Source organism: Elaeis guineensis, chromosome 16, assembly GCF_000442705.2.
Source record: "Elaeis guineensis isolate ETL-2024a chromosome 16, EG11, whole genome shotgun sequence".
Classification (NCBI taxonomy): Eukaryota; Viridiplantae; Streptophyta; class Magnoliopsida; order Arecales; family Arecaceae; genus Elaeis; species Elaeis guineensis.
Window position 1 is genome coordinate 38,239,677 of NC_026008.2, and position 60,988 is coordinate 38,300,664.

The 60,988-nt window shown below is 39.9% G+C and overlaps 5 protein-coding genes across 9 annotated transcripts in view; 1 reads left to right on the forward strand and 4 right to left on the reverse strand.

The window, feature by feature from the left end:
• The window catches only part of LOC105059599 (probable serine/threonine-protein kinase PBL19), a 6,725-nt gene extending 3,393 nt beyond the window's left edge, over positions 1–3,332 (reverse strand). Inside the window, exons 1-2 of one of the 2 annotated variants that reach the window (XM_010942952.4) lie at positions 2,699–3,332; positions 2,503–2,623 (exon numbers count right to left, since the gene is read on the reverse strand). In XM_010942952.4, the coding sequence (XP_010941254.1) occupies positions 2,503–2,623; positions 2,699–2,895 (318 nt within the window). In that variant the 5' untranslated portion in view covers positions 2,896–3,332. Of the gene's footprint in view, positions 1–2,502 lie in introns of both variants that reach the window. The other variant, XM_010942951.4, reaches the window with a different exon arrangement.
• Positions 3,333–18,545: 15,213 nt separating this feature from the next.
• Positions 18,546–28,526, reverse strand: LOC105059600 (novel plant SNARE 11). The gene is made up of 10 exons (XM_010942953.4): positions 28,034–28,526; positions 27,392–27,484; positions 26,561–26,654; positions 26,419–26,456; positions 24,524–24,618; positions 22,587–22,666; positions 20,351–20,407; positions 20,144–20,236; positions 19,978–20,052; positions 18,546–19,020 (listed from the first exon to the last, which is right to left on the reverse strand). The coding sequence occupies exons 1-10, from the start codon at positions 28,105–28,107 to the stop codon at positions 18,928–18,930; spliced, it is 792 nt and encodes a 263-aa protein (XP_010941255.1). The 5' UTR covers positions 28,108–28,526; the 3' UTR covers positions 18,546–18,927.
• An 8,781-nt stretch (positions 28,527–37,307) lies between these two features.
• LOC105059601 (uncharacterized) lies at positions 37,308–37,941 on the forward strand. The gene has a single exon (XM_010942954.4). It carries the CDS (start codon positions 37,308–37,310, stop codon positions 37,836–37,838), a length of 531 nt encoding a protein of 176 aa, XP_010941256.1. The 3' UTR covers positions 37,839–37,941.
• LOC105059602 (putative HVA22-like protein g) lies at positions 37,498–43,144 on the reverse strand. The gene is made up of 7 exons (XM_010942955.4): positions 42,932–43,144; positions 42,153–42,223; positions 41,919–42,017; positions 41,768–41,824; positions 41,590–41,653; positions 41,298–41,510; positions 37,498–38,484 (listed from the first exon to the last, which is right to left on the reverse strand). Exons 2-7 carry the CDS (start codon positions 42,182–42,184, stop codon positions 38,104–38,106), a joined length of 846 nt encoding a protein of 281 aa, XP_010941257.1. The 5' UTR covers positions 42,185–42,223; positions 42,932–43,144; the 3' UTR covers positions 37,498–38,103.
• A 1,716-nt stretch (positions 43,145–44,860) lies between these two features.
• On the reverse strand, positions 44,861–50,495 carry LOC105059603 (endoglucanase 24). 4 transcript variants are annotated; one of them, XM_010942960.3, is made up of 7 exons: positions 50,230–50,495; positions 49,765–50,036; positions 49,309–49,592; positions 48,032–48,469; positions 47,487–47,634; positions 45,778–45,944; positions 44,861–45,494 (listed from the first exon to the last, which is right to left on the reverse strand). In XM_010942960.3, the coding sequence occupies exons 2-7, from the start codon at positions 49,970–49,972 to the stop codon at positions 45,165–45,167; spliced, it is 1,575 nt and encodes a 524-aa protein (XP_010941262.1). In that variant the 5' UTR covers positions 49,973–50,036; positions 50,230–50,495; the 3' UTR covers positions 44,861–45,164. The 4 variants fall into 4 exon arrangements, with proteins under 4 accessions (XP_010941262.1, XP_010941263.1, XP_010941260.1 ...); XM_010942961.3 differs by having other exon boundaries at positions 49,765–50,044; XM_010942958.3 differs by having other exon boundaries at positions 49,765–50,137.
• Between the last annotated feature and the right edge of the window lie 10,493 nt (positions 50,496–60,988).

Sequence of the window (60,988 nt, forward strand, 5' to 3'; positions counted from 1 at the left end):
AATGTAGCATAGCTATTCCTTCTTTATTTCTGATATTTTGCTAATCAAAAAGGGGTTATTCAAAAATAATATAATGCAAGAAAGAGTAGCATTAAGCATTGAATGAGAGCAACAAGAGTAAATATCTGGAAGTATTTGGGGTGTTGGTGTCATATATTTTTAGAAATGACAAAGCTGCAAGATTGTTGCATAACCTATAGCAAATCCACTAAACTTCTTAAGAAGTGTAAACAAATTAGTTATGTAAAATTTGAGTCATTTATATCATAAATAAAAGGTCTTATCTGCCAAAAAAAAAAAAAAACTTTCAGGACTATTTGTCTATCAATCTCCTACATTTTATAACAAATAACTGGCCTCAAACAGAAATGATTTGCTATAACAATAGAAACCCTGCATTGGCTTCTTAAAACTTGGTTATACCTTTGTTCTACATGATTCATGGTATCACAAAGCAAAAGAAAGACTCAATCAAAAGGGGAAAGTTTACATAGCCATTCACATGAATTTTCTGAGGTGGTACAACCCTAGTGAGCTATACGAATCCCCATGATCTGCGAGCACAATCAGATTTCCCTTGGTCAGAAAAATAGAGAAGGAAAAAAAAAAAAAACACTCTTCCTTGCATATGGAAGCCCATATTTACCTAGAGAAAAACACATTCCCATTCTCTGCACTAAGAGATGAAACCAAGAGATAATCTTGAGAATTATATGAAAGGAACAGTCAGAGTATGCCACCAAAGAAGATGTTCAGGGAAACTACCGTGAGAAATAACCTTTAGGGAAGCAACTAAGAATCACAAGGAAATGAAGAGTTCAGAAAAACCTCATAAGAAACTACAGTTTTCCCTTATACCCCAGCTTTTTATTCCTTTTCTCAAAGACTATGCCCCAAACCTCTTTGAAAAAACTCTTCTCATTTTCTTCTGTTTCTTCCTTATCTTATTCCTGACTCTTTTTCCTTAACCTAAGAAAAGACTCCTGTTTCTTATGCTATCTCTTCAAATAATATTTGCTAACTCCATGGCATAATGATAATATTTGGAGTGACTGAATTATTCTGAACAAATCCATAGCATGTGATTCTTTTTCCTTTTAAATTAGTTCCAGGTGAAGTCAAAAGATTTGAGAAACTGATCTGACCAAAAACAAATCAAAAGATGAGATCTTCCACCTATTATTTCCGAAATCAATATTTCTTCCATCTTTTTTTTATCTCACCCTTCACTCTTTTCCTCTTCTTAAGATATAGAACCCCTTTTCTTGCTTTATATCTCCAAATAGTTCATTGTAGCTCAAAAACAAAGTCATATGCTTAAAAAATATTCAAAATATCCTTGTCCATGACCAAGACTTAGGATCCACAAAGGACATCTCCGTTGACTTGAGTCACTGTGGGGTCTATATATGCCAAAAGACAAACTCAGTTAATGCAAGGTCTTCATTTATCCCAGGGAGGCACATGCCTCCAACCCAAATGCAAAAGGTCAAGTTCTGTGCCTGCGGAGAAACAGATGGGACTGTCACATTGCAACAGGATACCTATGACTCCTTTTTTTTCTTTTTTTTTCTTTTTTTTTTTTTTTTTTGCAATTGCAATAACAAATTGCTGGTTACCTACCTTTTCAATTTATCCTAAATGTCAATGTTCTTCTTTCCCCTCATTAATTTTAAAAGAAAAAAAAAAAAAAAAGCTAGTGCATAATGAACTCATCTAAGAAGTTTCACAATAAGCCGTGGATTTTGAATGAATCGATGCTTAAGTTTGAGGAAGAAAAATTGTATAGGATCATGTCCCACAGATGCCACCAGAAAGCTTTTCATATGATCCAAGCATGGAGTTCTTATTCGTACAATTAAGATGTTATGATAAGCACCTACTTTTTCATGTATGGGGTGTAAAATCTACAATATCATTAAAATGGCATCAAGATGAAGCTAAAATCTGTAATTCCATTCATTTCAGTTTTCAAGACTTCTCTAATCAGCAAACTATAGATCGAAAGACTGGATTCTAAGATAGCATTACTAAGTCATTCTAAAAGAAAGAATATATAAAAGATAAATAGAATGTGCTGGCTAGTTATATTTTTATCCTGGATTTCATCTTCCATTAAGAAACCAACATAATCTTATCCATGATATCCCTCATGAAATTCTTTTTGCATTTTTGTTTCTGATAGCTGTAGTTCAGTCAAGATCCTCCATAACTTTTTGAATGAAACTCTAACAGAAATTAAAACTCATTTCTTATTCTTCACTTCCACATCTCAATGAAAATCCAAAATCTTTTGCATCTAATAAATTGATGTAACAGATTGAAATCCATACTTCTCTATATTTCTATGCAACACAACAATGTGGCAGCCTTTTTTCTCCAACATCCCAACTAGAATTCGATCACAGGACGCCAACAAAACAATATCCAAAGTAATAACAATTCCTTTTGACGCTCTTTCAATGGATTCAAAGAACAAAAAGATTCAAGAGATGGTCATACCTGCAAGCCCCGCTGGTTGAGCCTCTTCACCGCCACCGCAATCCTATCCCCCTTCCCATCCAAAGGCTTGATATAAGCCTTGTAAACACTCCCAAACCCTCCTTCTCCAATCTTATTCATCCTGCTGAAATCATTAGTCACATTTCTGAGCTCATCAAACTCGAAAACACGCAAATTATGAGCTCTCTCTTCATACATGGCCGGTATGCTGCGCTGCGATGATGTCGAGGCCGTCGACTTGCTTGTATGTTTCCCGGCAGCTGAATCATCCGACCTACTAGTGGTGACAGTTGAGGGAGGTGCTGACACCGACACGGAAGCCGATCCCGGTGCCAAGCTCGGCTCTTGCCTGTTCTTAGCCTTCTTTCTACAAAGGCTGAAGCATGCCGCCATCCCCTTGAAAAGATTATGATTGTGGAGGTCCAGAGTACACCAAAATTATATTGCAAGAGCTTTCATATATCAGGTTGTGAAGGAAAAAATGGTAAAGAAAAGAAAGACCAAGATGGGGGAATAAGTCATCCAAGAAGCTGAAGGAAGAGAAGCGAAAAGGAGGAAGAAGCTCAAGCAATTGAAGAAAGAAGCGAAGTCAAAGAAATATCTGGAGAAATATAGGAGTTTAAAAGGGAGTTGGGACCACCAAGAGGAAGAAAGAAAAAAGAGATGAAGAAGAAAATTTGACGAAAACTCTTTCAGAGGGCAAAAAAACTGTCAGACAGAGCTCATTCTGAGGATCTTAAAGAGTTCTGGGATTTCCTCAGGGACTCTGCCCACCTACGCGTTTTGGGAGACCTTCTGGTATCTCTTGTCCCTGTCTCTCTATATTTTCTTCCAAGGTGGATGGCTGGGAAATGGAGGATATACAAGATGGATGACAACTACAGCTCTTGGTTCTATCCTTTCTCACCTTACTTCCAACACTTCCACAAGAAAGTCTGGAACTCTCTCTCTCTTTCTCGTACCATAAAAGTTTGAATTTTCTGATTGCTTTTCACCTCCGTTACTCGTGGTAATTGTAAATTAAGAGAGAGAAAGGTAGGGAGGAAAGCAAATGCAACTTTTGTGGTCCAACCATTACTTGGACCAGGTCCAATGGACCACGCCGAATCCCACGGTGAAGAACACGCCACGTTACCCTTGTACTTCTCGAATTCCCGATTGCTCGTTATCCACCGTGCATATGCTCCGAGTTTTGCCCTGGTCCACTTGGACTTGGGGTTCGCAGGAGGAAAGTTCTCTTTTTCTTTCCCACGCTTAGCCGTTTTAGGACCGTGGCAGCTTCTCAAAGACCGTGATGGGTATGACGCATAGCCCTCTGAAGATTGCCGCATTCCGTGGTAACGCATTCGGTGCAGGGATAAAGTGAACTTATCCGGAATAAAATTATACCTCTTGTTCTGTTCTATTTTATTCCGCCACGCTCTATTTTTATCTCTTCTATCCTCTCCACTCTGTACGGAAACAGGAAGGAGCTGGTTTTCCCATCATATTGTTGGTGATTAATGCAATAATTACGAGTCCATGGGACTTTATGCCGTATACGAGAAGTCACGATCACGTCACGCATGAGGCAGTCTATCGATTGGACCTCCCGCAGCAACTAGGAAGGATTCACGGTCTAAATTTATTTCAAATTAAAAGGTTGATAAAAAGGATACTTCCTGGATTTTATTTTTTCCGAGGGTCCTACTTACTTTTGATCTTATCGAACAAAGATCATATGAGGGTGGGCACCATAAAACAAGCATGGTGCGGATTTTTGATTTTGCACCCCCCCTCAAAAAAAAATATACCCATCCTATATAAAAATATAAAAAATAAAAAATTCATTTTAGTCATAGTGCGCTTAGTCTTATAATTAAAAAGAATATAACAACCTCTTTCCTCCTCATTTTTAAAATATATTTTTTATTAATACATACTACATAATCAAATAATATACATCAAGCAAATTAATTATCTAACAATTCAATAAACATCTGTAGATAAATTTACATAGTTTTTAAAATATAATAATTATTTTTAGTATATGATATATGATCATATGATATACATCAAGTAAATTAATCATCAAATAAGTTAATATACATCTCTAGATAAATAATATATATAATTTTTATAACATGGAGTTCATCAATACACAATACATGGCTAGATGATATATACTTAGCATTAGTCATCTAGCATCCTAATACACATGTTCAAGTAAATTAATACAAAGTTTTCAGAATATTATATTTATTATTATGTACCAAATGATTGAATGATATATACTCATTGACTTGCTGATAGATGCTACATATTTTTTTGATACATATCTAATAGTGATCCAATATACATCTTCAGATAAATCGATACATAGTTTTCAAAATATTCTTTTCATTTAGAGATGTATGTTAGATCACTGTTGGATGCACATAAAAAAATATTATGACATGTATTAGGAAGTCAACAGATATATATTATATAGCTATATAATGTGTATGATAAATATAATATTTCAAAAATTATATATTAATTTATTTGAAGATATGTATTAGATTGTTAGATAACTAATCTGCTAAGTATGTATCATCATTTGTATACTATATATTGACAAATTGTATGTTTAAGAAATTGTGTATGACATATCTAGATGTATGTATTAACTTTCTTGATAATATATTTTCTTGGTATATATTATTTGATCATATAGTATATTTCGGTAAAAAATATATTTTAAAAATTAGGAAGAAATATCATGTTATGTTTTTTTTTTTTAAATCACAGCTGGTGATTTTACTAGTTATAAAAAAAAAAAAAGGACTTTTAGGTTTTTATTTTAAGAAGGATATTAGGGACATATGATCAAATCAATAATACATCCCATATGTCTTCCTATGGTACCCACCCCATATGATTTTTGTTCCTATTTATTAGGGAGAAGCGAAACCATAGCATCCAACGTGCATGACTTTATCAACTCTGCTGTCGTCATTTTTTACTCACCTATTCCACCAAATTATAATGTTGGTTTTGTTTGCTTTATTCCAAATAAAATTGATTAAGGTTTAGCAGTGTGAATTTTAAAAACTAATTAATCATCTGCTGATTGCGTTAATGTGAAGGAAATGGGGTAGAAATTTTGACGGACAAGTCTTTCGAAGGCCAACCATTAATTTCTGTCCTCTTATAGGCTATTAGTAGGTCATTGAGGTCATGCTTTGCCCAGGATTTTAATTTCCGTCCTTGTATGGATTTGCTCAAGCCATGCGGTTTGGATCAAATATTCTGTAAACTTTATCTTGATTATTAACGGAGAGCTCACGAGATTGATGCATACAAAAATAATCTCAAACAAAAAAACCTATTATCATTGAATAGTGGCCATCGAAAATAATCAAATTATAGTAATAGTCCTATTAGCATATGTGAGGTATTGTCTACTTGGCTCTGATCATGTTTTGAATTTTAATGAGTTTTAGACTCCAATGAATCTTGGCCATTTGAAGTCTTACAATTTTACACTTTAAAAGGCATCTTATGGAGGAGAGAAGGTTCTAATCCATATAAGTCATACTTTTTATTGGCTTATAATCGATGTGGGATTAAAGATATCGTTCTCCTATAACAAGTTCTATCGGAGAAAATAGAGAACATCAATTGCATTCAGTTTGCGAACGATACTGTTATACCATTCAAGACTAAGAAAGGGCACATACGTCCAATCTTGAAGTTATTCTCTATTCTTTTGAGCTTCTCGTAGGCTTCGAAATCAACTTTGAAAAGAACATGCTAATTAGAATTGGTCTAACAGATGGCACCTGCAGCGACCTTGTCAAACAGATGGAATGTATCTATTCCAAATCTTGCTTGGATTTTTCACTGCTTAAAAATCAGGATAAAAACATCTGATTAGAACTTTCTTGTAGACAAAATCAATGTAAAGCTGGCGTCATACAAGGGCAAGATGCTCTCGATCAGGGTGCTGGTGAGATTCTTAGTTCGATCCCCCACATACTGGATATCCCACCAAGCTTCTGCCTCAGTGATCATTAAAAATTTTGACCAATTTTTTATGGAGAGGAGGTAAGTTTTGCAACAATGAACATTGCATAGTAAGCAGGAAACAAGTGTATGCCGGCTTAATCGATCTTCAACTTTTCAACAGATAATAAGCCATGGAGGAAACTTATTCGCAGCTTGCACTACAATAATAAACAACCATCTCATCTAGCGATTCACAACCTTAGAAATGCATCTAATGCATCATATTCAACGTTAGCATAAGGTTTAAAATAGGTGATGGCAGATAAATAGCATTTTGGCATGATCAGTGGTTAGGAGATGAACCATTAAAGCTGGCTTTCCCCAGCCTCTTTCTATTAACTCTCAAGCCAAATATCTTGTGTTGTGCACAAGTGTTAAGGGTTATCGGAGGCGTCGCCTCGGATCTCACGAAATATTGTCCGTTCTGAGATGGCGCGTGTCCGCTACAGGGATCACGATCGCCGCCCCTCACGGTTTTATCCTTCGGCGCACGTGGCAGACAAAAGGCACCTCATGAGGGATTGCGTGTTCGTATCCTACTTAAGGACATGCACATTTCAGAGTTGCCCGATATGGAACTATTAAGGGAGGTCCCCCCGCGACCTGCCCACAACACAGTCCCCCACTCTGGAGGGTGTATGTGTTGCAGGTCAGAGAACGGGTGGCCCCTACCTGACGCGTCACTGTTGTGCACACGTGTTAAAGGTCGTCGGAAGCGCCGCTTCAGACCTCACGAAGTATTGTCCGCTCTGGGACGGTGCGTGCCCGCTACAGGGACCACGATCGCCATCCCTCACAATTTTATCCTTCGGCGCGCGTGGCGGGCAAAAGATGTCTCGTGAGGGATTGCGTGCTCGTATCCCACTTAAGCACATGCATATTTCAGAGTTGCCTGATATGGGACTATTAAGGGAGGTCCCCCTGTGGCCTGCCCACAACATCTTGATTGCTGATTTTCTAAACAATGGTGATCATTCTTTTGAGAAAACATCGGTGAGGAGAGGACGAAGATTGGCAGCTCTCACAGCATCTCAAAATTGTGGAAATCTTGGTCGAAGAAGACATGGTAATGTGGAAATGAGACAGGAAAAACCGATAACTATCACAAGTTTTTCAGCCATGGAGGAGTTATATATCTTCTCGAACAAAATCCCCACGGTCGGAAACCTAAGAAAGAAGTAATTCCCAGAGCACCACCTATTTGCATATCCTTAGTGATGAAGAAGATGAGAGCATGAACCATCTTTTCTTAAATCATGCTTACACTCTTACTCTGGGCGGAAAAATTTTGCAAAAATTACCCCTTACTCCACTCCCACCTACCATCGAAAAATTATGGACATGGTGACAAGATTATTACAACGTTGTTCATCTCTACTCGAACTCTGGACTTAGAATCACACATGCAGCCATAGCAGGAATGACCAAGCCTCTTGGATGACGAGAACAAGCAGAAGCTGGAAGGATGATCCGGACAACCATGAAATTATGAGTCTTTATAATATAATGAACATGGGTGTATCATGTATGAGCCATGTATAATATAAATATGTAACCTTATCCCCTCATCCATGTGGTCAGCAATATTGCCTTGTCTTTCTCGAGACTGGCTAACCGGACCACACCAACCACTCTTTGTATCGTGTAATTAGGTATCCAAACTAATTAATTTACATGTCTAGGGTTTCTGATAACCAAGCATCACCACTGTCTAATATTTTAAATTATTTAAGTATGTGTTGGGATATACCGACCGACCCCTTTTACGCCGACTCATCCTCGGACCTGTCCGACCGACGTCCGACTCTACCGACCGCACCGATCGACGACTGCCGACAGTAGCTGCCGACATTATCCGACCGAAGGTGTGTCGGTCGGGCAGACCCATTCTGTTCTCGACTAGCCGAGCGGCGGAGCTCAAATTACCGATTCACTGTCGGACGGGGGTGGCAGCCGACGTCCGACTCCCGTAATATACCAGACCAGCCGACGGTGTCCCCAGGTCTTCACCCGACGTCCCGCAGCCGAATACCGACGTATGGTCGGTCAGCTCCCCAAACGCCGTACGACTGCTATGGGCTGCTGTTCTGACAAGGACATGCGACGTGGCCGCCATGGGGGCATCGTCCTGTCAAGGACATAGGTCAGTCCCAGTGATTTGACAGCCTGCGGCGACTTGTCAGTCCGCGGTGACTCTGACAGCCTCCGGCAATTTGACAACTCTCCGGTTGTCTGCGCCATTAATGGCGGGATCATGCCGCGCTCTACTATAAAATGGAGAAGGCAACAATGTTGGGAGGAGGAGGAGATTTTTCTAAGCTCCTGGGCTCTCTCTCTCTCTAGCTCTCTCCCACTGAGCCCCTGATTCTTTTCTACTGTTGCCTAGTCTCCTCTCCGATTTGACTGTCGGAGGGTCTCCGCCGGAGACATCTCCGATCAGTGTGGACTTCTCTTGTAGATGCTTGTTCCCAGCGATCAGACGATGAGGGGATTGGCCACAACAGTATGAGATATAAAGTTGTTAGACATCGCTTAGGTTCTTTTCTCAACCCCCCGCCCCAACAACAGTTTAGAAAAAAAAAAAAAAATTAAATTAAGATAAAGAAATGGGTAATGACCTGCCATGAGCTAACTTCAAAAGTAGGCTGGCAAATCAGTGTGAAATCTTTCCGAGGTAATTGAATCAAAATGGTCCAATGTGATGCCGAATTTCTCATTTGTTTGTCCACGTACGTGTCCAAGACTTGGATGGAAAAGGACACCTACTGGTGGAATTTTCTAAGACTCATGTAGGAATGCTTCAAATCAACGACCATACGAATGGGACATCCCAGTTAACGAATCTTTGCATTTTTTTTTTTTTTTAATGTCACCAAGAAGGGTGTTTTTTTAGTTCTGAAAAACACTTCATGTCCCATGCCTCACTATTTATAAGTGTTTGATGTGGGACATAGGAGATTAAATATTTCTCTGAATCCAAAAATGTTCCGTGTGAATGTTTTTGTGTTCCAAGGACTACTTTGGCAGGCTCCATGTAGGTAACGACCCAATATTTCAAATAAAAACTCTTGTTGCATGTAACACGCAAGTCAGGATGGTTGCCAATCATGGTTTAAAATAATATGTAGTTAGTTGTTTAAAATAATGAATGTAGTCATATTGTAATCACTCTTATAATGACTTTAGAGATCCTCAGTTATGTCACATCGAACCTTAATTTAATCATGAAATGTAAATTCTAATTTGGAAATGGGTTTATGCAACCTCGAGTACATCTTATTTTTCTTTCTTTTTTTAAAAAGGAAAATATAGAGTTATAACTAATTGCTGTTCTGGTATTTCTCATGCATTCTTTGTCATGCACTTGCTGTTCCATCTTCTGTTAAGTTAGACATGGTTGATGCTTTTTCTCCTTCAACATCGTTAGCCATTGATAAGACAAGCTTTTACAACTTTAATTTGTTGCATGTATGTCGTATCACAAAACATGCATGCACCTAAAGCTATTATGTCATGTGAGCAAAATGTGAGAATTTTGGTGTTTGATTAGTTTTGTGCTCCAGTAAGAATTACATTTATCTTAATATTTAAATATTAAAATCAAAACTCTTGAAGTGTGTGATATATATATATATATATATAAAGCATATTAAGTGAGAATATGAGAGGTGAGAGGATATAATAATAATCTTTGGATCTATATCAATAATTCAGATGAGACCATGGTTGTCCAGACTGTCCAAATACTTCTAAGATTTATCCATTCTTTTTATTTTTTAATTTTTTTTTAAGTGTATGCATGAACACATGCGACACTCATTTAAATCATTGATGTGGATCCAAAGATTATTATTATATCCCCTCACATCTCATATTAAGCCACTTCTCTTACTTAATATGCTCTTTATATATATATATATATATATATATATATATATATATATATATATATATATATATATATATATATATATGAATCAAGCATATTTATTAGTCTTTTGAGAAAAGATCTGCCATATTTGCATTTTGTTTAAGAGAATCTACCGTATCTGATATCACATATACAAAAAGAGATTTGGCTTGGCCCAAACATGGTGCCGCTGACGCTGGTTACTGAATTTGAATTCAGCCATGAATTTAGGTGTGTTGTTAGAAATTTATAAATTTAAATCAGAAAATAGTAAAAAAATAGCAGTAAATAAAGGCAATGTCGGCAGCACAAATATTAGTGCTCTAGAACTAGCAAATTATTTCAAAGATTCCTAGAAGCAAAAGCTCCTTTTCCGATTAACTTTTCTAAGTCATTTAGTGGGTTCACTCTGTTCCCATTTAAAGAAAAATTGCACCACCCTCCTTGAACTGAAACTCATGGATTTGGAAGGGATGGTCCGTAACCTTTGCCGTAGAGATAGCTAACCTACCTATAGAAGGTGAGGTGTAAATTTCCTTGTTGGATTATTCTTCATGGAAATGGTTGTGTCGGTATGGTTATACTCTACCATTTTTGTCTATGTTTGCAAATGCCACTAGGAGCATGATTGAAACTTATCCACAGCGTCCATTGATGAGTACACTGTTATTGTTTATTTGCATGTATCTCAAAGTCGAACTGTTATATAATTTTTAGGAGGGAGCAAAGGTTGAATTTTAAAATTTTGAGATATTTTTATTTTTTTTCGAAAATTAAAATAAAAATAAATTTTTTTCAACTAAATAATTAAAATGGGAGTCACTTATTTATATATTAGATATTTTTAAAATAATATAATTTTTAGTGCTTTGCTTTAAATTGTGGTGGTTGGTTGATTGATGCCTTTTCGAATGCATCATGAGTTCAACACCAATCGGATTTGGGATTATTATATATTTATAAAATAATATAAATTTTAATATTTTATTTTAAATCTCAACCCACCAGCTATAGAGGTGGCTGATTAATTGACGTCTTTTCGAAAACATAACCACGGTGACATATCTACTGAAATTCTTGGGTAGACTAAGTTTGCTCATCCTTTTTCTTGGAAAAATAAAAAAGATATCAGTAGATATGACAAAACCCATTCAATGGCCAAGAAATCTCTCCCAAGGCTCCTAATACGGAGAAATGTTTGGATAGACTTAGTCAACCACCGTATGCTATGCTATTGTGGCATCTTTTTATTGGCCTTGTGTAATACACATATGGCCGACTAAATCTATCCAAGAATTTCTCTGTAACATGGATATGACTTGTATTAGAATTCTAACACTAACGTGGATTTCAATACTTATAGCAAATACCATTCAACAATCAGCAATTCTCTAACGGACTCCACCAAGCCCCTGGTATATGTATGACTTATATTTTTACCTATTAAAGATCTGTTTCAAATCATTGAACTATATAATATGTAGACTATACATAACAATCCAAGACTTCATCTAAAAAAATTGTCAGAAGATATTATATGGATTCTTTAATTCTGTATAAATATCCAAGATATTCTCAACGAATAATCGATATAGAATTAAATACATATCTGTATAGATTCTCACATATTCTTTCTATTTATATCTAAGCATCATCGTCAGACTGAGGATTCAAATTTATACATCTATTATAAATACCACAATCAGTCTATAGTCAGCCCAATGAATCCATACTGTAGTGTCTCCCTAGTTTACATGAGTTATGGATTGGATCGTTCTGATACTATTTATAATAATTTATGAATTCATCCAAAAAAAATTAGTCAAAAAATATTATTTAATTTTTTTGATCATAAATATTAAAGATCTTTCTAATGAATAATCGATATAAGATTAAATATATATTCACGAATATTTTTATATTATATAAAATTATTTCTCAAACATATTGAGCAATAAATGCGTGAGAGACTAGAGGACATGATTTGGTCAATGGAGAACCGAGTGGAACCAAAGCGGCGTCCTGCGACACACGAGAGTTCTTCGTTTTATGCTACTGTCGATGATCTCATGTATTTGCTTAAAAAGTTTCATTTCTCTGTTCACGTGCAGTATTTGAGGCCGGCCAAGCTTCAATGCGAGAGCCAACTTTTGAAGTTGTACAAATCCCAGCAAATAATCTCCCGTAAAGTAGTCTTTTTTCATTTTTCCACATCCGCACCAGTTGACATCACTAAAGAACAAAGCCTCGCTGCTATTCTAATTCGCACTGGAGCTAAAGGCAGCGTTTATCAAAAGTCACAGGGGTTGGTACCTATAGATGGATTTTTTTTAAAAAATATTATTTTTTAAATATTTTTCCAAATCTATCCACCTTCTCATCTTACCTCCGAAAAAACACATTTGGGCTGACATAGCAAAGACACGGGGAAACTATACGTTGAACATCCGATTTCAAATTTGAAACCGTATATTCAACATATATTTCAAGTGACATGACCTATCTTAATAAAAACTTTAAAATTTAATTTTAATTTTAAAATTAAAATTAAAATTATATATTCTTTTTTCAGTTTTCTAAATGAAATCATATTTTTAAGATTCGGTATCATTTTTTTTTCTTTTTTATCTTCAAGATGCACTATTTTTTTTTTATTCCCGACTTTGTACAAAAGAATAAGTGAGGAGCGCAAGTGGGTGCTTCATCAAGATCGAAGAGGGAGGGGGGAGGCATCGGACGGCTAGAGCAGTGGGGTGCGGTGCCACGGGGTGGGGTGGGGTGCGGGTGGAGGGGACCGGGGCGGAGGGGGTTGTGTTTGCACGGAGCGGTGGAGGGCACAGGTGCACGCTTCGTCGGGGTCGGGGGGAGGAGGGTCGGGCGGGATGGGGCCGCCGAGGCTGTGGGGTGCGGGCACAGGGGTCGGAGGGGTGTGCAATGCGGGAGAGCCACAGGGGGCGTAGGGGGACCATGGACGAACGACAGGTGAGGGGGACGTGGTGGGTGCGGCGCCGACGGCGGCGGCCTGGGCCTCACGAGGAGAGAGAGAGGCGGCCATGACGATGGAGAGAAACAGGCATAGGGCTCGGGAAAAATGACATGGAGGAGTGACGGTCGGGCAGAGGTGCAATGGGTGGCGCACCGGAGGGGGTGGGTACGGGTCGGCCGTTGGCAGACGAAGGTGGAGGATCGCTGGGGGCTGGGAGGAAGAGAAGGTGAAAATAAAAAGAGAAAGAAAATATATATATACATATATATAATTAATAATAAACACTATTATTTGATTAATAATAAAACAATATTATTTGCTTAATAATAAAATATTATTATTTGATTAATCATAAAATATTATTATTTGATTAATAATAAAATATTATTATTTGATTAGTAATTAAATATTTTTATTTTATTAATAATTAAATATTATTATTTGATTAGTAATTAAATATAATTATTTTATTAATAATAAAATATTATTATTTGATGTGCCTATCATAGTCAAAAATTTAAAATTTAAATTTATTTTTGAATTTAAAACTAAAACCGCATGGTGGGTGGGTGCGGCATGGGAGATGTGGGGTGTGGGCATAGGGGCCAAAGAAGGAGGTGGATTGCGAAGGGCGTGGGGTGCTTAATAATAAAATATTATATTTTATTAATAATAAAATATTATTATTTTATATATAATAAAATATTATTATTTTATTAATAATAAAATATTATTATTTTATTAATAATAAAATATTATTGTCTTATTAATAATAAAATATCATTATTGTTAGAAATAGAAATAGAAGGTATTAATAATATTATTTTATTGTGAAAATTTATGTTGAGGATCTTTTGGTAATTTAGAAATAGAAGGTATTTATGTAATATGATATTAATATATTAAAATTAATAAAGTGATATATTAATAATATATTAATAAAATAAAATTTATATTAATAAAATAATATATTAATGCATTAATAATATGATGTTTTATTAAAAATCAATAAATATATTTATCACTTAAATAAAAATTTTATATAATAATAAATTTGCTAATCTACTCTCCCCGCCACTCCAGACGATCCTCCGTCTTTGTCTGCCTGTGGCCGACTTGCACCTACCCACCCTCTGGCGCCCTACTCGTGGCACCTTTGCTTGGCTGCCGCTCCTCCATGCCATCGCCCCACGTCCCATGCCTATTTCTCTTCGCCATCATGATTGCCTCCTTCTCTCCTCGTGAGGCCCAGGACACCGCCGTTGGCGGCGCACCCGCCATGGCCCCCTTGTCCGTCATTCATCCACAACCCCCCATGCTTCCCTGCAACTTCCCCATGCCACACTCCCGAATGGCCCCCATCGCTCGGCACCCCCACCCCCCTCCCATCCCCCCCACGGCCCCGACGAAGCCGGTACCACGCCCTCCGTCGCTCCTCGCAAATATAAAACTTGCCCTCCAACCCCCTCCGCCCTCTCCAGACCCCTGCGCCCGCACCCCAACGCACCCCCCTGCGCCGCACCCCATCGTCCCCACTAGGATTGTTCATAATTCAATTTCAGACCAAAAATCGGTCTGAACCGAACCAAAAAATCGAACTGAATATAGTTCGGTTCGATTTTCGATTTTCATTTTCAAGAATTTTGGTTTTCGATTCGATTCGGTTAAAAATCGAAAAATTTGAAAATCGAACTGAAAACTGAAATCATAATTTAAATTTATATTGTTTACTATGTTGAGAACTTGTTGATTGCATGGATGGATGATTGGATATTTAGACTTGGTCTATTATTATAATTTGCTGTGATGCTTGATTGCTTGTTTGCATTGTAAATGATGTAGTTTTTGATATGTTATATTTTATTTATTATCGATTTATTATTTATCAATTACTAATATATCATTACTTATCAATTATTAATTTTTAATATAAAAAATTACCAATCAACAAATTCAACAGATCCTAAATTTAATTAAATATAATGTAACAAACTACCAATGAATCCATAATAATTATTTGAATATATTGTATCAAAAATAAATAATTAAAAATAAAAAAAATTATAAAAAAAATCAAATAACTGAATCGAATCGAATCAAAATTTTTGATTCGATTTCGGTTCGGTTCATCTCTTATTCGGGTTGGTTTTCAATTTTTATTTTTTTATTATTTAATTTTTGGATCGGATCGGTTCGGATCAGATCGGATCGATTAAAATCGAATAAACAGCCCTAGCTCCCACCGCCCGACCATCGCCCCAATCGATTGGTGCCCCACTTCCCTTGCTGGTCCCGACATAGCCCTTACCCGTGCCCCCCAGTTGTTCAGTATGAAGCCAGAAATGAAAAAAAAACGAGCATCCCAGAAACGAAAAAAAAAAAAGAGAGAGGATGAAACCGCATCTAGAAGATACGATTTTATTTCAAAAATGGGAATCGCATAATCAACATGCGATTTTAATTTTAAATTTTAAATTAAATTTAAATTTTAAATTTTTTATTATAATAAGTCAAGTCATTTGAAATTACATGTTGAACATGCAGTTTCAAGTCCGAAATCGCATGTTCAACATGCGGTTTCTCCATATTTGTGCCATTTCAGTTCAAGTACCGTGTTTTCAGAAATGAGATGAAAAGAGGGGTAGATTTGAAAATAAATATTAAAAAATAATATTTTAAAAAAAATCTCCTAAAAACTGGCATATCCATCTCCTAAACTTTACATAAATAAATAAATACATAAATGGAGGGCTAGGGAGGCTTGAATTTTGATTGCAATGGCATGAGGAATAGGGGTGTCAATAGAGGCCAATAACTTGCTAATCTGATAAAAAAACCGACTTGAAACAAAGGGTTTGGGTATAAAAGGAAAACCCAATTAATTGTTAGGTTAGTTGTGAACTTCCAAATTGGACCCGAGTTTTATTCGATTGGGTTTAGATTTTGGCAGATTCATACCCAGAAATCTAAAACCTGACCTAACCCTATATATATATATATATATATATATATATATATATATATATATATATATTCATGCATAAAAGTACATTTATATACATGTTTGTGCATACTTGTATCATTTTTTTAGCCATAAAAAAAAAAAAATCAAGTAGAGAGTTTCGAAACCATGATCTATCTTGTTTTACCAAAATTTCTATTGATGTCATTTGTAGTAATCATTTTACAATACGTTGTTATGATTTAATATTTATACTGGGTTTGGATTATTGTAGAATCTTTTTGTTCTTCGTATCTTTTAAGTGCACGGATGTTTAGATAACAAGAGCAATAGTCGAATAGATGCCTTTCTCTTGGATAAAATTATTTTATATTTTTATATCATTTTGTGTGTGTGCGCGTGTGCATTTCATAGTTAATAACATAGCATTTTGGATCATTAAATAATTTAAAAAATAATTTAAATAATAGCAAAATAATTTGTTAAATATTTGATTTCTATCTGATACTCAATATTTTTTGATCCAAGATCAAACATGCATTTAGGGTTTAAACTAGATTTGTGTTTAGACGTCGATCTAAATATATTTTGGATTTCGATATGGATATGGGTATAGATATAGATGCGACTAAACTCGAATTGGACCTGACCTAACACCCCTAAGGAGAAAAGAGTGGGTGCCTAACTGGCTTGCTTAAATGAAAGGGCCATAGAAGTCATCCAAGCTGGATCAGAAGTCAAGAAAATGAATTAACACATGCATTTCTTTCTACTTTCATGGTAGGGGGATATGGTCTTCTGCTTGCCTCCTTTATATATGCCTGTTTTAGACAGGTGCAATGTTACACTTTTCCAGTTTGAAAGTCTATAAACCTTATCAATGCATCTCCTCTGTCCAACCCCTTTCTTTTTCTCCTAATAAATTCTGGATGGATTTCCTCTCTCTCTTTCTCTCTCCATTTTTTTTTTTTTTTTTTGCCTAAGACGGATGATTTATACTGATCTAGTATAAATATATTCAACAAAATCAGAGAATAAAATGCTACGAAAGGTCATTAGAACTTCTATGAACGAATTTTTTTTTCTTTATGGGAAAAAGAGAAAAAGAAATATATGTGATAAAACAGATCTTCCACTAACAACTTGCAGCTAAGTTGGTGTCTTTCCTCTAAAGGCTTGCTCTTGGAGAAGATATTGTGTCGCTTTCGCATGCTAAAGATAATCCAATGGATGGCGGTTGAATGGAGTGGCCAACATGAACACGCTTGCTGTAAAAAATAAAGATAGGGTTGCCACACACCCACGCACGGTATTGCGTCACAGTATTGCATCATATACGAGGCATGTGGTCTTCAAGGAGTATCTAATTTATGGCTATCATCAATCAAAAAATTATCATAAATTTAATAAATATATTTTCTGTTGTATTAGGCTTAGGCCTTTTTTATATCTATTTTTTATGAAAACCTAACTCCTAGAAAATAATAATATGATTATGTTAAAGAAAGAAAACTAAGAATTTTTCAATGTCCTTTCTTTACGAAAATTCTCCAATGTTCTTGAATGAGAAACTGCTTTGAGCTTCATGCCCTACTAGTCCAAGATTATAAACCCAGAAACAGTGGGCACTTTCCAACCGTACAAATGAGAGCATGGTTGGCTCTGGTTGATGAGTCATAACTTTGATGCCTGAACCTTAACACCATTCTTAAACTCACTGCTATATAGAGATTAATGCATAGGGCATAGAAGCACAAAGTTATTGGCGAATTACATTGCAAAGTAGCCAAACTCAGGGATCTGAAGAGCCCCTCTAATATGATGATCACAAGCCAAAAGTTCTTCATGCTGTCTTCTGATGGTAATTCTTATGATCAACAGTCATATGGAATCAAGACTGAATGCAAGTATTTCAAACGAACCAACCCATCCATCTGATTTCAAATGTCTGATATAAAACAAAAGAATGTTAAAAGACAATGGTAAGGTTGGAATGTAAAAATATTCCCACCATGAACAAAAATAGTTCATTAATTGGGCCGGCTGATTGCCAACGCTCCAGTTGCACCAAAATATCTGATAAATGAAGTGTGTACCATATGCATTGCCAGTGACTGGTCACATAAAATCAGAAATGACTGCCAAGAAAGTGGAGAGAGAAGTCCATTTAAAATAAACCACAGGGCATCAACGATCAATGTTACAAAAATGTGGCCTCTATAAGCAGAAACACTAAGCCTTCTAATGAAACCCTGTCAAAAGTTGACAAGGTAAATCGGAGGACATTCAGAAGGAAAATTAACTGGATAACATGCCCTTCTTATATATAAAAATGAATATTTTCTTGTGCCCGACTATCATTTCGTTACATGGTGATAATAAAGGTAAGATCATATATATTAAAAAATGGTGATGGTGATACCAACAATAAGAAATGAATTACAAGTATAATACTCGGTGACAGCATTGCCTAGAAGAAATGCCTTCTTGGGAGAAAAGATGCCATCTGGAGTAATTGGATAACTGAGAGTCAGAACTTCATCTGTCACTTAGATCCCAAAGGAGTTTCCGACTAACTGGCGGTGCGAGTCCAGGGATGTCGCGAATATCCTTGTTATGTGGGTTCACAAGCTGGACATTTGAAAAACAAGGATTTAGCAATTGAGATGATTCCAAAAATAAGAACCTTTGTACACACAATCAGGAAGATCCAAAGCACGCCAATGTTTACAATGAAGTTAGTCTGGTTTTTGGTATTATCCACAATACAAATATAGTTCTGGAATTCCAAAGCACATCAATGTTTATGAACCTTTGTGCACACAATCAGAAAATCATTCAGTATAAGAACTTGGAAGGAACCCAAGTGATTTGACTGGAGCCGGTACACAATACTTGCCAAGTACAAAACTTAGTTCCATTTTCTTCCATATGTGGTGGCAATACATTCACAGGGACCAAGCTTGAACAAAGTTTGAGCATGGTATCTGAGGAACTATGACAGGACCCCAAAACAATTGGAAATTGCAGAAGCCTGGAAAACTCTGATTTCAAGACAAGCATTCATTCTATGAACTACTTAAAGTGAAGAGAGAGATTATTAGTGCATATCATTAAATATCAATCATTTTAATTAACTGAGCCTGTTTAAATTTCAACTATTTCATAGGATTCATTAAATGCTACATCATCTCATCCTAAAGAAATCAGGTAGAACAACATCACAGTAAGATGCTTTTGGAGAGACAAGTTTGATATGGAAATGAAAGAGCAAGGTCAGCTCCACAGATCCACAGGATCAAGGATGGGCAGCATGCTGAAAACTGTCATCAAAAGGGGTCCACAATATGAAGGAGTCTGGTTAGGTGAGGACAATGCCTTGTGAGTATTGTCTGGGTTTGGGTTTGGGTTTGGGCTGTGAGAACAGCCTGCATATGAGTTCCAAGCATAAATCTTAACTGGCTTACCGCAGCATGGATCGAGAAATTATTTGCATTGTCCAAGCAATATTATGTATCAACAGTTCAAAAGAAAAGTAGTAACAAAAAGAAAAAAGAAGTTAGCAAAAGAAGCTTCAAATATATTCACCTTTACAATAATGATTGCTACCACCCCAATCACTATGAGGAAGAGCATGGCCATTATACAACGGTCAGTCGCAACCTAAATGAAGAAAAATGTTGTGAATATGAGAGGACAGACACACCAAAGATTAGAGAACCAGATAAGAAGTCCAAGTCTTTGAGAAACTAACCGATCTACCAATTTCCTTCACCAGTTGAGATGCCTTCTTGATTGAAAAATGGATTGAATCCAGTTCATTAACAATCCTACTCATTTGTTCAGTCTGACAAAATTTATGAGATATAAGAATGTTAACCATATTGTTTACCTCATTGGAAATCATGAAGAGAAATTATCTACTGGGATTTAAGGCTGATGTGGGAAGAGAGGGACACACCTGTGCCTTGAGGGCAGCTGCAGTCTCTGCACCAACATTGACCGTGTCTTCCACAACCTGTAATCCACAGAACCACAAAGTTGTTGATTAAATCTGGAAATGGAAGAATCTTGAGACTCAAGCTGTCCATAATACTGAAAAGGAATCATCGGTATCGTATATATTCTGCACTCTTTAGAGCTGCTCACTTTCATCTTTAACATTACCAAGATAATTGTATGTTCTGGACAGTCAGGTTCTCAATGCCCTATAGTTTCATGCCATTTTCATAAAGGAAATATACAAAGGCCACATCTTCTAGAGATATCAGATGGTAGGAAGCTAATAAAGAAAACAAGTTCCCCTGACATAAAGAATTAATCTAGTGACGGGCTGCATTGGTGGATGCAAGTAGAAAAGTGTAAGGTCAATTGACCCCACAAAAAAAATAAGGCCCCAATATGTATATACTAGACTATTAGGAGGAAAGGCCATATTGACTTAGTGAAAAAAGCCAAAATTGACCCCACAATATTAGGCATATATATATATATAGGAAAAGCCAAAATTGACCCCATTAATTTAATAAATTGACTCCATGTCTCATATAAAATTTTAAAGAAATAAAAAAATAAAAAAGATCGCATCAAAAAAGTAATTATGACCTATATTCTCTCTCTCTAATGACTCATATGTCCTATCTCTCTTTTCCTCTTTCCTTCTTTCACACCACTTTAACCTCTCTCCCTCTCTCTCTTTCTTTCTCTTTCTTTATTACTTATTTATTTATTTTTTAATATCACATCCCAATCCCATCTGTTTATCTCTTATATTTAAATCTCACATCGATTTATTTTTTATACCCTAAAAGGATCATATCAAAAGATGAAAAGAGTAATTATGATCTACATTCTCTCTCTTTAACGACTCATATATCCCACCTCTCTCTCCTTCTCTCATGCCACTTTGACCCCTTTCTCCAACCTTAATCCCATGGTCCCCATCCGTCCATCTCTTACATTTAAACTCACATCCACTTATTTTTTATACCCTAATCAATCCAAATGCAATAAAAAATTATATGTTCTTCTTTTCTCTCTTCCCAAGTTGAATTAGATGTCTCTTTTAGCTTCTTTTTTTTATAACATTTTTTTTAGTTTTTTCCGTCTTCTCTTTTTTTTCACTCATATCAAATATATATGATTAAAATAAATTTTGGTTAGCCATTATAATTTTAATATTTAATAATATATAAGATTTTACTATGGTGCTCTTTTATAATATTTTATTATAAAAGATATTTAAGATATTATAAATTATCATTTTTTATATATTTTATTATTTTAAAAAATAATATTTTATTATTTTTTCTTCTTTCTATCTTCGTAGCTTTTTTACTTTTTTTTATTATATTGACTCTATAAAGCAAAATTCCTGGATTCGCCGCTGACGGGCTAGAGAAAGCTAGCAGCACCCAGGAATGGCAGTTTACAACACCTTAACTTTATTGCTCAAATAAAAATGGAGAGACCAACTAAAATTTCTGAATGATATTAAAACTGGTGTGGTTAAACAAAAATGCGCATGCTCCAAAAAGTGCACCCTATGTGACTTCACGTGCCCAAGATAAAGTGCTAAAAAATTATTAATATTTATATGTAACACCAGAAAAATATAAGAGTTAGATCAAACCCCATTAGAGAATATCGTATGAATTCATGGAGATGTAATTACATCATATAATAAAATGTAAAGTAAAAGGAATCATAGCATAAACTTAGTCAAAGGGTCTTGATAGAAGAGGAAAACCTAAAACATATGTCTTGGAAATGAAGGAAAATTTAAGCCAATATTGATGTTTATGAATACGAAGGCAAAACAATTTATACAGTAAAATCAAACAGCTAAAATAAGGTTGTCCAGTTCGCCATTTACAGCAGAAGGCACAAGAACATTGAAAGAAAATGATTTGCAATTAGCATCTTCATCAGCCAAAACTATAGATACTGAAATTAGACCTCCTTCCACTTCAACTTAGAGGTAGACCATGATTTTAAAAATCAAAAGAAAATGAGTACAGGAAAAAGACTGTGACTCCACCAATATTATCTTTTTATAGATAGGCCTAGGCAACTCAGTTAGGCAGCTTGCCATATGCCATGCTATGTCTAAAGTTGTAGCACAACAAAACCTGAAAAAGGCTGCCAACTACAATCTTTTGGTCAATTACATATTAGAATTTATAGAAAAATCTAACCTTCTTTGACCGCTCGATAGCTTGATCTGTCTCATCCATCATTTGATGTCCAGTGTCCATTAACTGTTGATTGGTCATAGCTGCACATGTTGCATTAGAAATTGGAGATCACTTTAAAGTTCTTAGATTAGAATCAAGGAATTAAAAAACAAATTCATAAAGTTATGAAAAGATGCAGCTAATTTTTAATTTAACAAGCACTTGACAATGGACAGGTCAACTCGACTTTGACATCAATGTTTGCAGAAAAGTAGGCTTGAAAGCAAGGAGCCCAATAAAACAACAAAGATGACTAAACTTTTTTCTTGAGTAGCTTTAATTAGAAATGGTTCAGTATAATCTCATTCATCTAAGTTTCTCATTGGTACTGTCATGATTTAGATGATTTCCTCCAATAACTAGACAAGGTGCAAATTGGAGTTCCAGAAACAGAACGTACATTTGCTGACACAAGGACAGTTTCCCCTTAGGATTTCAACAGGCATAACTTAAGACTTATAATTTTTAAAAGCATGCTGTAGAACCACCTGTTAGCAATAAAAAGCCGCTGTTACATATTGCAGAACCACCTGATTAGCATAAAAAGCATCTATTAATCCATATTGGAATAGTAACGCTATGAAATATAGCTATATAGGTCAGTACCATCTTCCATAATACTAGATCTATCTAAAAATCTGATTATATCCCCATAATTCCAGATAACTTGATGTCTTCATAGAGTAGTCAACGTAGCTTTTATACACAATTGACTAAATTTAAGGATACCACCTCTGCTGTAATTTTTTTCTGCATCTTTTATCACAACCTCCATCCATGTCACCCTAGGTCTTCCCCCTCGTACATCCTTGAACAAAATTAAGGTACCTCTTCTTGTCAGAATCCCCTCGGATCTCTGTTGTGCATGCCCATACCATCTCAATTGATTCTCCATCACTTTGTTCTCTGTTCGTGCAACTCCAATAGTTCCTCTAATATATTCATTTTGTAGTCTATCCTTTCTAATCCAAGATATATAAAATATTCAAAATAACAAGTTGGGATAACCTAAATCCACTTAAACCCTTTTTTTGCTATTTTAAATCATTTGGAAGAGTTATGTATATTATATTTATATAATACATAGATACATACACACATACATACATACATACACATATATATATATATATAGAGAGAGAGAGAGAGTAAGAAATACATGGATTTCATGTGTCTATGTGTCCACAATTGTGTAACTTGGATTCTCCCAATTTCTCTCAACATTTTGATAACAAAAAGGGACAATAAGAACCCATTCAAATTAATACGTGTTGTTGGTTCGTGAAAAATCTAAACTCCAAACAACCTTATCTTTTATTTGAAGACACTTACTATGATTAAATTTAATTAAATGAGTTGAAAAATAAAAAGATTAAAGAAAATCACAACTCAGATCTAGTCAATCAAATGAAAGGTACCATTAAATAATTTTTTGATTAACACACGCATGTGGCTTTTTCAATCAAAAATCTACTTTCTATTTAACAAAAAATATACCGTACTATATCAAAAAATGTACACGATCAATAAAAGAAATTACAAGATCAATACAATTTTTTTCAGCCAATCATTCTCTTGCAGTCCTTTATTATGTTATGTGCAATATTAAATGGTGAATGCAAGCTGCAACCACCAATGAGAGTACCAACTTGGTTAAATTTTGTAACATGTTCATGACGTGATCATGTATATGAATGTTCCCACGAACAAAAGAAGCACACAAACTGATTCAAGTGAACACAAATAATAATAGTAATGACCCAGGAACTAAGACTTACAGGTGTTTACAAGTACATGCACTTTCTAGTATAAGCTTACTTTCATCTCGATTTTAAATAGCTTAAATGTAATTACATATTTGCAAGTATATTTTATGCCAAGGTAACAAAAGAACTTACTTGATGCTAGCATAACATTTTCATCACCAACTCCATCTCCAACACCAAGACCGTCAAAGAGATCAACTCTTTTATTTTCAAGACTACTTGCATGCCTGTGGTTCCAAAAATGAGAGTATTTAAAATAAATTTAACAAAATTGGGCAAGTTTTTTTTTCTTTTTTTTGTATATTGGATAAGAAAATAATAACTGAAAACCCAAACTTTCTAGTAACACAAAGGATATGACAATGGTATGAGTAAAATTATAGATTTAAGAGACAACAATGCATAATGGACAGAAAAAATTGCTGATGAAATTAAAATTGTATTTTGGTAAGCCAACGGATATGTTCAAGAACATAGACATTCCACAAATGAGATGATATATTTTGGCATCTAAAAAGAGTTTAATGTTTTTGATTGATGGAAAAATTGCAGCAAATCATCAGGGTAAACCAAACATGTACAAAACCTAACATGTTCTCTTTTGGTCCAGATTAATAAAAGAAAAAAAAAATCAAATAGAGAAGGAAAGACTGGAAGAAATGATAAGAAAGCTAAGATGGTAATCCATTGAATATTTGCAAAATTTAAATAGATAATAGAATCAAATGTACAAGGGACTCTGCAATAATTAATAGGTGTCACTCCTAATGATAAAGTAGCTGACATCTTTTATCTGAACACAAAATATAGTGTAAGGGGGTTTTCATCTGCATCATCCATGAGGCTTCATTTCACGGTTATGTCAGAAAGAGAAGCTCTTGAATCTTGATGACTGCTAAGGATAAGTAGATACTTAGTGTTTAATGGTTTACCTCCCAATGATTTGCAAATCTTTTTCTAAAGTTATTAATTTTAGATCATGAATTACATTATATTTGTCAGGCAAGAATCTAGCCTTAGAAGCTTTAAGATATTCAGTCACAAGCTTATTTTTCTATATAGTTAAATACATGCTGCCCTTGTGTCTTCCCGACAAGCAAAGGCCTTGAAGAAAAGACTATTGTGATCAAATCTACAATCTTGAATGAACTGAATAAGGTTCTATATTTAATCTTCTATACTAAAATCTGAAATAATTTTAAATTCCTGTGCAGAAAATCTGTGTAAAGTTGGATCAACATCTTAGGTTGAATGAATCCATTTTAGAGGTGAATCCTCTAGTCCCAGGCAACATATATCCCATTCGTAGGTTGAAGTAGGAATTACTTTTTCCATTGTCTACTTTCTGCCTTTTCATTTCCCCACTATCCTATAGCAACATATCCAATAAAACTTGAAACCAAGGTCTGTCATCTTGGTACCGGACCCTATACCGGTGACATCTTGGAATAGAGTTGGTGTACACCTGGTATGGAGGTAAATTTGGCATATCAGCACTTGGTATGCCTCTTGTACGATGTACCAGTTTGGTACCGATATTGTACATCCGGCATGCACCGGCACCAACTAGTACGGCGTACCACAATTGAGATTCTTTGTTCATTTAACATTCCATAAAAGAGATCTCTCCAAAGCTAGATAATCATCATGATCTTGGCCTTTTTCATCGAAATGGGGTGAATTGTGGACCATAATTTGGAGAACATAAGGCTCTTCATTAAAAAGCAAATCACAACCTAAGGTCCCTAACCCAACTTCGCTTCCTGCTCACTTTTTTACCCTTTCTTTCAGTTCTCCTTACTTATCTACAAAAGGTGGAAGTTGATCTCTCTAAGTTTAAAATTAACAGAGTTTAATTAATCCTAGTAAGGTGACACAATAAATGAAAAAGCATGGGATCAATAATAAAATGGAGACCAAATACAGGGCTATGAATATTCGTAAATACATCCCTGCATAAATGCAAGATATGCTCCAGTGCGTATAAAACGGTAAATATCAGACACTACCAAGAGATAAAAACTCACTGCTTCTTGAGAGCAACAAATGAATTCAATTCTTTAATCTGCAAAAGGGGTGCTTCCATTCAGTTAGGTGACAAATGTGTAAGAACGCATCTGAATAAAAAATGCACAAATTAAAAGAAAGAAAGAAAGTTGTGCACAGCACCATTGACTGTTTCTTTTCATTCAGCTTTTTGTTGTTATCATGAGTATTTCTGCTCTCCTCTTCCTTCATCACTTTCTCAAACCCTTTGATAAGCCTAGAAAAACATCAAAGCATACAATTCAAAATCAGCAAGAAAGCTAATAATTGCATAAATATTGATAACTAAATGGGATTCTTTTTTTCCAGTAATTATCATCATTTGTGTGTATTCTGTAGTATTTGAAAAGCACCACCATCAGTTTTGGTGAAAACCACAACAAAAATGATATCATCATGAGATGCCCAATTATATACCTAAAAGCTAAAAAATAATTAGTCTTCTTTGCACCAGCAGCACAGTATGCATGGCATCATATTCTGTTTATGAGTCCTACAATCAGCTGCCACCAACACACCAGAGGACACATAAAATGGTCTGGCTATACATGTTCTGCACAGCCATGCACAATAATAGGCTTTTCTGAAAAATAAGCTTTTTGTTGTACTCCACCAGTATAATTAGCTTTCCTGATGAACTCTACATAGAATTAGGGCCTTCATTATTTCCTCCAGACTGTAAATTCCGACCATTGAAGCTCAACATTCACATGTAACATTGCAAATCTGTCATACAAATGGTAGTTGGTGGGTTCTGACTTGCACATTCAACTACAAAGTTTCTAACATCTGTAACTATATTGCAACTAAATTATCAAGAAAATAGGAAGCACTTAAATAATGGCAACTTCTATTTAACAGAACACAAGATATTAAATAAAACAAAAAAAAAAGCAACAAACTCCAAATTTTGCATAACTATGTAATGCATGGAAGAGATTCATAAACATTTACCTCTTGCATTCCCGCATCTTATCAGTAAGTTCTTCCAACTGTCTACTCCGTCGATTTGGGTCTTTGATCTTCTCCAATTTCTGAAATCCATTTCTGTTAGCAATGGCATAAGCATTAAGTACTCAATGAAGAATAATGGGCTTCCACGAGACTCTCTAGTAGTTAATTTTGCACTAAGACAAACAAATAAAATTTCATGAAATGACAAGTTTCCAATTAAACTAGGGTGCCCATCATCATTTCCAGAAACATAGCACCTGTCATGTTACAATTGATATCTATGATCTTGTTACCTTACTAATAATCAATACATGGAATGATCATTGGCAAATTATTACCTTCATTAAGCACATTCTCATTCACATAGAACACCCATTTCGAACAATGTAGGTTAGAAACTTCATATTTCAGCAGTTAATTTCACATTCTTTAAAAATATTTCATTTCTTCACGCAAACGAAGTTGAGAAAGAGTTTTGCGGAAGCTACTCCAAGCCATTCTAGAGACTTTATGATAGATATTACGAAAAAAACTCTTTTCTTTTTATTTGCTACAACTAATCTTCCAAGATTAAAACGCTAACGATCAAGTCCTTCCATAATCAACCAATCAGAATTGAAGGGAAGAGCTTTGAATTCTTACGACAATGCCCGGAAGATATCATTGATCTGCCCCTCGATCTCGGCCAGCTCCTCGCTGATCGCAGACAAATCCATCTCGAACTCCCCAACAATTAAAACTTTCAAATATCAATCCAAAATCACTCCTCTAAAGCAATAACCACAAATGCTGCCCCAAAAATCCTGCAAATATGGCCAGAAATCGATGCTACGATGTCCAACATCCACCGAATCCTCCTCATCACATTCCAATCCCCAGCGCTCCACGGCGATCCAAATCCCTTCACACGATCCGTACCATTAGAAATCCAAAAGCGAAGGCTTCAAAGACTTCCCGATCTCCCTCGGAATCGCCGAACTGGAAGCCAGGAAGCCCCAATGCGGGATCCGAGTCGAGATCTGGACCCGGCGCGCGAGAGGAGACCGGAGGGGGAGAGAAGAGAGGGGATCGATCTAGGGTTCATGGGGACTACAAGATCTCGTTGGAAACGGTTTCGGACGTTTTCGGTTGCATCTTTTTGCTGTTCGAGACCTTGTTGCGGATTCGGTTCTGTAAAATTTGGTGGGCCAAATGGGTGCTGCAGAGGGATGAGGATTGTATCTTTTGCACAAAAGAAGGATTCATTTCCTTCGGGCTAATCCACCTTGGATCACCCATTGCACAGATCTCAAAGCATTTCAAAAGCCGTATTCGACTGCTGCATAGCTCTCAAAGCGACTGATGAATGATCCAACGGTTAATGGTGCGAAGGAAGGTGAATCCTTCCTTCGCGTCAAAGATACAACCCGAATCCGCTCCAGAGAATGACCTCCCTCGGACGTTCCCATTATTTAATAATGGTGATATACAAATAGTGGTCGTTACTCATGCAGTTATCTGGTCACGTTGATCTCTGCATAGAGGGGACAATGATCATTATTTTACATATATACTGTTTCAAAAAATAAAATATTTTAAAAATTTATATTTTTATTAATTTTTTAAAAAAAATTCACGAAGTAAATACGATTTGGATAGAAATGAGGCATTACCTTCGTATCATCGGCCATAAATCATATCTTTCATCTAATTATATTTATTTTTTAGATAATTTTAAATTAAATCTGTTTAAAATTTAATATTTTTTATATCCAAACTCAATCTATGATCAACTCTAATCATCCATTATTATTTTCTATTAAAGCAAAATTATGATCATTACAATATTTTATTTTATTATTATAATCTTAAATAATAAATAATGAGAGAAATGATAGTCATTGTAATCGTTATAGCCGGTGATGGTAATTCCAGTGGAAGTTTGTTGTAATGGAATAATGATGTTTGTGGATACCTTGGTTGGTGGTAAAGATATGCTTGCTTTCAGGTTTGATGTATAGGCTCTAAACTAAATGGACATGGGGCTTGCTTAAAAAGGGAGGGTTGCAGCATATAAGGTAAAGGATGAGGATATTAAAAAAGCAACAAGTGACTAATGAAAAGATGCAAAGAAATTCTTTGTGCATCATGATCGGTGTAGAAAATTTGATGTGAAATACATCATCTTATCCGATTGATTCATATAGTCATCATTTTTCAATATACATTTAATATCTACAGATCAATTTTTTCGTTTAAAAATTTTATATAACAAAAATATTCCAATCCTTTAGAAAAAAATTATAACATCCCGTGGTATATTATGGCTTAGAATGTCATAATATGACCGAAGATATCATTAAAATATGAAAAAGAATATTTTTGTCCAATCACTTTTTCATGTACATTTAAAGCTTGCAAATAGATTTTTTCGTTTGAAAATTTTAAATGATGAAAATATTCTTATTCTTTGAAAGAAAATTATGACATCCTGCATTATATTATGACATTTCGTGAATAAAAATTATGATGTAGGATGTCATAATATAAGCATCAGATATCATAATTTTTCAAAAAATATGGATATTTTTGTAATACAAATTTTTTAAATAAAAAAAATCGATCTGTAGGCATTAAATATGTATTAGAGAGTGGTGACTACGTAGACCAATTAGATAAGATGGTGCACTCTACATCGAATTTTCTACACTACTTGTAGTGCACAAAAAATTTTTCAAAAATATAATAGTATAGAACCTTTGAGGCCCCAATTATGGCAATTATCCAGCCGGACAAAGAAAAAATAATACAAAAGAATTGGGCTATGAAAAAAATGGTAGTTCCGATTATGAGTCAAGTTAACTGGTTCTCGGATTCAGCATTTTTCATTGCGTCTTTTTTGCAGGGATTCCTCCTACTTAAGAAGAAGAAGTACAAAATTTAGGTCGTGAATCCTTCTCCCTATTATCATTTGCAACCATACAATTAAACGGGCTTAGCATTTGTGGCTGTCGCTAGCTCCATATGCATAAGAAGAGCTGCCATTTTTTTCAGTGATTGATGCTACAGAGCACCTATTTCATATGAACTTGCACAAAAAATTTGGATTGAAACGGGGATTGATGAGACTCATAGGAATTGGTGCATTGTCAAGGGGTTGATGAATATAAAGTTGCCAAACTTGAAAGATAAGCCCAGATAATACTTTGTTTGCACAAATCGATGCCCCCAAAATTTTCCCAATTTAGTGAACTAAAGTATCTTCTATTGAAATCAATGTACACTTTTATAATTAGGGCAATGAAACCGGTTCTTAAAGTCATGATTTTTTTTTTTGATGGGTGGGTTTTTTTTGGGAGGGAGGTAATTAGTTTGATGTTCATCCAAGGAAATACATCTGCTACTTTGATGAGATACCAAAATTAGGTTTGGACAATGCTAATACATCCAAAAAAGAAAAGCACCCCCGAAAGCCACTATTCACCTTTTTGATGTTGTTTAAAAATTTTTGAGTATTGAGTTCAGGAAAAAAAAAAAGACATTGGTTGAAACATTGTGTTTTAAAAACTAGGGAACAGACAAATATTTATCATTTCTACTGGACCTATTATGTAACATAACAAGATGCCTCCAACCCCGTATCAACCGTAAATAATATCATGTATTATGCATACAAATTTCATTAATGAGTTGAAAGTTTGTGAAAGATACTTATCACGCCCCCGATCCGAGATCGCGAGCAGGAGATTGCAGCAACCGTCGCATACTTATGAAGAATTCTCTCCATAAGTATGTAAGGCATCTCATCATGATATCAATGCATCACAGCAGAATAAATTTAAATAATTATTATTCAAGTGTAATTCAAGTAATTAAATCAAATATCTTACATCCAATAAAATTTTACTAAAAATAAAACAATAGATCTAAGTTCCATGAAGTTGACAATGCTAAATCTCGCCTCTAAAAGCTCTGTTCCAATATTTCTTCCCGCACTCGTAATTAATTATCTGAATCTGAAAAATAGAAAGAAAGATAATAAACTAGACAGCCCAGTAAGTAACAAATATCTCAACTAGATATTTCAGATATTATAAAATTTTCAAAAACAATGCTGCAAATAAATATATTTCATGCTGATTTTATACAAATCCAATCTTTTCAAATATTCACATATCATAAATCCGATTCGATTCAAAACACTCGTAACTCAACAGCCTCGACTATGACCAACGTTTAACTTCCATTGACGGGGTCTACTGAATACCAGTGCACAACCCCCACTGGTAGAGTCTACAAACACCAACGTACAACCTCCACTGGCAGGATCCACTAAATACCAGCGTACAACCCCCACTGGCAGGGTCCACTGAGTACCAACGTATAATCCCCATTGACGGGGCCCACTGAAATATAGTTAGACTAAGAGCATAAATTCGATCTGTATCAAAAAAATTTTATATCATAACATATCATAATTTTTTACTGAACATGTGCATAATCGATGAATCATAATATTTCAAAAGTATTTTTTTTAAAACATAATTTTATAAATCATACATAATTTCAAAGAATAATTACTTATTTTCAGAATAAATATGAAATATCTCGAGAAGATGATTCATTACTTACCTTTCACAGAGCACTGAATAAACAAATCGACTAACTTCTAAGAGATTCTTCGGTGCCTATTATCCAAAATTATATTCTTACATTAATTTTAATTCAAAATTAAATCTAAACAAATCCCAAATCAAAACCTCACTTGTAATCAGACTCTTCCCTAAACTCGATCAAAATTATCAAAATGAAGCATTTCACTACGCTAATCTTAGAAGGATAACTTTGGAGAGAAAAATCCATCAAGAAAGAGAAACAATCTAGAGAGAGAAAATTTTAGAGAGAGAAATTTCAATTCTAGAGAGAGAAAGTAAGGGTTCAAACTGAAGAAAAATAGAGAAGAGAGAGAAACTCTCTCTCATTTTTATTTTATTATTTATTTATTCTTTTCTTTTCTTTTCTTTTCTTTTTTCTTCTTTCTTTTTTCTTTTCCTTTTTTCTTTTCCTTTTTCTTTTCTCTCTCCTTTTTCCTTTTCTTTTTCTTTTTTTCTTCCTTCTTCTACTTCTTCTCGTGGCCTCCCCTGAGTGAAAAAAAATGAAACAGGGGACTGAATGGTCCCCTTATACAGTTGGCCGATCGACGATCGGCCGGCACGGGAATGGCCAGCAGTCGGAGGAGAGCGCACCGCCATCCCAAGGGACCCAAATTGGTGGCCGGCGACGACCACCGACGTCGGAAAACCAAAACAAATTGAAACCTCTCCCACGACAAAATCCGACGATTCTGATTACCGACGAGCGTGCACACCGACACGGGAAGGAAGGGAGAGAAGAGAGGAAGAGAACCACATGCTTACCTCGAGCTCCGACGAGGAATTACGGTGGGCACGGTGATGGTTTCCGCAAGCGATTTTCGACGATCTTCGCCGTTTCGCTCCAAGATTCTTTGGTAGGAAGAAGGAAGAAGGGTCTCCCCCTTAAATAAAGCCAGAGGAGAGGAGTTTGACTCCTCTCCGATGAGGTTTCGGACTCCGATTAGGAGCCGGTTGGGAGAAGAAGACTCCCTGCGGGAGTCTTCTTCATTTTTTTTTATGGGCTGGGTTTAAGGCCCAATGGGCCGGATGTTAGATTCTTTCCTCCTAAAAATAAATTTCATCCTCGAAATTTTTCTTACCTGTCACCATTGCATTGGAAGCCTGTGCGTTCTGTTGAGTAAGTGCATAAACTCTTCCCTGGGTTTTAGAAATCTGTCCACCACCCTTATTTTGTCCTTCATAAGTTCTTTGGCCAACTTGATTTTCAGTATTTAGTGGGCAGCTAGCAATTTTATGATCCATCTGACCACATTTGAAACAAGCACCTGTATTCCAATGGCAATCCTTGTCTGCATGATTTTTGCCACATCTGGAGCACCGCTCACCATCAATCTGTTGAGTCTTATTATTTATTGCTCCCTTAGCTGAACTTTTGATGTTTTTATTATTCTGCCCTTGTGTATCATTTGATTTTGCTCTCTTTCTTTGCTTTCTTTCCCTTTCCATGCGTTCTTCATTGACTTCTCTTTCAATTATCAGTACTTTGTTTACCACATCTGCATAAGTTGTCAATTCATATGGAACCACTTGTTTTTGAATCTCAGTTCTCAGTCCCATCTCAAACTTGTGAACACGTTCTTGCTCACCATCCACTAATTTCAGAGCAAATTTTACTAACTCTGTAAATTTTGCTTCATATTCAGTCACACTCATACCCTTTTGCTTCACATAAATAAACTCTTGCTCTTTCTGGATCCTTATACTCCGAGGAAAATACTGATCGTAGAATGCAATCCAAAATCTTTCCCAGATAAGTATTTTGCCGTCTTATTCATACTTGCGCTGTAGTCGCTGACACCAGTTGTATGCTTCTCCTTATAGTAAATAAGCTGCATATCGAATCTTTTCTTCATCACGACACTCTTGGATAGCGAAGGCCTTCTCCATCTTCATTATCCAGTTATCAGCCTCCAAAGGTTCAGTAGTCCCCTTGAAAGCTGGAGGAGCAAGCTTTTTAAATTCTGAAATGTTGTTCTGTTATACTGGTTGCTCTCCATGTTGTGGTGGTGGATGCTGATGTTGTTGTGTATCTCGTTGTATCTGCTGTTGTTCAAGCATTTGCTGCTGTATTTGTTGTTGCATTTGTACCATCCCAATTAGGGTCTGCATTAACTGAGCCATATCCGGTTCCTGGCGTGCTCTCGAAGTACTCTCATTAGAATCTACGACTCCCTCCTCCTGAGGGGTGCCACTGGTCAGATGGGGAGTGCTACCATCCCATGGTTGTGATGTCTCTCTTGCAATTTCTTAAGTAATTCTTGTCATTCTACGGGGAGGCATAATAACCTTGTAGTAGTAAAACATTATTAGATTCATTTATCTATTTGTTAGGATGGGTTTATTATGATGCTCATATTTTAACATCCCAATATTTCTAATGTCTACCCACCTACACTCATATTATGTCTAATTCTATGTGTCATAATTTATTCACTTATACTCTGATACCATATTAATTATCACACCCCCGGCCCGAGATCGCGAGCAGGAGGTCGCGGCAACCACCGCATACTTATGAAGAACTCTCTCCATAAGCATGCAAGGTATCTCATCACGATATCAATGCATCACAGCGAAATAAATTCAAATAATTATTATTCAACTTTAATTCAAGTAATTAAATCAAATATCTTACATCCAATAAAATTTTACTAAAAATAAAATAATAGTTCTAAGTTCAATGAAGTTGACAATACTAAATCTCGCCTCTAAAAGTTCTGTCCCAATATTTTTTTCCGCGCTCGCAATTAATTATCTGAATCTGAAAAATAAAAAGAAAGGTAATGAGCTAGACAGCCCAATAAGTAACAAATATCTCAACCAGATATTTCAAATATTATAAAATTTTCAAGAACAATGCTGCAAATAAATATATTTCATGCTAATTTTATACAAATTCAATCTTTTCAAATATTCACATATCATAAATCCGATTCGATTCAAAACACTTGTAACTCAACAGCCTCGACTATAACCAACGTTTAACTCCCATTGACGGGATCCACTAAATACCAGCGCACAACCCCCACTGGCAGGATCTACAAACACCAGTGCATAACTCCCACTGGCAGGGTCCACTAAATACCAATGCACGACTCCCACTGGCAGGGTCCACTGAGTACCAACATATAATCCCTATTGGCGGGGCTCACTGAAACATAGTTAGGCTGAGAGCATAAATTCAATCTATATCAAAACACTTTTGTATCGTAACATATCATAATTTTTTACTGAACATGTGCATAATCGACGAACCATAATATTTCAAAAGTACTTTTCTTTTAAAATATAATTTCATAAATCATGCATAATTTTAAAGAATAATTATTTATTTTCAGAATAAATATGAAATATCTTGAGAAGATGATTTATTACTTACCTTTCACAGAGTACTGAATGAACAGATCGACTAACTTCTAGGAGATTCTTCAGTGCCTATTATACAAAATTATATTCTTACATTAATTTTAATTCAAAATTAAATCTAAACAAATCCCAAATCAAAACCTCACTTGAAATTAGACTCTTCCCTAAACTCGATCAAAATCATCAAAATGAAGCCTTTCACTACGCTAATCTTAGAAGGATAACTTTGGAGAGAGAAATCCATCAAGAGAGAGAAAAAATCTAGAGAGAAAAAATTTTAGAGAGAGAAAATCCAATTCTAGAGATAGAAAGTACGGATTCAAACTGAAGAAAGAGAGAGAAGAGAGAGAAACTCTCTCATTTTTATTTTATTATTTATTTATTTTTTTTTCTTTTCTTTTCTTTTTCTTTTCTTTTTCTTTTTTCTTTTTTCTTTTTCTTTTCTTTTTTCTTTTTCTTTTTTTCTTCCTTCTTCTGCTTCTTCCCGTGGCCTCCCTGGGTAAAAAAAAATGAAACAGGGGACTGAATGGTCCCCTCATACAGTTGGCCGACCAGGGATCGACTGGTGCGAAAATGGCCGGCAGCCGAAGGAGAGCGCACCGCCATCCCAAGGGACCCAAACCGATGGCCGGCGACGACCACCGATGTCCGAAAATAAAAAAAAACTGAAACCTCTCCCACGATAAAATTCGACGATTTCAATCACCGACGAGCGTGCACACCGGCATGAGAAGGAAGGGAGAGAAGAGAGGAAGAGAACCACATGCTTATCTCGAGCTCCAGCGACCTCTCCGGCGAGGAATTGCAGCGGGCACGGTGATGGTTTCCGCGAGTGATTTCCGACGATCTTCGCCGTTTCACTTCAGGATTCTTTGGTAGGAAGAAGGGAGAAGGGTCTCCCCCTTAAATAGAGCCGGAGGAGAGGAGTTTGACTCCTCTCCGATGAAGTTTCGGACTCCGATTAGGAGTCGGTCGGGAGAAAAAGACTCTCTGTGGGAGTCTTTTTCATTTTTTTTTTTTTATGGGCTGGGTTTAAGATCCAATGGACCGGATGTTACAATACTATTTTAATATTCATTAATAAATATTGATCATCAACATTCATTATATTATTAAATATGTTACTTTAAAGCCATCATTTATGCTCGTCTCTTTATATTTTTGTGCACAAAAAAACTCCTAGTAAAAAATTATTGTAGAAATGCGGTTAAACAAAATAGGAATAATTTGTGATATCACTATTAGGTATAACTTTTTCTCTTTCAACTTCAATTATTTTTCTCACCCGGAAGTAGCGTTCACAGAATAAGTTGAGTTTAACCAGATACTCGATCAGGACAGAGAGGTTGGCTCATGCATGTACCAAAAGGCCTCAATTAGATATCAAAACAGGTAAATAGTTTTATTTTTTAAAATCATCTAATATAATCCAGGTTTTATACATTATTTGACCCGAGTCAAACCAACCAAACCCTTGCCAATTCTAGTATCATAAGCCTCATCAAGCATCCCCCGTTTTTAAAACCAGTACTCATAAATCTAATTAAACACACACCTTTTTAAGCCGTACACCTCAAATAGTTTAATTCTTCATAGTGGGAAAAAATATTTTTTATATCTTAAATGCTTACAGACACATGTCGATATACTTAAAAAAAAAAAAAAAAGAAGAAAACTCAGATCAGATAAGATGAGGGCCATCCTTCAAAGCTATAACGAGCTAAATATTATCAATATTTTGCTTATTCCTTCACCTGCAATACTGGAAAATATTAGAGAGTGCAATAGATAAGATGGCACCCTGAGGACAAAACGGTCGCACCACAATCAATTGTCTGAGGATAACGGATAACGCAGGCCACAGCCCCAGCCAAGAAAAACAGTAAGTAGAACAACTCTGAGGGAGAAGAAGAGAAATGGATGCCAACTTGGTAGCTCCCTCCCCACTCTGTCCCAATTCATCCTTTCGCCTAAAAAAGCCATCCTCCAAGACCCAGCCCTTCCTGTTCACCGGTCCGGTCCGTCTCCGACCTCCCACCCTCCGGGCAACCGGACCTTTCCCCAGCACCGACGATGGGGAGGGCAGCATGGATGACAGCAAAGGGAAAGCTGAAGCCACTACAGCACGGCCTCGATCGCCGCCGACCACTCTCAACATCAAGTACCGGCGTCGGTCAAGAAACCAAGCGAGGCAAGAGCAGCGGCAAAGCATCAAAAAGCCCCCACCTCCTAAAGATTGGGACTCCATGACGCTGGGCGAGAAGGCGGTGGAGCTCTACATGGGGGAGAAAGGCGTCCTCTTCTGGCTCAACAAGTTTGCCTATGCTTCCATCTTCATCATCATCGGTGGGTGGATCCTCTTCCGCTTTGTGGGGCCCTCACTAGGCCTCTATCAGCTTGATTCAGCTCCATTATCTCCATCCACCATGTTCAAAAGCTCATCATAAACCATCAAGCTAGCTGATTTTTACCACCTTCTGCATCAATGTTATCATCTTGATCTATAAGAACCAGCTACTCATCAATACTAGCTAGTATCCATGCTGCGTATGTCTCCACCTCTTACAAGGTCATTTATTTACACTGGGTGAAATTGGTAATCCTATCACTCAAAACCAATCAGATTTCTAAAAATCTTTTTTTTTTTCTCTCTCTCTCTACTACCAACGGGCAAAAAGCTTAACTATGTTGAAACTAAAAGCAATTACACTCTTAACGAGCAATAGCAGCTCGTTTTTTCAATCTGCCAGGGGTCATGGGAATTGCCTCCTTCAAGGCAGTTTCCTGTGATGGTGGATTCAAGTCTTCTGTGGCTGTGTCGACCAGCATCAGTTCATCTTTACTTGGAGACGGATGGCTGGCAGTGCCTGAAGCAGCTCGGCTGGGAGCTGATGAGGCTCGTGCCTTGGCTGGAGAGGCGGCCGGGGAGAGGCCACCAGCCTTCGTGCGTTGTTTTTGCTGCTGGTTCTTACTGGGGCTAGGAGGTGCTCGTGCTGGCTGTTGAGGTTGCTGAACGGCCGCTGGTTGGCGAGCAGGAGCTGCCGAAGGTGACTGATGAATTTGCTGTGACTGCTGTTGCTGTTGCTGCTGCAGCTACAATAAGATCAATGAAACAAAAAATATAGCATAGTTTCGTGAAGGTCACTTGATATTAAAAAAAATTAAGAGGCAACAGAAGTTATGGCATGCAAGTGGGCATCAACTTGAACCAAACATTGGGAGCAAAATCCTCGTTTTGTGATTTTTCAAACCACGCCATGGGGTATCCAATACAATTGATAAATGGATTCAAACATGTTCTTCTTATCAATAATGGCAACATGACAAGTGAGCAATATAGGTGCTAAAATTCAACAGGGAAACACATTATGGCATGAGAGAGATGTGATTCTGTGGTAAGCAAGGTTGATGAGCTGATGATGCACTTATGCAAAGGCAGGATGCCCAATAAAAGTGGAAGCATGGTGTAGAACAGTCTACAACTTATGAATGCACTAATCTTCAATGTAGGATGGGATGCTGAAAAAATGCAACATGAAATTCAACAACGCCTTGAGTCCAAGAAGGATTCATGCCGATGCATCATATTATATATATATGTGAGAGTGTGTGTGGCGAGAGAGAGAGAGAGAGAGAGATCACTGCACTCAGTGAATCTCCACTTAAATTCGGTTAGATCTAGATAGCATGATGAAGGTCTCACATCTACGATCCTAGCTATTGGATGTGATCCACAGCCTCTAAGATAAGCTCTTGAATGGTGTCAGGCTTAACTGTCACTATTGACACCATGCAAGAGAATCAAACAACATACTATTGCTCAAAGGACTTCATCTGGATGTTGTGGCGTGTCATCCTTGGCAGAATAAACCTTCATACCATTGTTCATGAATGTTTCTGGAAAAGCACATAAATACATTGGACATGTAAACTATAGGAGTATGGAGCACAATCCCTTGCATGGCAGGATGAGGAAAAGAAGAACTTTAGCCATCTAAGCTGAAACAACATGGATTGGATTTGAAGGAATTATTTCCAAACCGCACCCCAATGATAAAAAATGTGAAGATGTTACATGCAAGTGCGCAAGAAAGAAAAAAATTATTGATCATCAAGGGAGTACAGATTGGACACAAGCTTCAGAAAAGAAAAAGGGAAAAAAAGCAGCAATCAAGATTCTCCATACATGAGTGCACAAAGAAGAAAACAATTTATCGATCATCAAGGGAGTGGAGATTGTATGAAAGCTTCAGAATAGAGAAAGGAAAAAAGAGCAGGAATCAAGATTCTCCATCCATGAGTGCACAAGAAAGGAAAAAAAGAATGTGCATAGATTCTCCATATGTGCATCTAACAGCACGGAGGTTGTATGCAAGCTTCAGAATAGAGAAAGGAAAAAAGAGCAGCAATCAAGATTCTCCATACATGAGTGCACGAGAAAGGAAAAAAAGAATGTGCATAGATTCTCCATATGGGCATCTAACAACACAACCAATTCATCAAAGCTACTTTGAATTGACATCAGAAGTAATTTCACTCAAACTGTTCAACATCAAATTTCAATAAGCATTCCATTCGCTCATGAGTAATCGGTAATAGGCATGACTTTCACGTGACCAAGTTAAAATCATAATAATCTGTCTTGAAAATTGTTCCTCTATAATGATCAATTCACCATCAACTAGTTTCTAAACCATAACATTAGCAATCTACATGGTCCGCAAGAGCTAAAAGCTAGAAACAAATTTTCATCTCTTCTAACTTGCATATTGAATCTAATAATGTTGCTGGTGATGTCAATGATCTCTTGTGTATTCCTTTCTTCTTCCCACAGGCCTATTTCTTCACATATTCATTTGGTACGATAATGATTGGGTTAATTACCTCTAAGATATCCTATGGACATAGAATCTTGTGATTTATAATCTGATTCAAGACCCAATTTAATCCGACTCCCTCAAAGATTGTGATACAATCCTAGTATTGGCAAGAACACCAATAAAGAGAATTAGGACATAATTTTAAATTAGGTAATCTGAAAATGATTAATGTAACTATTTGAAATCAGCACTCTCATGCACCAATAATTCATATGAAGGGCAAACCACAAGTTAGTTCAAAAACCAATAGTACACTTATATCATCTCACCACTTGATTTACTTCCTCCCTTCACTCCATTGAACCACATTATTAGACCTGTTTTGTATAATCCTCTTGTCTCTCTCGCCTCAGAAATAAGCACAACAATTCAAGATATGGTAAACATGAGGACAAATATTTTCTTTGAAGAATATTAGCACCGGCATGTTCAAACTTCTCATGATATCTCGAATATGCTTGCGAAACCATTATCAACATAATAGCTTATGTCCATGATGGACCTTAATCATCTTTCAGAACTGCATAACATTCACCGGCAACCTTTTTTGGTGCCATGCTTTCTAGCATTGCTGCCAAATTGATGCTCTTGTGTCAGTGCAAGATTTAGCAGTTCATCTCCACAACTTCTATATATTAAAAAAACCATAAACAATCTCACATGGTCAGTTTTTTTTTTTTAATTTTAAATGATGCAAGATGTGTAACCAGAACAATACCAGCTCTTTTCTACATATATGCACCAAGACCTGTTGTCGGACACATAGATGTAGGTAAATAGAACACACATAGGATATGTATAACATAACCCACCAGCTTTCAGTGGTTCTGTACAGTTTTCTAGGTGGAAAACTTGGAGTGAGGGCAGTTATGTGGTACACGTCGTGTAACGTTGATATTCACTATGCCATCACCACAAATCCATCAAGAAATGATCATGGTCATACATGAGAAATTTGGGACAACAGGTGGCTTATATGTAAATAATAATCAAACACATGATCTATTTTTCCTTGTCAGTGGATACCTGAACAGGTCGAGTTCTCGGTGCCTGTGATTGTGAGGCAACATAGTTCAAAATTTCAAAAACCCTTGTCTGACCATAGCTCCAAGCCTTCTGCCAATAAAGCACCAGAATATCACCAGCCCTTGTTCTCAATTCAAGCAAATTACGATCAATCTCAGTCTCATGCTTCACCATATACGGACGAAAGAATGTACCATAGACATATGCTGTGCCCTGTCAAACTCAAACTAATCAGAATATATATGAGAGAAAGAATAGCATCTAATAAACGCCATGGGTGTAAATATCATACCCTTGTTTTAGGGTACCAGAGATACACAAAGAATGCCAACTTTGCTTCACTGTACATTGGCAACCTTCACAAAAGCAACATAAGACACCCATCAAAAATCAAAAAAACAGGGAATCTGGTGTATGCAGGTAAAATAAACTCATAATACAATATTTTCTTCATGAATAATAAAAATTACCATGAAATGAAAGTATCTCCAACCCTCTCGAAGACTGTCATTACTGCAACTAAAATCCTACAAGAAATCAAAATAAAAGTATCGTCTTTTAGTCAAAAACATTTTAGCCAATCCTCAAGTCCAATAAGCAAGCAGAGGCAGAGGAACTTACCAGTACTGACACCAAAATCGCAGCTGTGCTATCTCTGGCTTGTTCAATTCCACAGTTTTATAGCATTCATACGCTGGATAGGCATAGCCAAGAATCATCCTGTCAATGCCAATACAGCAAACTTTTGTTTAGAATTCACATTTTTATTTTTCATAATGCCGTCATAGCCAAAGAGAACGTTAATCGAAGGCCTATTTCAATAAAATTCATGTAGGAAGAATAGCAATAACTTACACAAAAGCTCCGGTGAGAAATGATCCCATCATCTTGACTTGCGTACCTCAGGAGCTCTGTTTATCAGCGACCTAATCGAATGAAAAGGGAATAGGTTTAAAAATCAAACTACTCGTAATTACCTCTTAAATCATTTCTAACAATCATGAAGCCAAATGCGGCGGAACCATGATCCATAAAACAAGAATCTGAGCACATTCCACACCATTGTCGCCAAAAATGCGGAAAAAATTCAAAAAAATGGCCTAATCGAATGAGGAGAAAAGTTTAAATCTAATTACTCGTAATTGCCTTTTAAATCATTTCTTACAACAATGAAGCCACATGCGGCAGACGCATGACCCATAAATCAAGAATCTAAGCACATTTGACACCATTGTTGCCAAAAAGGCGTAAAAATTCAAAAAATCAAGGGCATAAGACTTTCGATAAAAAAACAAATTAAGGGGGTTAAATCATCGCAGAATCCTACCAGATAGAACTAGGGCAGGAAATCTCCGAAAGTAGATATAACACCAGCGGAAAAGGAAAAAAATCCAACTTCAAGGATCTCGGTAAAACATAAACAAGGAAATATTCAACAGTAAAACTCTAGCAAAATCCCAAAATCTACCAGCATTATTCAATAAAACACAAAAGAAACGATCAAACATATGAAAAACCAAGCGAATCAAGAAATGAAGCAGAGAAAGGAATCCAAAACGGATTCGATCATAAAAACGTCTATCAAACAAAGAAGAATAATAGAAATCGAGAAACTATTGGGATCTTTCTCCGACCTTTCACAAATGATAAAAGAATCTCCTGCGACGAGCGATCGAGAGAGATATAAAGATCGTGATCCAAGCCTCCGAAATCAACGAATGAGATACGATGGGATATATATAGAGCGAGGGCTCGGAGTCGGTTGGCGAAGAACCTCGAACCGCAGCATCCCTCCGAAACAGACCGGAGAGAGAGAGAACGAACGGAAGAGGAAGCCCACACGACGCCCAAAACTCTTCCCATCTTTTGAATTCTCTCTCTCTAGCGCCTACCCTTTCTCTCTCTACCGGATTTGGGAGCCGCATCCAAAAACACTTATTAATTCGTAATCTGGATTCCAGAAATCCTGCACCGTTGGATCTATCCACATCCTACGTGGAGTCCCTCTGGCTACACGATCATCCCACGTACGCCAAATTGTGTCGGTGTACGACCTTAGAGTGTATGGATCGGACGGACGTCTGTCAACCTTTTTGGCATCCGGAGGCACAGCGGACGTGCATGCATGGACGAAAAGGTACGATACAAGAAGACAAGGAAACGGTGGGGCACTCGGAGATTAGATCAGATACCGTCCATTTGATGAACCTCCATGGCAAAATCACTGATGATCCGGGAGCATGGAAAGGAGATGACAATTAATTTGCTTTCTACTTCCGCGGCTTCATCCATACATTAATTCTTTGAATCTTTTCTGGACGTCCCAAAAGGATAATGGTTGGATAAGGACACATTCTTCCCTCTAATTCTCTTTATACTATCTATTTTATAAAGGATACAGCCAATGGGACATGAAAAGAGAAAGGACCCTTTGATTGTGGAAGGCATGTGGAGAGGGGACCATGGATGGCTTGTGGGTTAAATTGTGGAGCTTTAGGGTGGTACCAAACCAGAAACAGAGCCACCAATCAAGGGCTCAGGGTCCAGGACCAGTCCCATTGGTTGACATGTCTCAACAATGGGCAACCATGGATTGAGCCGGTCAGAGAGGGGAACCCACGCACTCTGAGATGATGGGCTGAAGGATGGAAACTTTTCATGGTCTAGATGTGTACAGTTCCATGAGGGGTATCCAGAATTCTCATCAAGGATGTATGGGATTCAGATCCATTTTGAAAGGACTTTGGATACTGTTGGCCTTACTGTTCTAAATGCACCTTCTTGGGGTGGACACAATCATAGGGTGAGTTGGAATGGAGTCGTTTGTTTGTTTGCTGGGAGTTGCATGCTTTGCTTTAAAGGATGCTTTGCTTGGAGAGAAAGATACAGGAAGTATGATATACCATCATAGCCAGCAAGGTCTCTTAGGTTGATCATGATTATGATAGTAAGAACAATGACTTGCTTTCCATCTCTTGAAGGAAACTTGAGAAGGAATCACAAGTTAATGAATAGTTGGACCTAGAAAGCTTCGCAATGCTGAAAAATTGTTCACATATTAAAATATATTGAAAAACTAAAAAGAATAAATGCACACATATGCAGGAAAGCAAAGACAAAGGAGAAAGCCTTGGTGAAGCCAATACATTCTCTTGGCCATCATTAATTCGGAGTGGGGGAGAGAGGAAAATTATAACCATTCACATGAAAAAATATGCATATATGATGAAGAAAAACCTGATCTTAAACACCTTTTTAGTTTTTTTTTTTTTTTTTCCTTTTTTCTGGTATGAGAACACCTTCCCAGTTAAGAGTGGGACCATTCATTGATGGGGAATAGACGGGAACTATCATAATAAGCTCCCCTCCGTGATCACGGGGGTAAAAATTTTCCCAGCTGTAACAAATCAACATACACCAAAAAGTTCGATAAGTGCATTCATACGCCTACCATTTGCCCATCCTCCTGGTATGATGATGAATCATGACACAGGTTGGATGCGTGACAGGAAGAACGCACGATATCATTGGAGCTTCAACCAATAGATAGCCAGAGCCAGCTAAGAATAGAAATTTCATTTGTACTTGATTTAGAAATTAGATGTTCCCAAGGCAAAGGCGTAAATACACAAACATTCATGATAATCTCTCTTGATTACATGCACACCTAATATTGATTCTGCAGCCAGTATGCTGACCCACGGATGCAGCAGAAACTTACAACACAAAACAACTGCTCAAGAATACTCACCATGTACATTGTAGCCCGAAGAGATGATACATTTCACTGAATGATACTACAATATGATTGCACATATATTACAGAGGCAGGAAGGAAACTGGATCAGGTGAAAGATTGAGCAACGATCAGGTGAAAGATTGAGCAACCGATGAGGTGGTGACCAGGCCAGATAACAGACCAACTAGAGAAGCACTGTTGTAGGTGCTGGGCTCAGACTGCATGGAATTATTTCGGAGGTCAATGTAGGAGTCGTTCTGAAATGGTCCACCCACAAGTGCTCCTGTGGCAATGTTCGGATTTGGATTAGGTGATGAAAGCCACTGCCAGCCCTTGCAGCCAGTGTTGGCATTCGCTGGAATTGATGCTCCCCTATGGTGCACCTGTTGTGGATAGCTGCTCCCATATCCGACAAGGTAGCTCATCTTCATTGGGTTATCACCCAGTATGTAATCAGCCTGTTAATAAAAGCCGACAGTATCCAAGAAGATTAGACTTATTTCAGTACGCAAAGGCCTTGGGAGTTTTACTTTTATAGTTTTAGACCAAGACACAGCAGGGTTGGATGTGAGTCCTATTCAACCATACTACATCTGAGGTTTTGCTCCCTACTTCCTAGGACAATTATGAGTAACCCAGATATATCCTAGGGTAAAAGAAGACTCCCAGGGTTGCTGATCTCAATCAGCAAGCTCATTGCTGGCCATACTAAAGAAAAGAAAAGCTGCAAGTGAAAATAACCTGGGACATGGCAAATTTGCGGAGATCCAAGGGTGTGTAGGTCTCCCCATTGCATTGCACTTCTGAGGTCCTGGAGGTCAGCATGTAATCACTATATACTACAGCAAGGAATGACGCAGCAACAGGATGCTGAAGAGAGTTCCACTGGTCTATCCATATTAATCCACCTGTAATGATCAGAAATTTAAGTGATGTAGATAATGTAATTATATAGATTAACAAATAGAGCAGATACATGCATTATAATTATTTCAGAACATCCTAGCAATACTGGATATTCTATGAACGGGAAAGACTGAACAGAACAGGTGTTTTGCCAATGCTCAATCAAACATTAAGAATTTATCATGATTATATTAAGAGTTTGGAAACATCTAATGACAAAGCATTCGAACTCTATCACTCAAGGACAAGATGACAAACTGATTGAAATAGAATTACTGAAGTTCTTTTTTTTTGGGGAGGGGTGGAGGTGGGGATGATTGATACTCAATGCAAGTTTATATTGAAGACTGTAGTCAAACCAACACCTCGGAAGACCTTGATAGGAATTGAAATATCACTTGCCTTGACAAAGAGCATGGTCTTCTTTATAACGAGTGGCAAAGGACATGTTATCATGGCTACGGTTTTCTAGGTGTAGATATTTGACACGTTCTTGATGTTTAGATTCTCCAAATGTTTACCCCATAGGAAAACCATGAGTATGCATACTAGCAAACAGCAAATTGGATGTTCTTATTTTTCTATTTACAATTTATGATACATGATCCCAAACCATCTGATGGAAAAATACAATACCGAGGCTATTCCCTGGTATAATTTTCAGTTAGATGATTCACTGTTAAAGAGTTCTACTTTACTATTTATAGCCATACAAAATGATCCAAGATATTAAATGGAGAAAACAGATGGCTTTTCTAATTTAACTCTGGAAAATTTAGGCAGCTGATTGGTTCCTGACTCTAGAAAATGGAGGGGATCATGCATCAGGGAACAATGTAGTTTACTAAAGAATATATATATATATATGAGAGAGAGAGAGAGAGAGAGAGAGAGAGAGAGAGAGAGAGCATTAAGCCCGATCAAATGATCTGAGCCATCAAATGCATAAAGCACAACAGATGGATTATTTGCACTCTAAATATTGTTTAGATGATAATAAATGCCTGACAAACATGGTTAAGAGATGCCCACAGTTTTACTTGCAAAATTACAAGGGCAAAAAGGAATTGCATATATCAAATTGCATATATCTTTGGTCTTGTATTTTATCTCAAAGTAAAACCAGTGAAAAAATTCCAGATAAGAATGCTGCAAATATCGATTCCAAGAAATAAATCCCATCATGTAGCTTAAAAATAATACTCTAGCACAGAGGAACTTTATATTCGGGACATTCAATTGATACAAATTTCTGGATTTAGAGACAAAGTGTCAAGATATACAGAAAAAGGCAAACTTTTAGAAAAAAGTGCATGAAATATTCGCATATAACAACCATAGACCATAGTGTGTTGCTGTGACAAAGTTTGACTGTGTCTTAATCATCATAGCAGGCTTGAATCCATAAAGTGTCAATAGAAGCAAAGAGAAGTACAATATGCTGATATTAAAAAGTTACATAGAACAGCTAAAAAACCAGAAGAGACACAAATGATCATGTTAGCAAATGATGTTACATTAAAAACGACGTCTTTCAAACATACCATCTGTTCTACTTTTAGTGGCTGTAGGGGAATCTGGTAAAAGGCCACACATGACTGCTTCAGCTGTTTTCTTGTACATCTGGAGACCCTTCTGCTCCGCATTTGATGATTCTTTTGAACCAAAGAACTGCACTCTGGACAAAAGAACCTGCAGAAAGATTTGAATTAGCTTTAGACAAGATCAGAATTGTTAAATCTTCATGGATGAACAACTCATAGTAACATGACAATCAACTCAAAATTATAGTCTTCAAGATTTCCTTAAATTGCATCAGTGTTCTATATGAGTTCAGAGGATAATATTTTCCATAACATTATGCAGTGGAACTATGAATGACATGTCAGTTTACTATTTTTAGTAGAAAGTAATTAGATAAGTTGCATCTCTGATTAGCAATATGAAGAAGATCTAAACTCTCCAATATGGACACAAAAAAAAAAAAGGACTGAAATGACAACAAGAAAACAAATTTTAAATGATTAACATGAAGCTATGAATGTGTATGGTGGCAGCACCCTCCATTTGAGGATACAGAGATATTTACCTGTGTTCCTGCACGTTTGTCATCCCAGCTGAACCATGTTGGTCTTCCCCAGTCAGCAAAAGCATTTCCATTTTGAACAGTCACATAACTGAGGTATGTCTGATCTCCAGTGGCATGATAAAGCCAACTAGCTGCCCACAACAGTTCATCCACATAACCTGTGGAGTTGTAGAATTTCTGGACTTGTGGAATGCTGACACTATAGGAACCTCTATAGGTATCAGCAAAAGTAAATAGCTTCTGGGCATGCTGAAGAAGTAAATCTGAATAGGTGCTATTGATGGTTTTGAACACCATGGAAGCTGCAGCCATAGCTGCAGCTGTCTCAGCAGCCACCTCTGTTCCTGGAGTTTTTTTATCAATTTTTGTGACAGGTCTTTTCTCAGTCATTTCTTCAGGCCTGTCCCAACATTTGTGATCTACATCAGGATCGCCCACCTACCAATAAGAATAACTTGTTTCAGCTGACATGTTCATAAGCGTGACAAGCAAGAGCCTAAAAGAGGCGGTGGAAAACATTTTAATAGGAAAAAGAGACAAATATGAGCAGCAGATTCAGAGCCATTTACTATAACTATCTGTATGATATGTAAAGAAATAAGACAAAGCAGTAGTTAAAATTTTTTACTGAAAAATCAACTCATTAGATTCAAGCAACCAAAGAAATAGAAGGATGAAGAAAAACAATTACTTATATCACAAGAAAATATTCTTGCAGCGTTACTGATTAGTCATGATATGGTTAAACAGAAAAGATTTTATAAGTCTAACTTCATAGCAATGCCATTAAGAAGGCAATTCTTAGTTATATGGTTAATTATCTCCCTTTCAATCTACACAATATGAGAACTGCTGAAATTACTAAAACCTGTTTACTTACAACTGAATTATCAATCAATTCTATCTGGACCAAATGGGAAAAAGATCCCTGAATAAATACTAAATTGATAAAAAGAGTCAGACAATGAGGAACATAGCATATGAATTGTCCTTTCCTACTTTCTTAGAGTTAAATCATTACTATCTGGTCAGTTGGCATAAAAGTCTAAATAAATGCAAGGACATCTCTTGACACTCAACCACATAGAAGCAGTTCAATGAAACAACCAATACCAGGGTTTGCAAACTAATATATGCTGAGAGATTAAAACTATCAACGCAGGTTCCACTGTAGGTTTCTTTTGGCATGAGGAGAATGGTTCCATTATTCCATATGGATTTTATAGCTAAAAAACTCCAGAACCAGCAATTGTCAGGGAGCTCAGGTTCCAGTTTACCTGAACATAAAGCACATTATCCGCGGGATGGGCATTTATCAGATAATCCGTGATCCACTGCAGAGCATCTAGAGCTGGATTCAAGTGCTTCGCAGCTTTCATTTGATCTCCATACTCAAGAATCGACCACGACAACACCGTCGCTGTGAAAGCCATAGGGAAACCAAACTTCATGTGATCGCCAGCATCATACATCCCTTTTGACAGGTCCACCCCCTCTTCTTTCCCATCATCCAAAGCGGAATTGCCTCTCCAAGGGATCTTATTATTAACCAGCTGACCCGCTGCAGACAATGACAAACACCAATTCAATTTCTTCATGTGGGGGGAAAAGGAAGGAACTTTTCAGAGGAAAATCACTGGAACAGCTCAGAAAAGCATAAAATGAATCAAAAAAGAGATCTTCCAGTAAATTCTAGGAAAGACACAGGGGATCAGAGACAGAAGGAAAGGTACATTTTTGTACTTGAAAGAACTGCAGAGCTACGGAGAGAGCATCGGCATATTTCTGAGTGATGGCTCCTGGTGGACCGGGAACCGGAAGCACCTTCGCATGGTGGGTCTTCTTCCTAATGGCGACCACCGCCGCCGTGACAACGAGAGCCGCGACGACAAGCACGATCAGCCAACCCGTGCACCCCTTGGTGTACTTCGACGCTCCCATTCGCGGATCTGGAGATGCCTCGAAGTCAACCACAAAGAACCCGACAAAATCCTCACCACGTTAACTGCAAAACTTCAGAGAAACGAATTTTATAGCTCCTGGATCTTCTAGTATCCCTCCAGACAGACCAAGATCTTAGCTTACACGGAGCTCTCCGCCGAACGCCTTGAATGGCTAGGAAAGCAAGTTAAATAATAACAATAATAATAATAACAATAAACCTAGATCTTGGTAGGCGAAGAAGAAAGAGAAGCTACCGAGGAAGTCTACGGTGCAGATTCCGCCGGCATTGGAGCGGGGAGACCGGAGGGAGTGGAGCTCCGACGAGATCGCTCTAGATCGGGAGATCGAATTCGAGCTCGGAGCATAGGATTTCAAGGGTTTTTTGAGATCCCGATCGGTGAAGACGAACGAGGGCTTGCTAGGGTTCAGATCTGGCGAGAGTAATGAAACAAAACAGAGTGTTCTTTCTAAAGGCGGGACAACTCGCTCTCACTGTACTAGTTCAGTAGTTCTGAGATTCGCAATTCGTAGCCCAAAAAAGCCCCTCGCCTCTGGAGATGTTTGTGAAATGACTGCCGGACCTCGTGACGCGTACTGTGCGACTCGTATCGGCTATTCTTTACATAACAGCAGACAGGATCTCTCTCGAATCAACCTCCAGAAGATAGTGGGGCCCACTAAATGAGGTCCGATGTAGGGAGACAGTTTGTGGTGGTATAAGGTATCTGCTGCTTGGTCCTATACCGATCGTTTTCCCATGTGAATCGGATGCCCTAGCATTATAATAATGCTACAGGGCACAGCTAATTTACCAACGTAGACGTTATTCGCTGTGGCATAAATTTATTGGTCAAATTATCGGGGTTGGTGAGAACGAATGGTGGGGATTTGGTTGGGGAAAGGTCCTGTCGGGGTCCGAAGTCTTTGTGGGTGAAGAAACTCTTGGAATCGGTCGGTGCCGGCGGTTGCGGTGGGGAGAGGTGGCGACGGTCTAGGGACCGGCCGGAGGGAGGCGGTAGCCCAGCCGTACGAATATTTTTTTGGGTGTTTTCTGGTGGGGCCAGCGGCAATGTGGCGTACAGTGGGGCGGCGACTGAGGCGTCTGGTGTTTGGACCTTGACAGCGGATGCTGTCGTAATTGATCCTTTGGGTTCTTGTTGGGATGCCGCTTTTGGGCTGGTTTGGCGGGTGGTGTTGAGCGATCGTCGGTGAAAGCCTTCATATTCTACCTCGCGGGCTGACGTGTTCTATCAAAATAAAAGACAAAAATAATAATTAAGAGAAACAGTATAATATGTGACCATTGGTTGTTTTGCTTCTCATGGACTCCAAGTAAGGTGTGGATCCCATTCTACGAGCCTTTAGTGACAGTGCAAGCGGAAAGATTATATTAATCATCATGAGGTTGCAAACGGATTTAGATTGTATTTTTCATATATAAAAAAATGATTAAACTCTTTTTTCATGGTATACATGATTGAATCATGCCCCGTACATCTCTTAAAACACATCAAACTTTTTCTTTAGCTATCTATGCAAATCACTGGGTCGTTGTGCAATTCAACGGTGCATATTATGAATGATGATGAATTACTTTTTCGTGCAAAAGATACAATCCAAGTTTATTACAAACAAAGAGCATGGTGAAAAGATGTCAACCAATCACCTAACCATTAAAAAAATCTATCTTGCACTCTTTTCAATGATAGATCTATGATCTATATAATTAAAATAGATCAAAATATTGCATCTAAGCAGGATCCCGAGTGGGGATGCAAAATTTTCTATAAAACCAGTCAAATGATTTGACTTGAATAGTATAAAATTTGTTAGACAGATTAACCAATTGGCATCACTCTTCAGATGGTAGGACAAACTCTAATATGCATTCCAAAATGCTACATAGAATCTAAAGCCACTTTGATTGTAAGTTGCAGCATTCTTAGGCCATATCTGAGACTAGTCTCATCATAGGTTGCCTAATGGAATAGGAAGTGTTTGATTTAGGAATAAGTCAGGTACGAGATGCTCGTTTAAGTAATATAGATCAAACTTACTTGTATATATCTACTCAAGCAAGGACCATCATAAACTATCCCTAATATACAGGAATGATCTTTTTCACTCTGTCACAATAAAACTACCTAAGCAAAATTTATCACGGGATTTATAGTCAGACTAAAATAAGATAGATCCGTATATACTCTAGTAACATGTTGCGGTCAATCGCCTCGTCGTCTGATCGCCGGAGAACGTGCACCTGCAAAATGAGAAGTCCACACTGACCGGAGGCGGCTCCGGCGGGGACCCTCCGATGGTCAAGTCAGAGAGGTGACTGGGCAACAGTGAAATGAAGACAGAGAGCTCAATCGAGAGAGAGAGAGAGAGAGGAGCGAGCCTGTAGTTTCCCAGTCGAGGAGTGGAGAGATCCCTTGCACTATTGCCTTCCCCGATTTATATAATGGAGCATGGTATGGCGCCGTCATTAATGGCGCGGACAATTGAGGAATTGTCAACTCACTGTAGACTGTCAGAATCGTCGTAAAAGTGTCATGTCGCCGTGGGGCTGTCAAATCACTAGGGTTGACAATGTCCTAGGCGGGACAATGCCCCTAGGTGGCAGTGCCGCATGTTGCTGTCATAACTGACAAGCTCTGGCGGCTGTACGGCGATCGGAAGAGTCGACCGACCCTAGGTCGGTGGCCAGCTGAGTGGCGTCGGGCCCCTCTGTTGGTCGGCGAGTCTTACGTGAGTCGGCCAACAGACTTCTAGGTTCAGTCGGTCGGGAGAAGTATGCCCGACCGACACATCCTCAGTCGGTAGTGGGCCGTTAATCGGCCAGTGATGGCACCCGTCAGTCGGTCGCTCTGGCCGTCAGTCGGTCGCTCTGGCCGTCAGTCGGTCGGTCGGTCCCTCCGGCCATCGGTCGGTCGGTCGGTCAGCCCGACCGTCAGTCGGTCGGTCGGTCGGCCCGGCCGTCAGTCGGTCGGTCGGTCCCTCCGGCCATCGGTCGGTCGGTCGGTGGGTATTCCCCAACAGTTGCCCCCCTCCACTCCTGAGTCGGATGGTGAGCTGGCCGATACTTTTATTTGAGCAGCAGCCCCGGGCGAAAAGGAGTAGATTCGTCGTATGCAAAAATCCGACCGTACCGTCGGTTGATACGGTGTCAGGCGTCGCCGAGCGATTTGCTGGCGTCAGATGTCTAGTCGGTGTCAGATGTCACGTCGGCGTCAGGTGTCAGATGTCACGTCTTGTCGTTGTCAGACGTCACGTCGGCGTCAGGAGGTCGGATGCCGGACGATTCGGTGTCAGGCGACCGGATATCCGATGGTTTCTGGGGAACGCAGACCGTCACCCAGCGCCGATTCTGGGAGTGCGGGGCGCTGTCAGGCGTCCCATCGGGAACGCGAATCAGTGCGGGAGCTTTAATGCGGAACCGCGGCTCCGTGTGCCACGTGTCGGAGGTGGTTGGGCCGGCGCCCCCCGCATTTAATATGGGCGGTGCGGCCGTCCCGGGATGGGCGCGTCGAATCATCCGACCGAAGGAAGGGCCCAGAAGTCGCCATGTGTCGGACATCCGTGGGGCTTCGGTCGGCGCGGAGGCATCTCGGCCGTCGGATGGCCCTATATATATAGGACCATCCGGACCCAGGACTTCATCACTGACGTTTTGCTGCAGAAACTCTGTCCGGGCGATTTCTCAGTCGTCGCGGGCAGAGCCTTTCCTCCTGCTTCCAGAAGGGTTCATTGCCGGTTCGTGGTCTTCCCTTCCTCTTCTTCTTCTTCCTCTTTGCTTCTTCTTCCTCTTCGCTTCTTCCTCTTCTTGTTCGGTTCCGGTGTAATGGCCGGAAATCCGACTCGGGGAGCTCGATTGGGAAATCCGACCGACGACTCCCGGTCGACTCCGGAAGTTGAGGTTTCCTCGCTTTCGGGGCCGAACGTTGATCGGCTTCGGGAGCAGTATCGCATCCCGGAGCAGTTTCAACTCTCCGCCCCAGGGGCCGACGGTCGGGTTAACAACCCTCCGCCTGGCCAACTGGCGTTTTATGTTGAAGACCTTCGTGCGGGTCTTCGGCTCCCGATTCCGGAGTTTGTCCGAAATCTGCTGAATTATTACGGACTTTGTCCGGCGCAATTGGCGCCGAACTCTATCTGACTGATAATCAGCTTTGCGCTGTTGTGTCAGCTTTTGCCGACCAACCCTCGTATTTCGCTCTTTCGGGCATTCTTTTTGCTCCGACCCCACCCTAAAGCCCGAGGGTGGTGGCTCTTTAACCCCCGGAAGGGTCTTTCTTTCATCACTGGTCTTCCATCGTCCATCCATGGGTGGAAGAACCAGTTTTTCTTTGTATCATCTCCATCTCCTTGGGGCTTCCCTTCCCACTGGGGCGTGCCCCGAACCGACGCAAATGACAACAGCCGGGTGGAGGCGGACGACCGGGAGGACTTCCACCGACTCAAAGATATGTCGGTTCCGAAGCAGAGGGAGCTTGTTACCGAACAAGCTCTCTATGACGCCGGCTTGAGCTTGGTCCCCCGACTAGGTATCGCCCGATCCCCCGGTCCTCTTTTCATTCGGCCCTTTGGTGGCTCTTTGATTAACACTTCTGTCGGTATCGCAGGGACACCTCCGAGAATGCGGCCGACCGACGCCGAGATTCGGCAATTTGCAGCAAGGAAGAGGCCAGCATCGGGGGCAGGACCTTCGCGTCCTCCGAAGAAGCCTACTCCAGCGGCGCCGACCGTCGAAGTATCGGCGACCGATCAATCGGAGCCGGTCATAGCGCTCGCGGCTCCGGCAGCGCATCCAAAGGCGAGGCCGGTGGAAGAAGCGGCCGAAGGAACATCGGCGGCCTCACCGGCGGCGGTGGAGCGGGATGACGTTCGGGAAATCGAACATCATCCGACGGCGTCTGTGGCCGCAACGAGGGGTGCCGGTTCAACTTCGAGCATCCCGTCGCTGTCGGTTCCGTCGGTCGGGGCGGCCGATCGGGGGAAGGCCCCGATGGACCCCGCAGATGAAATAAGGTCGGGGAGTCGCACTGTGCCGCCCAGCACACAGTTCTCCGAAGGGGCGTCGGCGTTGGCCGACCACAACCTGGCGAGGAGGCTGTGCCAGGGAATCCTTCTCCCAGCCGACGTGGAGGCATTAAGGTCTCGGCAAGTGACCGAGATGCTGTCGTCGTTCTACCCGACCATGGTCGAGGTAAGCCTTGTTCCGCATCCTTTTTTCTTAGTGTTTTCGTCACTTTATTTTTCTGACGAAACACTTGTGTCGGCAGCTGATCTACACCATGTCGGAGCTTGAAGCCGGGTACCGGAGGTTTGGGAACGTCCGGGCGGCTTGGAAGGAAAGGTCGACGGCGGTCGAAGCCGACCGGGTAATGTTGGTCGACCACTTGAAGCAGTCGGCCGACCGGGAGGCCAAGTTGGTGGATGAAGTCTCCCGGCTTGGGGCCGAGCTAAGGTCGGCCAAAAAGGAAGCCAAATGCAAGGGCCGGACGGTGCATCGTCTACGGCGCGAGCGGGATGGCGTTGCCGTCGAACTCCAAGGCGAGCGCGAGCAGCTTCGGGTCAGTCTGGAGAATCTCGCCAAAGCCGAGGAGGACTTGTCGATCGCCCAGGCCGACGCCGACATAACGAAGGCAGAAGCAGAGTCGGCAAAGGACTCGCTCGGCCGGGCGGAGGAGGAAGCAAGGTCGGCGAAGGAGTCGGCCAGTCGGGCGGTGGAGGACTTTCGGGCCACCGACCAGTACCGGGAGGAGATGCTCGAGTCGGGCTTCGCGTCGTACCGGGTGGGGTACGAGGACGGTCGGGATGCGGTCCATGCCTTGTACCCGAAGCTGGACATCAGCAGCATCGTCCCGCCGGGGGCCGAGGAGCAAGCCACCGAGGAGATGGCCGACCAGCCATCGGGAGGCATCGTCGTGGCGAAGGAATCCGTCCCGGAGCAGGTGGCGCCGACTGCCAGCCCCCCGCCGACCGACGGTCCTGCTTCGGCCGTCGACCAAGCGCCGATCGTGGTCGACACACCGGTTATCCCCGATCTTCCGTCGGTCGAGGAGATCGACTCAGAGGGATGATCGGGCCTTGCCGACTTTTGTTTCTTTCGCCTTTTCCTTTTTTGGAACACTTGTAATCGGGCTTCAACCCGACTTTGTAAACTTTCTTTTGACTTTGAATGAAAACTTCCTTTACTTTTTCCTCTGCTCGGTCTTCTTCTTGTGTAATGTTGAATGCCTTCGTAAGTCACTAACTCATGTAAGTTGCTAACTCATATAGGTCGGTTAGGACGTTCGGCAACTCGTGCCGCCACGAAGGTAGAGTAAGTCCCGACTTTGGATCGGCCTTTGATAGTTAAGGTCGTCAGTCGGGCGCGTCTGTTGAGTCGGGAGCCGACCGACCGTGGTAAAGGTTCGGTAGTCGGGTCCCCTCTGACGCGTTCCATCGAATGTCGTCCGACGCATTCGATCGAGGGAGCACCGATAAGTCGGACCCCGATACCCTTGTGTCGGGTATACTTACTGCACCTCGCGATATACGGTGGTAAGCCGAATATCTTTCGGTCGGCCGTAGCCCGATCGGTGAATCATGAATGCGACTGAGGTCACATTGTGCGATAGACGGTGGCAAGCCGAATATCCTTCGACCGGCCGTAGCTCGATCGGGAGTTGCGACATCGGTCGCGCAGGCGTTTCGCCTTTCTTTGGTCAGGGCCCGATCGGCGTGTTAGCCGATGGTCTGGCCCGAAAGTTCGACCGTAGGAGGAGTGTCAACTCCCGTCAATATAGATGCATCGATCCTCGTAAGAGTCCGATGTGTCGTCGAAGGTCGAAGGGGTGTAACTCCCGTCCATATGGACGCATCGGTCCTTGTAAGAGTCCGATGTATCGTCGACCGTCGAAGGAGTGTCGATTCCTGTCCATCTGGATGCATCGGTCCTTGTAAGAGTCCGATGCGCTACCGACGATAAGGTCGTCGGTTTCAGGCGGATACCAAGTCCAAATCGGTATGTCGGGGCTTGGGCTTGGTGAGCGCCGATCATTAGTCGAAGAGTTAAAACTCCGAGATTTCAAACCGGATTTGTATTCCAACTGGTCAAATACAAAGTTCATTGGTAATACAACTTCAGGTTGTCGGCGTTCCAAGTTCGGGGAATGGGTTTCCCTTCAAGAGTCTCCAGTCGGTAGGCTCTCGGACCATAGGTGTCTGCTACCTTGTAGGGCCCTTCCCAATTTGGAGCCAACTTCCCTTGGTCCAGGGGCTTCGAGACCTCTGCTTTTCTCAGGACCAAGTCGCCAGGCCTGAAGAGCTTTGGTCTGACCTTGGTGTTGTAATACTGAGCGACCTTCTGTCGATACGAAGCCATGCGAATTTGAGCCTCATCTCGTAGTTCGGGGAGGAGGTCTAGGTCGGCCCTCCGACAATCGGAGTTGTCCGGCTCTTGATACCGCTCGACCCTTGAAGATGGCAGTCCAACCTCGAGTGGGATCATCGTCTCCGTCCCGTAGGCCAAGCTGAAAGGCGACTCTCCGGTCGGAACGCGGGGGGTCATTCGGTAAGTCCACAGAACGGAGCCTAGCTCGTCGACCCAGAGGCCTTTGGCTTCATTCAGTCGGGTTTTGAGTCCGTGGAGTAAGGTCCGGTTGGTCACCTCGACTTCGCCGTTGGACTGTGGGTGCCCGACTGAAGTCAGTCGGTGTGTGATGTGGAACCTGGTGCAGAAGTCTCTGAAGTCTTGGTTGTCGAATTGCCGCCCATTGTCGGTGATGATAGTATGCGGCAACCCGAACCTGAAGATGATGGATTTTTGGATAAAATCCTCCATCTTCCGCTCGGTGATCTGCGCCAATGGTTCGACCTCCACCCACTTGGTGAAGTAGTCGATGGCGACAACTATGAACTTTCTCTGACCCGACGCTGGAGGAAAAGGACCGAGAATGTCGACCCCCCACTGAGCGAAGGGCCATGGAGCGACAATAGGAGCAATTTGACTGGCCGGTTGGTGTTGAATGTTGGCGTACTTCTGACAAGGTTCGCACCTCCGGACCAACTCGGCCGCGTCCTTCCTCATGGTAGGCCAATAGTAACCCTGTCGCAGGACTTTGTAGGCCAGGGATTTGCCCCCTAAGTGATTCCCGCAAATTCCTTCGTGCACCTCTCGGAGGGCGTAGTCGGCGTCGGTCGGTCCCAAGCACCTAAGCAAGGGGAGGGAGAACGACCTTTTGTAGAGTCGGCCGTCCATGATCACATATTGGGAGGCCGACCATCGGAGCCGCTTGGCCTCCGCGGGATCCTCGGGGCCGATCCCGTCGGTCAAATACCGAACGATCGGGTCCATCCATCTTGGTTCGGCCGTTAGCTGCTGTACTTCTTCGACCCGATCGATGCTCGACTGCTCGAGGTTCTCCACGAACGTCCGACCCAGAGAGTCGAAAGCCGAAGTCGTCAGTCTGGAGAGTGCATCGGCACGGGCGTTCTCCGACTTAGGGATGTGGAAAATTTCAAAATACCTGAGGCGTGCCACGAGGTCCTTCACTTTCTGAAGGTATTTGACCATAGTCGGATCTCGTGCCTCGAATTCGCCCTTGACCTGCCCCACGATCAGCTGAGAGTCGGAGAATGCCCGGAGGCTGTCGACGCCCAGTTCCCTCGCCATCCTCAAGCCAGCGAGGAGTGCTTCGTATTCGGCTTGGTTGTTGGAGGCCTTGAAGTCGAATCGGAGGGCGTACTCGGTGACCACCCCATCCAAATTCGTGAGCAGGAGCCCGACCCCGCTCCCCTGAGCATTTGAAGCTCCGTCGATGTGCAGTACCCAGGTAGAGACCGGGTCTGGCTCGGAGACCGCGTCTCGTCCCGGGTCTTCAGCTCCCGACCCTTGGTCGGTTGTCGGGCACTCGGCGATGAAGTCGGCCAAGACCTGAGCCTTCAAGGCAGGCCGTGGTCGGTACTGAATGTCGAACTCGCTGAGCTTCATCGCCCACTTTGCCAGTCGTCCAGATGTATCCGGTCGGCGCAATATCGCCCTCAGGGGCTGGTTGGTGAGAACCACTATGGCATGAGCCTGGAAGTATGGACGGAGTCGTTGCGCGAAGATGGTCAGGGTGAAAATCATCTTTTCTGTCTCCGAATATCTGGCTTCGGCGCCGTGGAGCACCTTGCTGATGTAGTAGATAGGCTGATGGGTTCGGTTCTCATTTTCTCGGACGAGCACCGAACTGACCGCCTCAGAAGATGTGGCCAAGTAGAGATACAAGGTTTCCCCGACCTGCGGCTTTACGAGCAGCGGTGGGGAAGCCAAGTACTTCTTCAGGTCTTCGAAGGCCCGTTGGCACTCATTCGACCAAGAAAAACCATTTGCCTGGCGCAAAGTTTTGAAAAACGGGAGGCACCTTTCAGCTGATCGAGAAATGAATCGGCTAAGAGCGACAATTTTTCCGTTCAGCTGTTGGACCTCCTTCTTGGTGTTCGGATGACGCATGTCGAGGATTGCCTTTATTTTCTCAGGGTTGGCCTCAATCCCTCTCTGAGAAATGAGGAATCCGAAGAACTTCCCTGAGGTCACCTCAAAAGCGCACTTGGTCGGGTTGAGCTTCATTCGGTGTCGTCGTAGGGTGCGGAAGGTCTCCTCGAGATCCTGAACATGATCCGGGATCTGCGCACTTTTCACTAGCATGTCGTCCACGTACACCTCCATGTTGCGCCCGATCTGGTCTTTAAAGACCTTATTGGCAAGTCGCTGGTAGGCAGCGCCGGCGTTCTTCAGTCCGAAGGGCATCACCCGATAACAGTAGAGGCCCTTGGGAGTCACTAAGGCGGTATGCTCCTCGTCTTCAGGCGCCATCCGGATCTGGTTGTATCCGGCGAAGGCGTCCATGAAGCTGAGCAGTCGAAACTCGGACGTCGCATCCACCAGCTGGTCGATCTTTGAAAGTGGAAAGCTATCTTTTGGGCAGGCTCGGTTCAGGTTGGTATAGTCGATGCAAATCCTCCACCTCCCGTTGGCTTTTTTGACCATGACAACATTGGCGAGCCAATCGGGATACGTGGATTCTCGTATGAAGCCCGCTTCGAGTAGCTTGTCCACTTCTTCGTTGATGGCCCTTTGCCTCTCTGGAGCGAAGGACCTTTTCTTCTGCCTCACCGATCTCATCGTCGGGTCGATGTTGAGTCGGTGGGTTATTGTCTCTGGGGGGATGCCCGACATATCTGCTGCCGACCAGCAAATATGTCGGCATTGGCCGTCAGCAGCTCCGTCAATCATCGTCGTTCGGGGTCGGGCAGTTGAGACCCGACCCAAACCTTTCGATCCAGATTTTTCGCTATCGGGATCGCCACGAGCTGCTCGGCCGGTGAACCTCGTTCTTCCTCCTCCCGCTGGTCCAGCTTGTCGATCGTCAGGGAGCCCTTCGACTCGTCGTTTTGAGCGGAGATCTGGAAGCATCGTCGGGCGAGCTGTTGATCCCCGCGCACCTTTCCGACCCCATTTTTGGTCGGGAATCGAACGAGGAGATGGTACATCGAGACGATTGCCCTGAGGGTGTTTAGTCCAGGTCATCCAAGTATGGTGTTGTAGGCCGAAGGCACTTGGACGACCGCGAAAGTTAAGTGGACCGTGCTTTGCCGTGGTTCGGTACCGGCCGTCACAGGCAGGGTAATTTCTCCTTCCGTCGTGACAGCGTCCCCGGCGAAGCCGATCAAGGGCATAGAGACCCTCTTAAGTCGGTCGGTTGATAGTTGCATCCGGGAGAAGGTCGAGTAAAACAAAACATTCGTCGAACTTTCATTATCAACTAAAATTCTTTTTACATCATAATTCGCTATTGTTGCCGAAACGACAACAGCATCATCGTGGGGAGTTTGGATGCCCCGGACGTCCTCCTCCGTAAAAGTGATTACGTCGTCCGGGCGCGGCTTTTTCGTCGGCTCCCCTCCCGCGGACGTCCCCGGGCTCAGCCGCTTGGAGATTATGTTGATGACTCCGGCCGTCGGCTGATTAGTCGCCGCTTCTTC

What these genes read in the sequence shown, in the direction of transcription:
- LOC105059600 (XM_010942953.4), bottom strand. Translation starts at nt 28,107, where the DNA reads ATGGATTTGTCTGCGATCAGCGAGGAGCTGGCCGAGATCGAGGGGCAG. An exon ending in AAGATGCGGGAATGCAAGAG is followed by an intron (nt 26,655 to 27,391) that starts GTAAATGTTTAT and finishes ATGTTTTTCTAG; the next exon opens with GCTTATCAAAGGGTTTGAGA. An exon ending in AAATGTTATGCTAGCATCAA is followed by an intron (nt 22,667 to 24,523) that starts GTAAGTTCTTTT and finishes CAACATGTGCAG; the next exon opens with CTATGACCAATCAACAGTTA.
- LOC105059601 (XM_010942954.4), top strand. Translation starts at nt 37,308, where the DNA reads ATGGATGCCAACTTGGTAGCTCCCTCCCCACTCTGTCCCAATTCATCC.
- LOC105059602 (XM_010942955.4), bottom strand. Translation starts at nt 42,184, where the DNA reads ATGATGGGATCATTTCTCACCGGAGCTTTTGT. An exon ending in TCTGGTACCCTAAAACAAGG is followed by an intron (nt 41,511 to 41,589) that starts GTATGATATTTA and finishes TGAGTTTGACAG; the next exon opens with GGCACAGCATATGTCTATGG. An exon ending in CGAGAACTCGACCTGTTCAG is followed by an intron (nt 38,485 to 41,297) that starts GTATCCACTGAC and finishes ATCTTATTGTAG; the next exon opens with CTGCAGCAGCAACAGCAACA.
- LOC105059603 (XM_010942960.3), bottom strand. Translation starts at nt 49,972, where the DNA reads ATGGGAGCGTCGAAGTACACCAAGGGGTGCACGGGTTGGCTGATCGTG. An exon ending in ATAATGTGCTTTATGTTCAG is followed by an intron (nt 48,470 to 49,308) that starts GTAAACTGGAAC and finishes TCTTATTGGTAG; the next exon opens with GTGGGCGATCCTGATGTAGA. An exon ending in GCAAATTTGCCATGTCCCAG is followed by an intron (nt 45,495 to 45,777) that starts GTTATTTTCACT and finishes TTTTATTAACAG; the next exon opens with GCTGATTACATACTGGGTGA.